This window comes from Tinamus guttatus, unplaced genomic scaffold, assembly GCF_059628265.1.
Source record: "Tinamus guttatus ecotype Peru unplaced genomic scaffold, ASM5962826v1 Tinamus_guttatus_pri_ptg000602l, whole genome shotgun sequence".
In the NCBI taxonomy this organism is placed as follows: Eukaryota; Metazoa; Chordata; class Aves; order Tinamiformes; family Tinamidae; genus Tinamus; species Tinamus guttatus.
In genome coordinates this window covers 5,784,411-5,856,499 of record NW_028289136.1, presented here as the reverse complement: position 1 = coordinate 5,856,499, position 72,089 = coordinate 5,784,411, and the positions used below count along the sequence as shown (strand labels likewise).

Here is a 72,089-nt window from a genome sequence, read left to right as displayed (position 1 = left end):
AAATGCCTGCTTAGGGTGATTGAAATGTCTTCTGGACTCTAAAGACATTTTTCAAGTGTTTGTATCCCAAGCTGAATCCCGCCCCGTACACCAATGCCCATTCTAGCACTGCCTGCTACCATCCCATCTCTACCTCCTCTCTCCTACCTCACTTCTAATATCTTCAAACTAATCTCCACCTCTGATCCTGTATATTCCAGTCCTAAATGAATCCACAGTCTTCACTATATCCCATTGAGGACCACACTTGCACTCCTTCTGTATAAACCTCTGCGACAACTCAGCACAGAAGTACCCACCTAGCCTATGACCAGCCCATTCACATTACACAGTTTCCTTCCTGCTTTGGGTTGGACATACTCTGAAGAATGGCTTTCCTCAACACTGGCCACAGTCCAAAGAAATTTAATTGACCGTTAAGACAATTGCAACTGGTAGCAGAATGTGTTTTTCTGGTCTCCCCTGAAGGTTTTGCGTCAGTTGCCTGTGCCCCTCTCAGCACCTTTCTTCTGTGCCTACCTGACTGGTCACACAACCCCTGTCCTGAGCTGCAGTAGGAAGAGCATTCCCAGCAGAAGAACTGGGATTCCCAGTACGAGACAGAGACACATATGGGAGAGACCAGCAAAGGGCCACAAAGGGCTTGAGGGACTGGGGCATTTGCCAAAGGAACAGGCTGAAAGAGCTGGGACTGCTCAGCTGGAAGAAGAAAGGCTCTGGTGGAGACCTTATTGCTGTGTAGAAATATTTGAAGGCAAATATCTGAAGGTGCAAAGATGGGCCAGACTCTTCTCAGAAGTGCCCAGTGATAGGACTGGGAGGCAACAGGCACAAACGGAAATGCAAGAAATTCCATGTCAATGTTGCAATGTGAGTGTGACTGAGCACCAGAACAGTTGTCCAGAGAGGTTGTGGCATCTCCATCCTTGGAGATATTCATAACATAACCGGGCACAGTCCTGGGCCACTTGCTCGAGGTGACCCTGCCTGAGGAGGGCGGTTGGAGCAGACCATCTCCACAGGTCCCTTCTAACCTCAACTATTCTGTGACTCTAAAGAATGAGGAGCATATAAATGTGAGAGAAAAGGATGGGCAGAAGCCAGGTGTGCAAAGGCATGATTGTGCATATCTGGGAGAAAAATGTGAAAGAATGAGTGGACATGTGATTGTGCAAGGGATGTGTGTATTGTGCATGTTAAAAAAATGCACTGGCACCCCCACAAATCCCAATTAGTTTCAGATAAATTTCTTCCAACTCTCATTAGGAGGCACCGTTTGGGAGCCGTGACAACTCAACCACTTATGTTGTATGTGTCAAAGAGGCCACCAAACAGTCATCCCAGTGCAGGCAATCATTGCAGATCTAATTAAAGGTTGTCACACAGCTCTGCTCGGGTGACCAGCCTCCATGCGAATTAGATGACCGCAGTTAATTTTATTTGACAACGATCGTTACATAAGGGCCAGATTCCCACGGGGGACTCGACACCCACTGAGAGACGGACGACGTGTCACGCTTTGAAGGTGCAGGTGACAGGAAGGACTCGGAAACCCCAGCTGTGCACAGGGCAAAGTTTGCCCTTCTCTTGTTCCAAAGAGCCAAGGAATCTGCCCGATGCCACGTGGGTCAGCTGGGAAGGCAGCGGGCATGCACAGAGCACTGGAAACTCGTGTCCCTTTTATGCAAAAGCATCATCTAGATCCTCTTGCAGAAACATGGGGCCACTTTCCACTTGCATTCATCTCCACCTGCCTTTGAAGCAGGAAGTGATTATTTTTAAATGATAAAACCAATTAGATAAGAAACAAAAATATAATGCTAAGGCTCTGCTAGCGCTGTGCTGAGTCATGCTCCTGTACCTGCCCTTGCACAGGGTGGTATCTGGTTTCTCTCAAGACACTTTCATGGCAGCTCTTCAAGAAACACTCCAAAACCTGGACTCTTGCTGGAGAAGTTATGAGGAAGGTCAGGAGCAGTTACCCTGAGCTGCCTCTTGACCCTACAGCCAGTGAACACTGACTACAAAAAATCCTTGGCTATTTCCCCATTAGTAAATTAAACATAGCCAGGACCAGCCTGTCACTGTAGCCAACTGGCACAGAGCAGGCTATATACACACTATTAACCTACCGTCCACTCCTACCCTCCAAACAGGGTGGCTGAAGCTGAACTTCCTGCTGGGAATGGTTCTTGCCCCATGCTATCCCTGGAAACCTGCTCAGATATTCAGGAGAAATGTGAGCCAAGCCACGGACTGCTCTGGCAGTGCAGCAAGAGAGATGATTTAATGGATGCTCCAGGACCCAGAGCATACCATGGCACTAATTAATTGATTAATTCTGAAAAATGGGAGCAGATTTTTGGTCAAAACGTCCTTCACAGGATCCTTGAGGGAACAAGGCTAGCAGAAATGAGAAAGGAATCTCGTTAAGCAATGTTGCTTAGTAGCAGCTTTTAAATAACCTTCCTGACAGCACACCTACCCTTTAGGAACCACAAAGGCCCAGGAAACTGCTGTGTATTCAGTGGCAAACACATGCCTTGGTGATATCCTGGCCACTGGATGGTATTTGTTAGATCTGTAGTGCATCTAGGGTAGGAAAAGTGTCACAGATTTAAGGTTGCCACAGACTTTATCATTGTTTTCCCCAGGAAATAACAGAATACAAAGAAAAACGTTCCTCTCTGTGGGAGCAAGGACTGAAAACCTCAGAGAGAACCTTGACAACATGATGCGTCAGCCTGTTATTCTCATCTTGGACTGGGATTCCCTTTCTAATATCCTGAGAACTTTTAAAATCATTTTCTTGAATTTGCAACGTGGAGCCCCCCATAAATCTTCCAAGATTGAGTTCCCTCATCCCTCATAAGTCTCCAGAATTCTCTCTGATAAGCATATTGCCAAAATCCAATGTGCATGATCAGGTAATTAGTGCTTATCTCCCTATGACTAATGGAACAGGTGCCTTTTGCATGGCAAATGCTTCATCTGCTTTATTTCCTTTCTGCTCATAATTAAAGTTCCAACTTGCAAAGGGCTCAATGGCTGGGCAGACATGGCCATGGCCATGAATGGCTGTCCTGACTCATGTGCACACAGGAGCCATTTCTCCGGGTGACTCTGCCACACAGGAACTCAGAATAATTCACATAACACTCAAGGCATGTTGTTTTTACAACACGGCCTAATAGGAAATCACAGTTAAAACTTGAGTCAATCTGGTAGTTTCCTCTGTGTCCATCTTTGGTCTCATTGCCAATGGAAACACATAGCTTGAAACTACTCTTTATTTGTTAATCTACAGATTATTGGTCTACAACCCAGAATCCATGGGAATCATTTGGGGACCCTTTCCCTTAGGTTGGTCTTGGAATTCTCTGGTCTTGGAATTCAAGGTTGTATCAGCAACTGATCTTACTAAGACTCAACCATTGTACCCTGAGGTCTCCTCAGTCTCGGAAATGAGCAGGTGATTCCTTTAGTTCATTTAAGGTGGTGCAGAAAGAAAAGAAATTCAGAAGGGTGTTGCCAAACCTTAGAAAAGGGTAAAGACCCAGCAGTTCAGAGCAATGCTCAGGAGATACTAGTTGATGATGGCAACATTTCTTTTGACTCCTAACAGTCTATGTGAGAGGGAAATGATGAAAAATTATGAATTCAGCTAATCTGAAAGGGTGCCATGGATCACTCAGTGGATCACTCCAGATGTCTGTGAGGCAGGACACAGCAATTAGTGGGTACTTTGATGCTTTTGAAAGGGATTTTAAGAAGACATGTAAAACCAGTTACTGGGGAGGGTTGATGGAGAAGCCAGCCTTCAATCTGCTTGATTTGAAGCTCATTCCTTGTTGATGATGAGAGCCAAGATGAGAGATACCCAGGAGGAGTCTTTAACATGATAATAGCTAAACAGACAGTCAAAAGAAAGAAGCTGGGGGGAAAGCAAGGGTTTTCAGCTATGCTGCTTGCTAGAACTGGCACCAGACAGAAAGTAAAGGGTTGCTGCAGGAGTTAATTCAACCTTCTACCTTGCTGGTAAAACAACCAGCCTATCCCCACTGAAGATCCAACTTCGTGATGCTATTCAGGAACCAAGTCACTATACTGCAATGGAAAATCAAGCCCTATTAAAACTGTTTGGTTTTATTACAGCAAATATGTTCCTTGGAGTTGGATTTACAACAAAGATATTCATGTTCTGATCTGACTCCTCCAGCTCATGTATTATCTCTGGAAGATAAAAAGATATTAATTTGATGTATAAAAAATGTCTGGCAAAGTGCCAGTTATTTCATTTAATTACCAAAAAAGAAGATAGGGAAATGTTCCCTACCTGAGATCTGGAGCTAAAAGCACTTCAGGATGAGAAATAATTTGAGCAAACATCCTTCCCTTTATCTCTCAGTGTTTTCTTTGGGCTCATTTTGCCTTTTTTTTTTTTTTTTCTTAAGAGAAAATCTTGTGTAGCTAATAAGCAGTCTGATAAAAAGAAATCAATGTTTTATATCCAAACCGATGTACTTGATGCTCTGGGCACATTTTGCCAGCATGCCTCACAAGGTTTCAGTTGTCAGTCTCTCTGTTTTTGTCTTTGGTGATATTGCACAACAAATGAAAAGGGGAAAAAGGGAAAAGGAAAATCAGGTTGAAAGGTGGCATCTAAAATTCTGAAATGTAGAGAGGGAAAGGTACCAGCACCAGGGATGGTCCCTGAAGACAGTCTGAGGGGGAGGCAAAAATGGTCTGAAAAGGTGTTGGTTCGCAAAAATGGGAATGTTACAGTCACAGCACTTGCTCTCTGTTCCAGCCCTGACCCCCATGTGATGTCTCAACCTGTCACAACTCTGCCATTGGGGTCAACGGGGATTTTATATCACTATTGATGGCATTGATTTTGCCCTGCACATTTCAGCTCTGAGTTCTTCTGTCTTTTCCATGCTGTATGACCTGTATTTCCCCTCGGATCAAAAAGAGACTCCAGCCCATAATGGGATGAGCTCCTACAAGACGTGATTGCTCCCAGTTTGCTGCTGGGAGTGTGCTGGCATTTGTCTTTCATGTAGACATCCAGTGAGGTGGGTTTTGGCTGGGACAACTCACAAGTGAGAATATTTTGTACCATAGGGTTTAGCATTTAGTGAGTAAGAGGAGAAATGGCAGAACCAGATGTTTTCAGGACAGATCAGCACAGCTGGATATCCTGCTCAGTCTGTATCACCACATACAGCCTGGTGCTCACATCAGTGTGTGGCCTCCAGCAGCTCTGGAGGAGTCAGTAAAGATCACCAGACCCTCTCAAAAACACATTTGGGCAGCTTTGCTCCTCCTGATAGTGGCATTAGGGTTGATCAGCTTTTCTCCTTACCTATCCTTGAACGGCCTGTGGGCTGGACTATCACAGGTATCCAGACAAGGCCTTAGGCTCCTGCTTTGCTTCTGTTTTCAACCCACAAATCGGTAAGCAGCCACAGATCTCACTCTCAATGACCGAAGACACATGCAGACCATGTTGTAAGAACCAACTCGTGAGTTGCCTCTGTGCTCTTCCTAGCCTGCAGATAAGGCAAGTAATCTAGTTTAAACTCATCCCCTCTGCTCAGGAGCTAAGCTCAGACCAGCTGCAATGCTTTTGCCCAGGTTTACACCCAAGAAGCAGCTGTGACTCAGCTCGTTCGTTATAATCTCTTCGTGCAACAAACACCAACAATCTCCAAAGCAGCTGTAACAGTTGCTCCAAATAAGCAGTATAGCCCAGACAGTAAGACCATTTAGCTTTAAAGTATGGCCTCCTCCAGGCTCATCTAAGGGTGCTGCTGTCTTTAAGTCTGGTAGAAACAGGCTCTTGACCTGCATTGGGTTCAAGGACTATCATTGAGAAGAAATAGGACTCCAGTGCAGCACAACATCTTGGAGATGCTGCCCTCAGACAGTCCCTCTGCAGCTGGGCTGCCTACAGAGCAGGGGGCAACACACAGAAATGTCAGCCCTTATTTAACTCTGATTGCAAAATAAACCAGCTTCCTGCCTGCATGTTCATGAGCAGGCATTCCTGAATCGGGTAAATTAATGAGTTTCATCTTGTTTTCCTGCACGTTTGATATCACATTGTTCTAGGACATTTAAAAAAAATTAAGTTTGACTTTTTTTTGGTATTATTTTTTGTCATTGTTATTGTTTGTTTTCCATGTGTTGCCTCTTTCTTTATCTTTGATTTCACCAAAAGTTCCCATTTGTTCAGTCCATTAAAATCCTCCAAAGGGAGGAATTTGAAATCTCTGCTGTGCCTGGCATAGCTCAGTCACAACAGACTTTGCAGGCCATGCTATGCCTATAGAAGAGGAAGAGGGTTTTTAGTCTTGCAAGACCTCGCTGAAATCCATCAGCTTAATTAGGGGCTGTTTTGCACGGGTTTGAAAATAATTATTGTGCATGCAAAGTGGAAATGACCCAAAATTGCCTCATTAATGTTGACTCATTGTCGCTGGCACATAATGAGCAGAAAAGGGAGCCCCTTGATGAATGGCGTTGTCTCAACGCCCGCACGCTTCTCATTCTGCGGGAGCGATGGTGCGGAGACCAACTTGCCGGCCAACGTGGCCAACGCGGTGGTGCCACCCGGCTCCTGGCTATGGCCTCCTCATGGTTAGAGACCAAGGCAGGATTTGGGATGGAAGCCTCGGCTGTGCAGCACAGAAACTCACCCCAAAACAAAACAGAGATTTCAGGAAGGCTCAGAAGAGGATGGGTCCTGCGCCAGCGGTTGCAAGTTCTTCCATTCCTGGAACATTGCATGGAAAGATGCCCTACAGAAAACCAGCAATGCTTCCCAGTACACCTGTTAAACCAATCATTTGCAAGGAATGGTCCTTTTTATTTTTTTTATTCTTAAATGCTTTGTGAAAAATCATTTTACTGATTATGTTCACGAGGGTCAGCAAAGTTTTAGTGGGGCTGTGTCTCAATTCCTCAACACAGGTAAGTTAGGGAAGAGTCATCTCATATAGTGGCACAGTTTGTCTTAACGTCAGCAACTAAAATAGACTGGGGAATTGCTTTAAAACTGCCTCTTTCTTGCCTCTGGCTGCAAAGGGAGCCAGGAATGCCTTAATTAAATGCAACACTTGCATGTAGATATATGAAGTAAAGCGAGGTGGAAGTGACTAGCTGATAGCAGCACCATGGTGCTGGTAGGGTCAGCAAAGGAAGACCATCCTCATCGAACACAGTGAGCATTCCAGCTACAGAGCTGTCCCTTATCCTGGCTGTTCGAGGGGTCAGATGCTGTCCCCCGCCAAAATACAACACAGCAAGTGCTCAGACCTCTTCTCCCCACTGCTGTCCTCTCCATTTGACCACAGCTGACTCCTAGCACTGATGCTTCAAAATGCAAATGCCTGTGCTTGCATTCATTTTCTGTCGCTTTCCAGATGCATTTTGCCCTACTGATTAACCCCCCCCAGGCTTATAACAAGTACTGATAATATGGCTAATACAGAATCTTGTATCATATGTCTGCATCGCAGTAAAAGAAGGATGTGATATGAAGAAAGCAGAGGGTGAAGCAGGAAAAGAGAGGGGAATGAAGCAGCCTGTGCTTCAAGATGATCCAATCAGCCAGCTGATTGTGTGTGGAGCCCTTTGCCATTCAAATCCTTCCTGCTGCAATTGGGTCCTAATAACAGTGAGAGCATCTTTGTGACCTTTAACAGGGAGCTGCCCCTTATGCTCCATGAAAAATAATGCCACCGCATTCTGCAGCATAGCAAGGGGAAAGGATTCCACTGCAAGCAGTTTTCTGTGCACCAGTTTGCCTTCCTTCTTTTCATCTCTTTTTTTCTTTCTTTCTTTTTTTCTGAAATTTATTCAGCAAAAGAGAGACATCCTGGATAAAGACCACTGTGAGACCCAACAATAGCTAAAATATAAGCTGTGAGCTGAACTCTCAAGATCAAAGTTCAGCCATAATCAGGAAAAGCAGAACTGGAGGGATTTTTTTTTCTTATTTCCCGTCTTAGAGATGGAGTTTGGTCTGAAAGCCTAGTCCTTCAGAGCCACAAGGGTCAGCAAATGCAAGTCCAATCTAAAAAAAAAAAGCAGAAAAAATATGATTTTTGCTGAGCCAAATGTTTCCTTACTCAAGGAGCAGACCAGTAATTTTCAAATTAATAACTTTTGTATATATATTAGATTGTGAAAAATAGCAAGCCCCCCAAAAATAAGGTTTGCTTGCTGCACTCCTAGGTAAACAATTTCTGATTCCCTCTCTGTTTGACCACCTTATCAGATGGATATACCCTTGTGGGAAAAAGTTATTCTTACTCTTATACCAAGGAATTAGTCAAAAACAAGAACTTCAAATGCAGGAGTTCACCTAAACTAATATTCCCATGCGGACAGGGATTTATACACACAAAAATACCCAGAACAGCAAATAGCCTAACTAGCTCTCGCTTTCAGATATGCCTCAAATGCATATCTACAAAATGCCTCAAATGGATATCTACAAAATACCTGTAAGGAAGAACAATTTTACATCAGGGTATTTAGAAATGAGCTCTACTCCTGCTGCATAGGGAACAGGATGGTACTGGCAGGCCAGCAAGGCTCTTTCCATCTCAAACATCCATGTTTCCATTTCTTTGCACATGTAATTTTGCACCTCATTGCTCCTAATTGAGTGGTTTTGAAAGCCCATCCTGTAGAGCTATCCATTACTCTGCCATGGCTGCGGTGTCAAAGAAAATAAGTTCTAAGACACTTCTGTCTATAAATAATTCCAATCTTGTGAGGTTATCTACAGGGAGCGTTGACAGCTATCTGATTACTGGCGGATTTCTCGGTTTTCTATCAAATTGCTTGTTTCTTCCTCCTGCCTCTCCCCAAAAGCAAGATGCGGGAGCATCACAAGGTTTTCCGAGCAGCATCCGCCTCCTCCCATGGCAGGTGCCACTGTCACTGCGGGAGATGCCACATTCAGGACAGGACTCAAGAACGATTCCTTGACCGCTCACACTCGCTGCAAACCCTTCATAGCAATTTTCTTTGGAGAAGGGACATTAGCCTTGGTCACCTGGCCAACCTCCAGCTCTGGTAATTACACCCTGCTAACCTGAATGCCCTGTGCAGTTTCAGCAGGACGTGGGATTCTCCTTGCTAAGAATCTGCATAGTGTTAAGCCACTGGCTGCGGTTTATCTCAGAGGCAGGTGCATTTTGGTGGGATTTTTGTGATTTTTGTAGTTTTGTCCCCAGAACTCATTTGCAAGTTTGGGATCAAACAATATACAGGTGGGTTCTGGGGGAGTCTGACATGAGAATTTGTGGTTATGTTATGTGGTTATTGAGATGTTCCCCAAAATAACACATTTTTTGTAGCAGTAACTATTGTCACACGTAGCAAGGGGACAAGACACTCTGTCTAACCTCCAGTCCTAAATTCCCAAGCAATTTTGCTCCAAGGAACACTGGCAAACCTTCCTCTCTCGCTATCCCTTCCCTAGAAATCAGTCATAAATCTAACAGTGGCTCAGCATGAACTCCAAATTCCTGCACTGCTTTTGTGCCAAAGCGTCAACAATATTTCCACCCTTCAATCCCTCCCACCTTAATATTTAGTTCATAATTAAACAAGCAGGGGAATGAAGAGCTGACAGTTTAAAAGCACTTTCTTACATACTTCTTATTTTGTAAACACAGACTTGACTTCTCTCATAAACTATAGAGTGCTGCTATAACGCAGTTTCCCCAGGACTGCCTGCATCTGACTGTTTTGCCTGAGTCCAAGCTATATCGTCATCATCTGGACTACTTTTTTGGCTTGAAATTCCTCTGTTTATCAGAAAGCTGCTTCATCCACCCCTGTGAATTGCTAGGAACCCTCTGAGCTAGACCAGCTTGTCAGACAAACTCTGCATCATCCTCAAGCGAGTCGCACCTTGCATACAAGGATAGGGCCAGCGGGATGTGGGCCACAGTTTTAACAAGTAACTCAGGGGAAAGAATTAGTTGAGCTTCTCTGGAACAGATCAATTCAGAGGAAAGAATTTAATATCCTTTCTGTCTTAGCTTGGAAATCCCCCCTGCCAGGGAAAATGCTACCACTGTGAAGGTCCCTGAGGGAAAGATGTTATGACATGGATGACTTCAAGATGTTATACTGAGCACTTGGCCCTACTAAAGCTTTAGGCTGCAGTGCCCAGGGTGAGAATCACTGAAGGGAGGATGTCTGCGGGCGGTTGCCCCTTGCATGTGGGGCAGAAGACCTAAATTGGGGTCCTAGAGCACCACCTGGTGGTACCTTGACCCAGAAGGAGCCAGGGTTGGCTTAGAGCTACAGAGGACACCTTGGACCTTGCTGAGCACAGTTGAAGAAAACCCAGGCTCTGCCTCGAGAGCCTCCAAAGGGGGGACCAAGCCAAAAAATGAGACAGAACTCTCTCTTTTCACTGCAATTGGACTGTGCACTGAAGCGGGGCGGCTGTGATTTACCCAGAAGAGAGGGCAGGACATGGAGAAGGGGCACAGCTCCTGCCAGGCAGGGAGGAGGACAAGATCAGGCTCGTTTGGACAAGCCCACCACCCCAGCAGTGGTATGGGATCATTTAAGTGCAGAGACTTTCTTTGCTGTAGAGCTATTGGGCAACACCAGTAGGAGGGGAGGCTGATTCCACCCCATCCAGGCGAGCAGAGGGCAGGTAGGCAGCTTGACTGGCTCAGCCACAGGCACCTGAGCCCCTTGGGGCATCTGCTGGCCACATCTGCTGGTTATTCTGTTGCTTTTTTAATTTTTTTTTTTTTTGCTTTTTTTCAGATACACTGCAAGAATATCTAACAGAAAGCGTAGAGGCTCAAATGTCAAGACTGTTCCGTTTCCTTTCTACCGTCCTTATTTTAAGACCCGGTTATGGAAATCTCTCTCTCCCATCCTCTGTCAAAATGCCCTCAGGACTCTCATTGGTATTAGTATTCCTACGTGTAGATCAAGTGTATTTCCGGTAGTTTGTTTCATTTCAATGCATTTTCATGGACTTCATTGCATTTCTTGCATGAGCCGAGATTTGGATTGAGACTGCTTTGTACAGCCCCTCCAAAACTCTTTCCCACCCGAGAGACACACATCTGCCTTCTATACACTTATAGAGATTACTGTTATTTATTTATTTTGCTTGCCAAATACTTCCCAAAGCAATGCCACAGCAAGCTGATTTTTCTCTTGATCATTTGTTGATTTAAAGATGCATCCTGTGCTTCACGGACTGGGCATGTAGCTGCTCTCTAGTACTTTACTGAGGATAAATGCTCCAGGAAGCAACAGTAGCTCCCTTCTTTTATAAGATTCTCTTCTCCACCAGCCCACAATATGTTCATCTCCTGCTTGTCTTGAAGGGAACTTTTTTTTTTTTTTGAACTCTGAAATTCGGGTTGTTTCAGTCAGCTCTTTGCATGATGGTCCTCCTTCTTCTCATGCAAGTCTTGCTCTGGAAGATCCATTTTCAAGAGCAAGAGCTCTCTTTAGCACCTCTAAAATATTAAAGAAAGAAAGATCTGAAAGGTATGAAAGATAGCCTAGTAGCCCAGGGGGATTTGGGAGATAAAGACTGATTTCTCAGACTCTCCCAGATTTGCTGAAATAGTCTATTATGGTGCTGGTCAGGTAGGACAGATCTATCTGAGGTATTTTTTTCTGCTGGATCTTATCTTGTCCTTTACCTGTTCCAATACAAAGGTCTACAGACACCTTGGAGCTGAGATGTATAGTCAAAATTTAGGAACAGCTAAAGCTATCCTTTCCATTTTCCTGAAATGGAAAGGATATCTTTGCTCATTGGGTTCAGTCCTCTGCTTTCACAAGCCACACATCCTGTAATATCCTTCATAAATCCCTTCCTCACACCTATAATTTAAGTGGGACCATAATGTTGGAGCATTTCTTTCATTCATGCAGAAAATAGATAGCATTCTGCTTGAAAGGGATAAACTTTCTGCACATAATAGCAGAGAAAAAGTGTTTGAGATGACAGTTGGAGAGGATGTGTAAGTGGTGTATTGATTTTTTATGTGCTGCAAATAGCAAAAAGCAGTCGTCTCCTGATATGCTTGGATTACTAAAGCATGACACTTGACACTGGAATTGTGGCTGCCACAAGTGGAACAGGGGAGCATAGTCTCTCTGCCTTCAATTAAAAGCAGTTAGACACAATGTTTGCAATCCCATGTAGAGCTGGTGGTGAGGCGCTCATCAAACATGAGTCACCAAATCATCATCTGTTCAGTTTTTCACTGTTTTCTTCTTCTCCTGTGCTACTGCGAGTCACACTCTGGGAAATGAGGAGCCAGGACTGAAAGCTGAGCCCCAGCTCTGAGCATCTTGTGCATATGGAGGATTTTCTTCCTGAAGTACATTTCTAACTCTTCTTACTATAAATAAAATAATTTAAAAAATTAAAAGCTGAGAAATGGGGACTTGCTGCATCTCCCATGAGGGTGGCGTTTACTTGCGTTTTAATCTTTTCATTGGCAAGGGCAAGCATGACTTGAGTCTGAAATGCTCAGCAATACTGATCTGACTGGTGAGCAAAGTCCTTGGTCAGCCTCCTGCAGACTTGCTCATTGTTCGTACATATTCAGACTCAGCTTCTAGCCCAGGTGACTCAAAAAAGGTGAAGACCAAAGTTACATCCCTGCTGTGCCGAGATGCGTTAGGAAGCAGGACTCAAGCTTGTCACATCTATGTCAATGTGGGGGCATTGGTGTCAGCTCTTCTTAAATACAGGCAATGAAGGAGATTGCTCCTGGGGCCTGGGGTTCACATGGTGGCCACCAGCTGATCATCCTGAAGGCACATCTGAAACAACAGAGTAGGAAACAGCGTATGGAGACTCCTGGATGAGAATAAGGATCAGAAAGCTGAATTTGGACCTCTTTTTCATTTCACTTCTAGGATGAGAGGCAATGGGCAAAAACTGAATTACTCCAGAAAGCTCCATCTGGATCTTAGGAAAAATCTTATTTACTGTGAGAGTGATTGAGTCCTGCTACAGGTTGCCCTATGAGGTTGTGGAGTCTCTATCCTTGGAGATATTCAAAAGACACCTCGACACAATCCTGCGCAACTAGATGATCCTGCTGGACTAGAGAGTCTGGACTAGATTATCTCCAAAGGTGATCTTCCAACCTCAAACCTTCTGTGATCAACCTGCTGTAGCGCAAGGTTGAGTAACTTCACATACCCATGGTTGCTGCTTGCCCATCACCTCTGACTTGTCTACCTAACCTGCGCTTTTGGCAGAAGGGACAATCTACAGCTTGGCTAGATGAGTACAACCGAGCACAGCTGCAAGTTCTGGTCCTCAGTGCAAAAATAAAATATTTCTAAGGAACACATTATGCATTTTCAGAAGAGTAGGTGTTTGTTTAAAACTCCATATCAGCCTTGGAGACTCACAGACCAGTAAACAGTAAACACTCTGGCAACATCACATCATTAATAGGATCTTCACAAGTGCTCCTGACCCAACATGGGACATTCAGTGCCAAAACACTTTTATTGGTAACTGTGTTTTTATTTACTGCTAACCAATTTTAAACATGGCAGAGGTCAAAATACACTCTCAGTTAACGCAAAGGAAATTTTGTTTAAAGCAACATGGACTAAATAAGCATCCTGAATTTGGGGGATAGAGACCAATTCATTACAGGGAGTTTAAACCCTGGACAGATCTGGTTCAATGTGTTTTATCTTTGCTGTTCTGTGAGATAGCTTGTAGATCCCAATCGCTTGTGAATAAGGCAACTATCTTCTATTCGCACACATTTCTAATAATTTCAGTGCTACAACATGTTTTTGTAATATTTCTTTATATTACAGTGGTAATCACAAGTCACGGTTCAGTCCCTAGGGGAAAGCATTATGCAAAGGAACAGGCGGGTCCTACCCTGAAGACCTACAGACTCTTTAGATGAGGGATATGTAAAGAGGAATAGATTCTAGGTTATGTATAAATGTGTCCAAGGTCAAACAGGTTTTGTGGCTGAGCTGGTGACAGGCTCCAGAGCCAGCGCTCATTGCACTGTCACGAGATCATGTGGCATCCGAATCTCCCAGTATGTCTGTCCCTGCTCTAATTCACTCCAGTTGTCTGTTTAATTAAAAACTGCATGTGGGACAACTGATTAATGTGGGCTGTATTGTGCAATGGTTGCCTTCCACTGCAAATTTCAATTGCAGGCTGAAAAATGACTTGCAGCTTTTTGTGTTTCAGCAAACCGCTGCCTTTTTGTACCTAGAAACATTCCCTGAGCAAAGATTCCTCATTTACCCTTGCCTGGATTGCAAGGGCAAAAGGCCCTTGCAGGGCCATTCTCAGCAGTTGGCCTTGCAGTCAATTGTAGCACATGAGGACACGTACCCTGTCCATAGGATCATGCATGGAGAAGACATGAGCAATTCTCAAAGTTTCCTGCATTAGCCTTAAGGAAAGGGATGACAAGCATCAGCAGGAATGCAGAATGGAAACCACAGCCTTGTGGTAGCAAAGGGCCTAAAGGACATTGACCGTCAGGAGCTTCCAAAGTCGACTCTATTTTGATCCAAGAGGCAAAGTTTCCAGACTGAAGGGAGCAAAGGAGATTGAAATGATAAGAGTTTTCCTTACTGCATCTATACAGGGTGCAAGGCCCTCCTGCAATATGGTGATGTCTTCTGACAAGGCATATAGAGTCCCAAAGTGTAGGACAAGCCTTTTATATATGAATTCATAAATATACATATTTATAGATGACCACATAAATCAGGGCCCACCATCCTGGTCCTTACAGAAGGATCAATCTCGGTGTCTTGACTCACATTCCGAATCCTTTCGGCAGAGGCTAAAATTTCACTGGGATTTGGGATGTGAGTCAGGACACCAAGATTATTTGCCAGGCCTGAGCAGTTCTTGTGCTGAAGGACCCAACAATAGCAATAAAACAATTAAAAGGTAGTGTCTTAATCAGTCCAGAGCCATGAGGGATGGTCTTACCAACAAGCAAGGGGGTCCTCTAATAATGTAAATACCTCTTATGAGATATCTAAATGAAAAGTCATGTTAACAAACTTAGTCTAATGTTAGGAAACTGAACGTAAGTGTAGTGGTCCCTGTTGTTCATCAGTATAGCTATGTGAACATTGCCCCAAGGTCAGCTGCAGCCTGCATTCACGTTCAAATTCACTTATTTAAATACAAGACTATGCTCTAGTGACAGGCAAAATCTCTGGGAAAAGCCAAGCTTCCTCAGTGGGACCCAGACCCACTTTATGTAGACGGATGTCTGGGGAGCTGCCTCCATACATCCATGCAACAGTGCATGATCCATGGATTCTCCTCTGAAGAGTTTCCAGAATCACCTGTCTCAGGGCATCTTGGGTCTACAGAATAGTGTGAACTCAAACCAGTGTGTACGTGCTGGGTGGATTCACCTCACTTGAGGTGAAAAGACCAAAACAATTCCAACTGAATTAGTCAGTCTGGGCTCTGTGTACAGTCAACAGGAAAAAAAAAGGATTGATCTGATTCCTTTCTAGATTTTGATCTTAAAACGAGCTTATAGTCTCCATTGACAGTTGTGGATATCTGAGGTAACAAGCTTGGATGCAAATATCTGTACTGTAGATATTTCCGCTTGGTCCAAAAAAGTTAACCTCAGAAGTATTGTACTCAAATTTTTTTAAAAAGGCAAAGAGGAAGCACATTACATATTTAAGTAAAACCAGTAATTTATTGCTAGTATAATTCAAGAGTCATAATTAGTCTATATCTAATCTAGTCAGCAAGGGGAAATCTTGCTTAACTAACCTGATAGCCTTCTATGATGGAATGACTGGCTGGATAGATGAGGGGAGGATGTCGTCTATCTCCACTTCACCAAGGCTTTTGACACCGTCCCTCACAACATCCTCCTGGGCAAGCTCCAGCAGTATGGAATAGATGAGTGGACAGTGAGGTGGATTAGGAACTGGCTGGATGGCAGGGCCCAGAGAGTGGTGATCAGCGGTGCAGAGTCTAGTTGGAGGCCTGTAGCTAGCGCGGTCCCCCAGGGGTCAGTCCTTGGTCCAGTCCTGTTCAATTTATTCATCAATGACCTGGATGAAGGCACAGAGTGCTCCCTCAGCAAGTTTGCTGATGATACCAAACTGGGAGGACTAGCTGATACCCCAGAGGGCTGCGCTACCATCCAGAGGGACCTGGATGGACTGGACAACTGGGTGGTGAAAAACCTCATGTAATTCAACAAGGCCAAGTGCAAGGTTCTGCACCTGGAAAGGAATAACCCCAGACACCAGTACAGGCTGGGGACTGACCTTCTGGAGAGCAGCTCTGCAGAGAGGGACCTGGGTGTCATGGTGGACGACAAGTTGACCATGAGGCAGCAGTGTGCTCTTGTGGCCAAGAAGGCCAATGGGATCCTGGGATGCATTAACAAGAGCGTCTCCAGCAGGTCGAGGGAGGGGATCCTGCCCCTCTACTCAGCCCTGCTGAGGCCACATCTGGAGTATTGTGTCCAGTTCTGGGCTCCACAGGACAAGAGGGATGTGGAGCTGCTGGAGAGAGTCCAGCGCAGGGCTACAAGGATGATCAGGGGCCTGGAACATCTGCCCTGTGAGGAGAGGCTGAGGGAGCTGGGCCTGTTCAGCTGGAGAAGAGAAGGCTGAGAGGGGACCTGAGCAGTGTCTAGAAGTACCTCAAGGGAGGCAGTGAGGAGGATGGTGCTGGCCTCTTTTCAGTGGTGGCCACCGACAGAACTAGAGGTAATGGCCACAAACTGAAGCACCAGAAGTTCCGCATGAACTTAAGGAAAAATTTTTTAACAGTGAGGGTGCCAGAGCACTGGAACAGGCTGCCCAGAGAGGTTGTGGAGTCTCCTTCTCTGGAGATCTTCAAAACCCGCTTGGATGCAGTCCTGTGCCACGTGCTCTAGGTGACCCTGCGTGTGCAGGGGGTTGGACTAGATGATCTCTAGAGGTCCCTTCCAACCTTAAGCATTCTATGATTCTATGATTCTATGAATTATTGCAAGAAAAAAAATAATGAAATTAGAGTACTTGTATACAAAAGAAACCTCAGTGATAATATAGTGAGAATTGCTGTCACAGCTAAAGCAAGTTAAAAAAAAAAGCTGCAGGCAGACCAAAAGAGTTCAGATGGAGTAAGCTTGGTTAGTCTCAGCCCTGAGACCTTGAAAATTCAGTATGAACCTTAGGGCCTGCTATTAGCAGTGGCAATGCTGAATTACAGAGCTGCATAGTTACAGAAGACAAGAAAACCCAGTAGCACTAGGATGTCCAGGAGCCAGGAGAACACTGTGTTTCAGGCTGTTTTACCCTACAGCCTCCTAACATCAGTGTACAGAAAACCGAGGAGAACCGAGGTCCTGGGGTGAGCCAGGTGAGCTTTCTGGCCCACCCATAAGTGGTCGAGACAGCATGTTCTCAAGGTTGCCATTAAAAGGCCATCTGGATAACTGAGCACTTTGGAATGCAGCCTGCGGGGGAGTCCCTGTAACATGACGTGAGATCTCCTGTGACAGCCCTTTGTTAGCAATTGCAGAGTGCAGAAATGGAAGGAAATTGCAGGGTGTTTTTCCTGCTTTGAGGCACCCACGCAAGGCAGAACAAAAGGCTTGTCCTAACTCCTCTCTTGGGAACAGTGATGCTCTGAAGGGGGCTCTGGGGAACTGCTTCTTTCAACTCGCCCACCCTGTTGAATGGGGAGTTGCACTGATTTCCTTGTCTCAAAAAAAAAAAAATCTGTTCTCTTGGAGTTCCCCCAAACACTTTTGAAGAGCATATTCTTGTGGTTTGTCCAGTCCAGGTGGCATCACATTGCAGATTTTTCTCAGGAAGCCCAGCAAAAGACTTCTCTCAGTGCACAGAAGTGCTGCAAGGACTGACCTGGGTTCAGACGGGTTGCAGAGCTGTCATATTTTCCCCTCTCACCAGCACAAGCAGCAATACCTGCAGTAGACCTTAAGGAGCAGTACAAACGTCTTTGGCCTAGGGAGGTTTGCATTGACCCTTGCTCCTTCAGGGAAAATCACAGAATCACAGAATGGTTGAGGTTGGAAGGGACCTCCAGAGATCATCTAGTCCAACCCCTGCTCCAGCAGGGACACCCAGAGCACGGGGCACAGGGTGGCATCCAGGTGGGTTTGGAAGATCTCCAGAGAAGGAGACTCCACAACCTCTCTGGGCAGCCTGTACCAGGGCTCTGGCACCCTCACTGTAAAGTTCTTCCTCACAGGTGCCTCCGTGACAGATCTGCAAAACATCCCTAAGAGAACTGGAAATCTTTGTGCAGGACACCACTATGCATACAGGCTAAACCCTCAGACCTAAATTAATATCTGGAAATAGGAGAAGGGTGCTGTTTGGCCAGTGCAACAGAAGATTTCTGATCTCACAAAGAGGGTGCTCTTGAGGATGGAGCCAATGCCCCTACTGCACAGCAGAAAGATAGAGAGAGATCACATCTCAACCCAGAACTGAGCACTCCGACCTCATGTTCATCACTCTTAAAGTGGTTCTAAACTCAATTTATTCTTATGCTCTCCTAGGCTATGCAAAAACAGCTCCCCAAACTGTCAGGCTGATGGGTTTTAAGCCCACTTTCAGCACCATACTCATTGATGTCCATGTTCTCTGGTGCACACACTCACATGGGGACTTGGGGACAGCTCTGCAACGTGCATGGAAGAGAAGGCTTCAGCCTATTTTGGTGTTGCCATGCAGAGCCCAACTCTTCTTCACATCATGTAGATGAGGACAAGGGAACTGTCAAGCAAGACAATAAATGAGCAGGTTTCTTAGCTCCGCTGCTCTTAAACACAGTGTGGAAGTTTTGAAGTTATGTTGCAGGCAGGCTAAGAGCCAACAAAGCGCCGACAGCACAAGACTTATGAGTCTGTGTCTGTCTCCTCCTCTACAGAGCAAACAGGCTTAGGAACTGGTTCAAACTTCAAGCCTGACAGGCCTAGCAACACTTGCCAATGCTAAATGGATGCAATCATAAGATAGGCATCCTAAAATATTGGAGGAGTGCGGGTTAGTGGGGGACAAAGTAGTGCTGTTCCACACAATTGAACCTCTTTTGGTTGCGTGGAAGTGTCTCAACTTGGAAAAAAAATAAGGTTATTCATTTAGTTGCACATGCTATTTCTGAGGACAGCATGGCAAACAGCAGTATAATATCTCTCTCATACTACCTTACTAGAACTCTTACGAATTAGACTTCAGTATTTCATCTGAGATTGATGAAAAAGGAGGTTTTCTGCATGGAGCCAGCGATCGCCTCTTCTACGACCAGTTTCTCTGGGACAACAAATTAGCCACTCTAAGAAAATATCCAGGCTCTGCTTCCCTGATTGCTGCTCCAACCGAGCTGTAACTGAGTTTTGAGCCCTACCACCTCCTTGTCCTCTGCTGTAGATTCACAATAACTCCTGCGAGCAAATAAAAACCAGTCTTTGCATTGCGGTTCCCCTTCCCAGCCTCCTGGCTTCCGAGAGTGCTCTCTTCTCTTTGAATTAGGAGGTATGTCAGGCTTGTGGAACCAAGCCCAAGCGTCCCTGAGAAAACAGAAGAGTCAAAAGCATGTTTTGAAAATAAATATCAAAGTTGGCAAGCGAGGCCCATGAAGGATGGGGCTGGCGTTGTCAGGAGGTAGGAGCAAAATAAGAAGGGCTCTGCAAGGCGGTTTCACACAGGGCTCCAAGCTGACAGAGCACCCTGTCAACAAGATCTGGGGAATATTGCTAAAAGGCCCAAAGAAAGAGCATTGACTAGAGCAGGGGAAAAATTAAAAGTGTCTGTCTCTGCCACTCCGATAACACCAGGGCTAATAATAGAGCAGGAGAAATGGCTGCGGAGGGGAAAAGCACGAGGAGAAACTGGGCAACGGAGAAGCATGTCAGAGTTATAAAAAGAGACAGAGAAGGGAATTTTATTCATGAGCTTTCCAAATGCATTTGCCATTATCACAGGCATGAGAATATTATTCTGCTGCTGTCAGGGGGCATGCAACTGAGGCTCCAGTCGTCAGAAAATCACTGCCAGCTGTCAGAGGGCCAAGCCATTAAGGGTGACGGGCCAACCCCAGTCACACTGCAAAGAAATGTGCTTCTTGTCAGGAGATTAGCAGGCTGGCCTCCAACGCCTTGAGAGAGTGTTGGTTTCAAACACAGAGATGGTCATGTGAACCATGCAGTGGGAACAGGGAGCTGGAACGCTCCTTTTTAAAGGGAAATGCAAGACCGAAGGGGTTAAACTGGTTTTGGTTGGAATTGGTACGTCGGGAAGTCCCTTGTCACTAGTGAAATGGAGTACTTAACAATATGAAGCATCTTTCCTCCCTGAAGGGATAACAAATTTATTTGGAAAAAATAGAATGAGAAAGAAGCAATTCTGAGCTGGAGTCTGAATGATTTTTCTCCTTTTCCCTTCAAGCATCAAGCATGAGCAGTGTCCTACCAACCTTTTTCTGCTATGGACTGGGAAAGGTCAGCCCTGGGACCCAAAGTGCTTATTCCACTGGCATTTAGACTTTATTTGTGAACTATATGACAAGGGAGAGGCTCTGTATCCCTTTGCTGAGACACTCAGATTTGTTTTACCAGGAGGCTGCAAAGCCATTGCTATAGATCAAAGGAATCACATAGCGTGCACAGAGGGAGGATGCTCTAGTGTTTGTGGCAAGCATATTGGGTCATGTTTAAACCATACATTTGCATTACCTAGCTTACTCAGGCCCCATCCACCCCACTGGTTGAGCTTGGGAAAACATCGAGCATCAAGTGATTCAGATCATCCACAGCCTCCACACTCTGCACAGACACCAAGGAGAAGCTGCTGAAGTCTAATTCTCTCCCATGGACTTACCTTCATAGTGACAGTGCCTTAACGCAGCCAGAAGGCAGAGTGTGATTCATACCCATTCTGTAGCTTTATACATTGCAATTAAATCGTTTATATTGTAGTAAATAATTCTGTCAAACTTCTGGAGCAAACTTTTCAGGAAAGGGTGTCATAACAGAGTCATAGAATGGTCAAGGTTGGAAGGGACCTCTACAGATCATGTAGTTCAACTCCCCTGCTCAAGCAGGGACACTTAGAGCATGCGGCACAGGGTCGTAGCCAGGCAGATTTTGAAGATCTCCAGAGAAGGAGACTCTGTGGACCTCCCTGGACAGCCTGTTCCAGAATCCCCCCCTACATTTTTATTATGAAAATGTGCTTTAAATTTGTCAAACGCTTGGGCATTAACATGACCAACACCAGCTCTCATTCATATAAATATGTAAAGCATGAGGACCTGACCAAGACAGCTAAAGCTTTCTATAGTAAAAGCTAAAGTGATTTACTTCTGAGTAAGTGATGCCACTAACGAAGCAGAGTCATCAGTACAGAAGCTCCAGGAAACTTCTTGCCTTCTGGGTCTAGTAACGAGCTCTCTTATTGAGGTTCTTCATCAAACGTTTACTATGGGAATGACGACGGGAGAGATGTCATCTCAGAAGCAAGCTGCAAGTGGAAATGCGTTATTGTATTCCCTTGTTTTCTTTTTTTTTCTTCTTTACTTCATAGGACTGAATTATTCAAGCTATGCTAATAAAGTCAATTTGAACTCTCTGAGCAGACTCCCTTTTAATGACTTGATAAAGAGTTTGGCTGAGTTGTAAGTTGATTAGCTCACTGGTAATTAACTGATATCCCCAAAAGTAGCAAAGCATTTTTGCCAAGTAAATAATTACTTGATCTCTTTCCTCTCCTCCCTCTTCCTGCAGTAAATGAGAGGACTATAACGATGCTTTCCTTAGGTGAGTAGAAGGTGCTCCTTTTCCAGGCGAGTTAGAAAAAATTGCATATGCTTGGGGTAAACATGCATATAAATTTATCAGAGATCAAGGGAAAAAATAGCAGCTGCCTTCCCTATTGTAGGTGCAGTATAACTGAAAATATTCCAAGCCTTCATTTTTTTTTCTTCTTTAAAGTCTCATAACATTTGGTATTTTAATATACCTTTATCTATGTTTTCCTTCTGGTAGATTCTTTTGAAGATATTTTTTCCAAGGGTCTCTGCTGACACTTTCTGCTTGCTCATACTGTTTTTCCTCTTTTGTTGTAGAGGCTCCCAAGAGTGGCAAAAGGAGGAAGTTGTTTTTCATACCAATGAGAACAAAATATCAAGCCATGTGCAATAGGCTTGGCTGGGTGTTATGCAGAGTATGGGGCCTGATGTATCTCCTTCCAAGTTCAGACACTAATTGAGTGTTTATACAGAGAAAAAAAAAAGAATAAATGGTCAAACCATAGTTTTTTGCTAATGCAACAGTTTTAGGGAAAGATGAGACACTGACAAAAGCTACTTCCTCTACTTCCCTTCTTGATAGGGCTTTTGGTCAGAAAAGCTTCAGCCCTTATCCTTACATATCTCCCATTAGCACATCCCTTCCTGCCATGAGTTTCCTTGATGCCAATGCAAGGCAATAATTAGCCTTTCGAATTTGCCTGCAGCCTCCCTCTGTATTTGGGGGTTCTTTTTCTGCATTAGAAGTCACTGAGCAGCCTTTTCTCCCTGGCCTCCCTCTGACCACACACACAAAAGGGTATCGCCGAGAAGAACGTATATATACCAGGAGTTGGCGCTTAAAAACTAGTGACAGAAACATTAGCAGGATGCATCTAGATGGGAGGAAAGAGAAAGACCACACTGTCCTTCACTAATCAGAAATACGTAATTTGTGTGGACTGGGCTGGCTTTGCAGAAGGTGGTTCAGTGCTCTGCACAATTTCTGAGTTTGTTTTACAACAGTTGTCTTTCCTCTCTGTCACCATACCATGATGCCATGCAGACCATGTAAACGTTTAGTTTTAACTCTGAGCTGCCAGCGCACTTCTCCTCTCTCCTCCACGTGAAACAGCTCGTTTTCCCAGAGATGCTTCTCCTCCAGATAGTTTCTCAGCTTCATACTTACGGGAAGGAGCAAATAGGAATAGGAATAGGAATAGGAATAGGAATAAAAAGAGGAGGGCCACTCCTGTTCTCCATGTGTGAGAAAAGGACAGTCCAGGTTTTTGTGTCCCAGATATGTCACTCCTGCATCTCAGTGACGCTTATTTAAGCCCCAGCAAGGGGGCTTTTGTAGATCTCATCCTTGGGTCTATCATTCTTCCTAGGTTTTAGGTAAAGAGCTTAGACATTGCCTTTAGCTCAGGGGTCTCCACTGAGTGGCATAAAAGCAAAAAGTCAGGCTGCAAAACACAGATCTCCTGTGCTTTCCTTCCATGCAAGTTTAGCAGAGCAACTACAACCAGTTCAGATCAAGGCAGTCTAAGTGTCTGTTAGATTACCCACCTTTAGCCTCCTCTGGGGCAGGATCCAATTTGAGCTAAAGACACCCAAATACTGCTTACAAAATCATAGAATCATAGAATCATAGAATGCTTAGGGTTGGAAGGGACCTCTAGAAAGCATCCAGTCCAACTCCCCTGCTCACGCAGGGTCACCTAGAGCACGTGGCACAGGACTGCGTCCAAGTGGGTTTGAAGATCTCCAGAGAAGGAGACTCCACAACCTCTCTGGGCAGCCTGTTCCAGTGCTCTGTCACCCTCACTGTTAAGAAATTTTTCCTTAAGTTCCTGTGGAACTTTTGGTGCTTCAGTTTCCGGCCATTTCCTCTAATCCTATCATTGGCCACCACTGAAAAGAGACCAGCACCGTCCTCTGCGCTCCCTCCCTTGAGGTACTTATAGACACTGATCAGATCCCCTCTCAGCCTTCTCTTCTCCTGGTTGGACAGGCCCAGCTCCCTCAGCCTCTCCTCATAGGGCAGATGTTCCAGGCCCCTGATCATCCTCGTAGCCCTGCGCTGGACTCTCTCCAGCAGCTCCACATATAGCTCCTCTTATACTGTGGAGCCCAGAACTGGACACAATACTCCAGATGTGGCCTCACCAGGGCTGAGTAGAGGGGCAGGATCACCTCCCTTGATCTGCTGGAGACGCTCTTCTTAATGCACCCCAGGATCCCATAGGCCTTCTTGGCCACGAGGGCAACTGCTGCCTCCTGGTCAACTTGTCGTCCACCATGACACCCAGGTCCCTCTCTGCAGAGCTGCTCTCCAGAAGGTCAGTCCCCAGCCTGTGCTGGTGTCTGGGGTTATTCCTTTCCAGGTGCAGAACCTTGCACTTGGCCTTGTTGAATTACATGAGGTTTTTCACCGCCCAGTTGTCCAGTCTGTCCAGGTCCCTCTGGATGGCAGCACAGCCCTCTGGGGTATCGGCTACTCCTCCCAGTTTCGTGTCATCAGCAAACTTGCTGAGGGAGCACTCTGTGCCTTCATCCAGGTCATTGATGAATAAATTGAACAGGACTGGACCAAGGACTGACCCCTGGGGGACCCCGCTAGCCACAGGCCTCCAACTAGACTCTGCACCGCTGATCACCACTCTCTGGGCCCTGCCATCCAGCCAGTTCCTAATCCACCTCACTGTGCACTCATCTAGCCCACACTTCCGGAGCTTGCCCAGGAGGATATTGAAAAAATATGGAACGCTTCATGAATTTGTGTATCAAGTTTCCCTAAAATCTGCTTTCGGGACTGGCTATAGAATAGAACCATGCTCTTTGTCACGGAAGTTGGGGCTGTGGGGTTTAAACCTAAAGTGAATCAATGCCTGATGTCTTCATTTTAACATGATTAGAAAAAAAGTAGTGAAGACAATTCAAGATTTTGCATCAAATTTATCTCTCCCTTTGCATGCATATATGATGAGAGGGAGCATGCACAGTGTGCTCCAACACCTGAGGCTACAATGAGTTTTAGTCAACCAGTTTGTCTGGTCTCATTTTACATAGAAATTAAGCAGCCAGCACCACAAGCCCATGATTAAGTATTTGCACAGAGAGAAAGAAGTTCTTTCACAGAGAGATGCAATCCTCTAACACACACACACAAAAAGCAGCCAAAAGCACGCCATTGCTAACACAAGTTTTTCCCAACCCCAAGTGAAAAGCCAAGTGAAAAGTGTGGTGCATCCACTGCCTACGTTTATAGGACATATCTCTCTAGTGGAATAAACTGACGTGACTCTCTTAACTCAACCGACCAGGTCATGAGGCTTCAGAGCAAGACAGAACACCATAGGAGGATCCTTTGCCATGGGCAACCAGGAGAAACCACAGGGAATTACTCCACGCCATGTGAAGTACAGTTTTAGTGACACTGAACATTAATATTTCAGGGTCTCTGTGTTTGTTTTCATACTTGTTATTTCAGAAACAAGATATTCCCTCGATCTGCCTTACAGATCATGCAAAGAAAAGCTAACACCTGGGCACAGACATTAAGTTTGACTGTCTAGTCAGACTACATTTAGATGCAAATAACTTCAGGCTGTCACATTATATTCAGTATAGTAAATGTACACTATAGGATATAGTTCATTAAAGAGGAAAAGTATTGCTTTTAATATGTATTATTCTAACACCTCAAACAGTTCACATCAGTTTTTTGGAAGATGGATTTACCTTTAAAAAACAGCCCTGGAAAAAGCGTGTATGTAACGGCTTGTGTTTGTGTCTACAACTTAATCCTTCTGAGAGTAAAATGGCTAAAGGGTCTGCCAGACATAAAAAATGGACATGCAACTCACAAAATAAGTCAGAAATAAACAAATATCGTGATGCAGAGTACCACAAAAATGCATCAAATAAAAAAAAACATTCAAGTAGAGGGCTGGTTATATATTTTTGTCTTTCTCCTTTCTATCTAGAAAAAAACAGAACGGATAAGATCTGATGTTATTGTTGCTACTGACTTCATAAACTTGTTTAAATTACACTGCTTGGTTCTAAATCAAGTTTCATTTCTGGCTTCTGTTTCTATTATGGTTACAAACCCTCTCATTTCCAGCATACACTTGGGAAAAGAAATAAACATCAATCTTTTAAATTATTATTTAATATCAACCGTAACTGGATATTGTACACATTGCTTGTTCTTTACATTGTTCCCATTTTGTGTTTCTGAATCTGCAAAGGGAAATGCCAATATTTCTTTCTTCGGTTTCCTAACTACTGCAATTTCAAGTTTTTTTTTTTTTTTTGTCCTGAATTTTCAATCTTAGAATGATTATTCATGATGACAAAAAACAGACTACATTCCTGCTAATTTCCTTACTACATACGCAACACAAAGCGAAACCAAGTATTCAAAAATCAAAAGAAAAAAGCTGGTGTGCACCAGCAAAGCTACAATAATCCTCGGCTTGCTGGCCGTCCTGTGCTTCTGAATATGTTTGGTACTTTTCCAAACCTCACTTGCGAAGGCCTAAATATGGATAATCTATTTCAGAAAGAAGAAAACAAAAATAAAATTATGACAGGTCGGCAAGAAAATAAAACATGGCAGTTCTGACTACACTTTTGCAATCTGAACACATCCTCATCGCCATCACTAAGATCAATCTGGTTTGGGAGGTAGCTGAGGACTTTATGACTTTATACAAAAAATAATAATAAAAATAAAAAAAATTAAATATATTTTTTCCTCAAAAAAAGGGTCTGCACTGGAGCAGACAGGTTGTTCTTCACCAAGCGTGCGTGTACATGGTGAAGCATTTGGCATTTGCACCTGCACAAGAAAGTTTGCAATTAAGATGTGATTTTTGTTAACTTGTGGGAGACGAGGAGACCTGAGAGGTGGGAAAAGGTACTTATGTATAAAAATTGCAATAAATTCTGAAGTGCAATAAATACACAGTGGGGAGCAGTTTAAAAATACATATTGAAAGTGATGCCATCCCTGTGGGCTCTGCAACCACCACTTCCTGGGAATGGGGCACAAGGGGAAGAAATCCTGGGGAGGCTGCATGGGGGTGAGGTCCAGGAGGGAAAAAAACATGAAAGGGGGCACTAAAATGACCACAAATTGGCTTTATTTTTTCCGAAAAATAAATAAAAGGGGGAGTAGTGACATCCCCCCCCACCCCCGCAAAATTGAAGCACTAGGAGGCGGCCCAAAACGGCGTCGTTGTTTGTCCCTCCCCTCCTGGCTTCAAATAAATAGTAGTAATAATAATAGTAATGATAATAATAGTATTTATTTATGTTTTTCCCCAAATAAAAAAGCCCGCGGAGGAGGAGGCCCCGCGGCCCGGCCTAGGCCGCAGCCCGTCGCCGTGGCAACGCGCGGCCCCGTTCCCGGCTCCGCCTCATGGCGGGCGGGCCCAGGGCCGCCCCCTTCCCCCTCGGCGGCGGCCAGGCCGGGCCCGGCGCTTCCCTCGCTCCTTCCCGCTCCCTTCCCTTCCTCTCCCCGTTCTCGTCTCGTCGCTGTGGCCTGGGAGCGGGCTCCGCGATGGCTCCGGCCGCCGACCGGCAGGGTTACTGGGGCCCGCCGACCTCCACCTTGGAGTGGTGCGAGGAGAACTACGCCGTCTCCTTCCACATCGCCGAGTTCTGTGAGTGGCGGCGCCGGCGGGCCCGGCACCGGGCAGCGGGGACACCCCGGGCCCCGTAGCGGGAACGTCTTCCCTTGGGAAATCCCCCTTCATTCCTTATGGAGGTGGAGGGGCACATAGGGCCTGTGAGCTGGAACAGCTGGAAAGCGTTCTTTTTTTTTACCATTCCCTGCACCTTATGCCCCCAAATCTGCCCCCCTGCCCTTTAAGGAGGGGTGTTTTGGAGCCTTCCTCTGCTCCCTGCCATGTGGGAGTGTGGAAAGGGCTCCCGGGCATGGAGCTGGATATGCCCCAAGGATGTCGGGCAGGCTCGGGGGTGTGACGGAGGTGCCAAAATCAAATGGTTGCCAAGGATCATCTTAGGGAAGGAATGACATCTCCGTGCCAATCCTCGGACGTGCTGGATCGAGGTGGTGGTGGTGCTGGACCTGCTCGGTGGTGCTGGACCTCCTTTGTAGGGAGAGCTCTGCGCATTGTACAAGGGCAGTCCCAAGTGCTGCTCCCCAAGTCCTGTAATTCAGAGGGCACCCTGCGATTTGGAAGCATTGGAGCATCTTTTAGGGAAAGAAAAAGGTGCTTCAGTTGAAGCCTTGGCCAGGCACACACAACTCAAGGTGGCTGGCAGATAGTCTGTGTCATTTGTGGTCTTGGGTGAAGGATCCGAGTGCTCCGTCGCTGATGTTTTGCTTGAAAGTTAGGTGTTTTTGTACTTTGCGCCTTGCTTTGCAGGCTGTAGGACTCGTAAGGTACGTGCGGGCCTCTCAGACACCCCGTCCTCCAGAAGCTCTCGTGCTTGGTGAGATAAGAGGACACTTTCGAAACACTGAGACTCTAGGAAACGAGTAGGAAGGTGAACAGGTTGGTCTCCCCTCGAGTGCTTGGAGAGGGGAACGCTGCCTGCATAGCTGGGCTGCCCCAGCAGCGCTTTGGGCACGCGTGGCATGCGGGAGCTGGAAGGTTTCTGTGCTGTGACTTTCCATGGAAAACAGCAATGTGGGTGGCAGGCCAAAGTGAACAGCCGTGGAAGAGGTTTTGGAGTGTGGGAATGGGAAAGGAGTGCGGCCGCTCGAGTAACAGCAGCACAGACAGGAAGGAGGAAAGGAAGTTGGTGTGTTGATATATGGCTGAAAGAGGCAGGTCCGCTTTAAAAAGGAACAAAACTTGCTATCCGAAAACGGGGCGTATTTTAGGAGTTTCTAAATAGAACGGCAGTTTTGCAAGGCATATGTTTTCATGCTTTCTTTGTGGTCAAAAGTAATTTGTGAAATAATCTGCATAGGGAAGAGGAAGGTCTGTTACTTCCTCCCCACCACGTGAAAATAAATTTGCCTGTGTGCATGTAAATTTTGAAATAAACCCTGCTTTGCTGCACGCGCGAATTGATAGGCTTCGTCCTCTTCTGGATTAGGCAGGAGAAAGAAGATGAGGATGAGGTTAAAGGTGCGAGGTAGAAGGGTTTGGAAGAATAAGGAATTAATTACATGGTTCATTTTCCACTATGGAAAAGTTTTTTTTAAGGCTTCTGAGCCCCCTTGCAAGGATCATGGTTTGCTATTCCCTCAGTTGTGCCAAAGCAGCTCAGTGCAAGGGTCAAGCTGTAACCCAGAGCGTTCAAATAGTCCGTGTTAAGAAGCCAAACAGTAAATAGGCCTGCTTTATTTTAGGTAAAATAAAGTGGTTTTGTCAAGATAGCTTAGATTAGTAATAATAGTAACAGCACTGTAAAGGTCAGAGGTCTACCAGTTGCTTTGCCCTTATAGCCTTGTTACTCTGCGTTCAAATGGAGAAAACAAACTGGAATGTAGCAAAATGGTAATTCTTCTCTCTCCCATTGTGGTGATTATTGACTCATATATAGCCTATATTTTAAGTGTTACATAGTTTACATAGAAATGAAAATCAGTTTTGGACTTCTCTCGCTTTTGGTAACAGCTATATTGATGTTTTTTTAAAATTATTTGTGTTGCCACAGCTAATTTATAAGAAACCTTTGGAGGCCTGAAGCTTGAAATACACTGGGAGGTCCAAGTGAAATATTATGTTTTCCTTAGTTTCTAAAGCATGCTGAGGGGCTAAACTGAAAGCTTTTCATGCAAATTAGGTCTTCCTGCTATGTAACAATTTGTTTTTAATATGCTAATTTTAGTACAAATTGCTACATTGTGTTCCCAAAGCCTACATGCACTTCCTTGCCATTGATTCCCTAAAGAATTAGCAAATGATGGCAGCTAATCCAAGGTGTATTCAGAGGTGGGAAGGTGGGGTAAGGTATTACACTGTTGTTTCTGTAGCACTTCATATTTGCATTTTCTCTTGCTGTACCCCAAACAAATGATTCCTGTTTTAATAATAAAAAATGCCTGTTTTTGTCCTTCTGAATCTGTACCTAGCCAGTTTTCCTCCCTTACAGTCATGGATGACTAATTGCCTTACATCTTTTTGTAGAATATTAAACTGATCAAAATTGAAAACCCATTGAAAAGAGTTATTTTGCCATCTTAAATGTGTTAGGCTCTAAAATGACTCTCACCCCTTTGTCATATGGTATAGTACCTGTTCTTTAGACTTTCTTGAGCTGTGTTGACTCCTGGGTGCTGGATGTCAAGCAATTTGGTTGCATTTGTTTTGAACCATTTTTTTTTCCAGCTCCCAGTGCCTTTCCTGAATTGCTCAAGCTCTTGTATACTGCTATTAGTGAAATAATAATACAGAAAACCCTACCCTTCCTACCAAGCAAACAAGACAAGGTTGAATATAAGTGCTGTTGCTAAAACATTAAGTGCTTAAATGCTACAGCACAGTCTTCTTTTAAAAAGGGGGCCTTGGGTCAGTTTAGCTCATGTAATGTTCAGCTTTTGGGGGCTGTTTTGATTTAAAAGCCTGTATGACCAGTGATTACCCTTCTTGCATCCCCTGTTACGACTGTAAGCAAGGTTTGTCCTGTAGAACATAAGGAATGAGTGTAATTAACCTTCCTATATTTCCTTTGTTGAAAACACTGAGAATAGTGCAATTTTAAACAAACAAACCAGAAAAAAAAAAAAAAGCTTTAAATACAAGGAAGCCCACTACAGTACCTGAGGGGTTTATAATTCTCAGTCAGGAAATGATGGGGGTGGGGGATTTGGTGGTGTTATGAGCTCAGCGGTGTGTTTCAGGGCAGATCAGACTTCACTGATGTTTTCAAGGATGTGAAATGCTGCCTTGAGCAATTGTTGTCCGTGAGTAACACGCACCGGCTGCAGCACGGCTGCTTTTGAGATAGCACATCCTTAAGTTGGCATTTACAGCAGCAAACATCTGGAATATGGCTTCAGGCTTCCCAGGGAATTGGTAGAAATTGCTCCTTTCTTGACTTCTGTGACAGAATGTTTTGCTACCTTCATATAAGAAAAAGTGTTTTTCATTACCAGTGTTACATCCGCTGCGTTTTATTTTTATGGAATATCTCTCTATTGGATCACCATAACAGTGCCTTCCTTATGGGGTCCTTATTTAGGACCTATGGTTTTAGTTATTTTTGATAATCTTTCTTAAATTCTTCCTATTTTTATGAGTATATTGAAATAAGGTAACTGTTACCTGTGTTGTAAGGGAGAGAGATCTCATTCACACACAGAATGCCACCAGAGCATTCTCTGTTTTGCAAACAGCAACCTAACAATATTGTTTTCTCAGCAGCACTCAATAAAAGGCAATATTTACTGAGCTGTCAACAAAGACACCTTCATCTCTTGTGCGTGGGGACCATTACTTTTGAACTTAACAACTTCCAAATGTACTTAAAAGTTAGAATAATGTCATTAATACTGAATTCTGGCTGCCACATGCACACTGGTACCTTGTCCTCTTGGAAGTCTGACTGGATTTTAGTTATTTTGTCAGAGGCCTTGGAAAAGGGCAGGAGATTGCTGGGTTTGGTATTATATGTGCAAAGTAAAAAATGAAATCAAGCCAACTCTCTTTGGCTTTAAGCACTCACAGTATATTTTATCTGTCCTTTTAATAATAAAGTGGTGGAGAAAGGAAGAATCATCAGGATTAATTTGGTGTCATCAGGCCAACTACCGAGCTGTGGCTAAATTATGTAATGTCCTTATGACAAATGAGTTCTGAACTGGCATTTGACAAAGATAGTGTCACTCTTGGAATTTTTTGGGGCTAGAAGGCATTTGAGTGTGTAAGTTTAATGGCCTAATTGCAGGAGGCCACATCATGGGTTTCCTTTCTAAATTTATGGGGCTCCTCTGGGAAGCTCCATCACCTTGGGGGGCAATATAGACTGAAAAGGGAAAGAGGAAGTTAAATTAATTGATGCTGGCTGTAAAGTCAGGTGGAGTTTATAGGATAGTGCTTAGCTGTGGGATGCCTTTTAAGATGAACACTTTTCCCTTGCTCTTTGCTGTAAAGAGCAAAGTTGATAGTAGGGTTCTTTTCTTCAAAGAGCATTATAGTGGGGGTAACCTCGTAAGGCAAGCGAGTGTTCTATACTGTCTTGTTTTCTCCCTTAATTAATAATTTGGAAGAACTTTAAGACATTGACAAATACTGTTGTGTTATTTTTGCATCCCTTCCTAGGTCATAAATGAATATACTTGATTTAAGCCATCAGATAAACTCGTGACCCTGTTCTGATAACTTTTGCTGCAACAAATTAATCTTTTAATCCTTTTCAGTCTTTGTGTGTTTCTAATCTACGGCACAGCTTTATTTTTTACCTCTTGACAGGTTAATTTTCTTTTTTTATTATTTTTTATTTTGTTTTTCAAGAATTTCAGGGAAAAACAGGGTCAAAGGTTTTTGGGACAGTGCAGGTTTATACAATAAACTAGTTCTCATTTATTCATTGCATTACTGATGTAACTAAAACTTGATGGATGCTGTGGTAATTCACCGCGTGTGTGTTCATCTACCAATACTTTTGTAGTTAAGTGACAATAAAATTCTTAAATATGGTTTAGAAAGCGTTTAATTAGCACTTCATATTCAGTTCTTATACAGCTGGCAGTTGGACATCTGCCGCTCCAAATGTTACCAGAGTAGTGGCATTTGTTCAATTTAATTTTGCGATGTGCAAACAAAAGGCAGAGAACTTTATGAACTGCATGATGCTACTTTGCAGAAGATATAGAGCTATATGTATTAGAGTAAGGTAATGCTACTGGCTTTTAAATGCCTTTAAAATGAGTCTTTAGCCACAGATGAAACAGTTGTCATAATTGAAAGTCGAAAAATGTCTTTACTGTTTATGTTTGCTTGTGTTTGAAACTGATATTTGTGAAATGCATGTTCCTTGTTCTCTGGAGCCTTTCACAGAATAGTGGAGAAGATGCTTTTTAAACAAAATATCATGATTTAATAGTCGCTCCAAAAATGTTAAAAGGACTCTGCAAATCCTGTTTCACCCCAGCAGCTCAGCAATATGTGGTCATTTTATCTTGAAATAAATGCAAGTGCTAGCATGCTTTAAAGTTTCTATAACTAGTTCTAAAGCCTAAAGGGATCATGAAAAGGTTAATGGATCCAAGAACCAAGAATAACTTTTTTTTTTTTTTTTGTTTGTGATGACGTACAAGTGGTTAACAACCAAATACCTTTGACTTTTCTAGTGTGTGGGGCCCTTTATAGCTCCGTCAGTATTGCAACAATTTTTCAATCCCTTAGTGGAGAAGTTGAGCTGCTGCATGAATTAAAGGTGCTTGTTATTCTGTGGTTACAGAAGCATCACGGCGAAGGAAGGATGCCAGGAAGAGAGAACTTCCTGGAGAATGTTACTGCTCGTAAACCAGAGAAACGCTGCTTTAGGGTTGATCGGTTACCATTAATTGTTTTGAATATCTGCAAATCCTCACATAGGCAAGTTCTGGAATCACTGTGCTGATTTTGCTGAACACCATTTAGATGTAAGGTTTCAGGTGCAGGCTCCTTTGTCCCATTGCAAATGCAAATATAATAAGCCCTGAAAGTCATTTGTGCTATCTCCAAAACCTAAAGTATCTGATCAGGTTGTATTTTCTGTCTCTATTCTCTCTCCCTCTCTCCCCCAATTAATTTGCTTGTAGAAATAAGCTGCGTCTGCAGTATGATCAGTGAGTTGATGTTTGCTTGGTGATTGATGTAGGCAGCCTCTGCAGGATCATCCTTATCTCCTTTGCAGCAAGGTCCATAGATTTCCGGTGGAGAATTTCCTTCAGTCTTTTTGGAGCTTCGGAAGCAGAATGAGCCTCTCCAACGTTCGTGCACCCTTTGTGCCCCATTCCACTTTTTATTTTCCTTTCCAGCAACTGGTGACTCAGCCTGCTCTTCCAAACGACACAGCTTTCCTGAGGGAAATTCCAAACTTTTATTACAAAATTGAGAGTAACGCTCAGCAGTGTATCTGTTTCCCAGCTGTGTCCCAGGGCTTTTGTTTATTTTATCATTTTATTTGGGTTTGTTTTCAGAACCTCATTTCCCTTCTAGCTTCCAGGAGTGACCCACGAATGATCTGTGCAGGATTAGTGTTTCTTAAAGGATCTCGAGCTGGTTCTGAGGACCTTTCCCTCCATTTCTTCATTTGCATCTGCTTTTCTGGGAGTCATGGGTGCTTGGCACAGGATGCCCAAGAATGTTTTGTAGGAATTCCAGCACTAGTAGGATTTTAAGGTATCAACCTTGTGGTCATCAAATATGACCTTGGAAGCTCTCCGATTCATACAGTGCTTTAATGAGCTTAGTATTTGCTGCAAAGGTTCAAGATGCTACTATCCTGGAGGCTAAATTTTCAGAAACTGCTAATTCCAGTTGGATGATGGTTTTCGTTTGGACAGGATCCAGCATCCAGAAGTCAGATACAGTATTAGATGAAGAAAGAAATAGCCTGGACAGCTGCTGTAGCACGGTTACGCATCAGAACTAATCTTTTGGAGCACTGACAGTCCTGGGACAGAGTATTTGTCCCCTGTATTAGATCTGCCATTAATTCATTTTTTAATCTTTTTTCTGTTCTGACCATTCTGTGAGTAAACATTATAGCAAACTACAGAAGCACCACTCTCTTAATTTTTTTCAATTTAGTAACAGAAGTTTAGAGAGAAGGTTGGCAAAGCTGTTTTGTTCATATCCCCCTGTGGCCTCAGGTTTGACTTCTGCAAACAGGGACAATTTAATGCTGTGTCCATAAAGCTGCAGTTAGCAGCAATACTGAAGTTCAGGGCTTTCTTCAGAAGCAGCAGAGTGAAAAAACAGACAGGCTTTGTCAGCTCATATTGCTCGTACCTCTTTCAAACTGGTGAGTGGACTTTCTAACAAGAAAAACCTTAACTCGGGTGTGTAGGTGCTTTGGAATGCAGCAGAGAAATGCACCGTGGCAATGAAATCATGCAGCAGATGTTGGATTTGCTCTCTGGAGTAAACTGATGAGACTTGCAATCTGTGTTATTGCAATTACCTTTCACTCCTGGGTTTGGAGCTTAGTGGCTGTTAAATCTTTACAGGCCCAAGTTTTATGTTTCTGCGAGGCCTCTCTGCATATTGTCCTCAGCAAGTGTCTAAGTGTCAGCATTGAGTCATCTAATGCTAAAATGCTCAGTCCCTTCCAATTTTATTTCTGCTGTTTTTAGTTCTTGCTCTGAGGCCGCAGGTAAATATTCCTTTTTAAAAATACATTTCTTCCCACACTCCTCTTTTTTTCCTACTATTAAGCCCCTACCTTTGTCTCTTTGTCTTTGTCTCTTGTATTAATTCATATCTTTCTGCTTTTATTGTACTTCCCCTACAATAGTTTCTAACTTGTCTTCTGAAAGTTTCCTCTAGCACTGCTTGTGCTGGGAACTCCGTTCACTGTTTGTTCACTTTCCAACCGTTTCGTATCATCAACTTCTGCCCCAGTGCTTGCCACCCACCACGTCAACTGTTTAGGTATTATCTTAAGTTTTGTTTATAACAAAAAGTCAGTGTTTAAAGCTTGAACCTTCCGTACGTCTTCCTGTATTTGGTTTAGATAGTGAAATACTTAAGATCTGGTCTTCGCTCTTGCTGTCTTTGTGTAGAGGAAGAGCTGTTCCCTGTAGAGCTAAACAGCCTTTGCCAAGGTTTCCTCCTTTTCAAGGAAGAACAGTAAAACAGTCTGGAAATGGCATTTAGAGAATGACTGAAGAGGAAACATAGAGTTGGGGTTAGAAGTTGCAGACTGGATGCTGAAACTTTTGAGTCTAGCGTTAGTGAATTGGGTGCAGTGAAAGCTTTAGCTGGAGGCTGGGTGCTTAGGAGTGAAAGAAAAGAGCCAAGGTAATTTCTCAAATGAAATATCTTTCTTTTATCACACATTCTGAGCGCCCCTACCTTTTTAATTTAAAGGAGTCATATGGAAAAAGGAGGAAGATAGTCGAAGTAGGGGTTCACTACTAGTATTGGTGGGAAGAGGACACGTCAAAGAGCTGCTGTGTGTCTGCACCGAGCCGTGGCTGCTGATTGCTTTCATTATTGCTACGTGCCTCATTTTACATTTGTCAAATAGCATCTGCAGTTCAGGTTCCTACCATCCCAGTGGGCCAAACATGCCCACAAGAATGGCACGGACAGGCACTTACATGAAACCCAGTGCTGACAGCACCCGTGACTAATAGAGGAAGAAGGGGGATTGGAAGTCCCCGAATCAGATGAGAAGAGTAAATGCATGATCCCCATAACATCATATTTGTCACCACTTAGTTTTATCAGTGGCTCAAGAATAATCCTGCCCTTCTTGGCTATTTCCTTTCAATCTGACATTATCAGTCTGTCTTACAAGAAAAAACATCTTAAGTACATTTCATTTTGTTTTCCAGTAAAGACTGTAATAGCAGCAAATCTGCCCTTCAGCTATGAGCTTATGTGTAGTATTTCAACTTTACATCATCTCAGGCTGATCTCCTTAGCCTTTGATTGCATTTTCTAGCTGTGAACACTTGCTTTCAGTGCATTTCCTAGATTGATACTTCAAATGGTGTGCCCGTGTCCACTGTTTTTAACCATAAATTTACTTGAGAGATCTTTCCAAGTGCACTTCAAAGTGGTTGGTCTTTTTGCCGTCATCTTGAGTGAGGTGTCCTTCATGTTTGTCTGATAGACACAGAACCACAGTGAGATGGATATCGAATCTAGTCAATAGGTACATGGCATTTTTTTGGATGTAGCTAGGGTAGCTACCACTATTCTCATCTGCCACCTAAGAATATTTTTCTTGCCATTATGTTCATAATGATCTACCAAGCATCCATAGTTGCCTCCCACATTTTTGTAGTTCGGCCTCCAAAGCTGTACTGTTCGCTCCATTCTGTAGAACATCATCTCACGTGGATCTGGGTACAAGAAGGACATGGACCTACTGGAATGAGTCCAGCAAAGGGCCCCAAAGATGAGTGAGGGGCTGGAGCATCTGCCCCATGAGTACAGGATGAGAGTGCTGGGACTGTTCGGCCTGCAGAAGGGAAGGCTGAGGCAGGGGTCTAATCAATGTGTATAAATATCTGATGGGAGGGTATAAAGAAGACAGAGCCAGACTTTACTCAGTGCTGCACAGTGACAGGATGGGAAGCAATGAGCGTGAAATGAAACACAGGAAACTCCACTTGAGCATGAGAAAACGCCACTTTGCTGTGAAGGTGACTGAGCACTAGACCAGATTGCCCATACTATTGTGGCATCTCCATCCTTGGAGATATTCAAAACACAACCTGCCCTTGGTGGCCCTGCTTGAGGAGGGTGAGTTGGACTAGATGATCTCCAGAGGTCCCTTCCAATCTCAACCGTTCTGTGATTCCATGATCTCAGACTTGGCTCATGAAAAACTTCAAGACCAACTCTGAAAAAATTAGTCATGCTTCCTCCAGAGAACAATAATTCAAGTTCTGGCATGGTAGGTCTTGAAAACCCTTTTCCTCATTTTGTCTCTTCAAGTGCCAGGTGGAGGAGGGCTCCATAATGCTAAACCTTGCAGAACTGGTAACACGAGTTAGGACTAGTCAGATAGTTTTAGAAAGTTCATATTCTTATGGTTTTTTCACTTTGAAACCCTTTATTTTGTAGCAAGAAAGGATGGGCTCCTGGCTAGAAGAACACTGCAGTGTTCGGGAGCCCTGGCTTGAATTTTACACAGGTTTCTTTGTGGCTCAACCACCTTTTCTAACCTGTCCTCTTTTTCAAAGTGTTTTGAGGATGTATACGTTGAAGTCTGGGGTTGCTTAAACAATCACTACAGTGATGGAAACCATATAGGTAACCAGTAACTTCTAGACCAAGGGGAACAAAAACTTCTTAACCAACAAATATTTCATCATCCAATGTTAAATAACTATGTTATGAGCACAAATGTTGTGTTTAAGGGATTGTGAGGGCATCAGTTCGCATATTTGTCTGAAGACTTAAAATAGGGCTTTGTATAGTATTAGTTTTATTTTTCTAGTATAACTCATGCAAAAGGCAATGTCAGCATTAGTGCAATCTCCTCCTAGGTTCTAAATTTTTTGGTATCTTTATTACACAGCAGCAAAAACACTTCCAAGAGAGTCGAGGACAAAGGATGGGGTAACTTAATTGTGACCTAGGGCAATTCAAAAGCAGTTTAATAACAAGCCTTTGTAAGACTTGCATTCCAAAGGGATGTTTGTGCATTGGAAAATACACCCACGCTTAGCAGGCTTGAACGGAGCTTTCCTGTGCATGTTTTGTTAGTCAGGATATTGAGAGCTTTTTCTTCTAATTATCTTCCACACTTTGTTTTGAAGAATGCAAATGTAACATGAAATACAGTAATCGGAGTAAGGGCATCTGCAGAAATATTAGCTGAACTGATGTTATGAGAATGAATTCTGCACCGTAATATAAAGTGTATAAGGCTGTAAATCAAAAAGTATGACTTGACACAGCATGTTGGAACCTCTCATGAGCTGGCACTGGGAATAAAAATCAAATTGTGTTTTTAATAATTAATCATCTTTTTCCCCCTCAAATTACCTCGTTACCTGTCCCCCATCCACTAAGCACTTAAATGGTTTACCTGTGCAATTTTTGTTTAGAAAAACATCAGCATAAAATCGTGTTTTCTGGAGAAACGATGGCCCAACCAGAGAGAAGCAGCCTCAAAGGCCTGGAAGCTCCTTGCCTGGTTTTTGGACATTTAGTCCGTTTTTAGAGCTTTCCTCTCCTTTTAGTGCTCCTGATTGCTCTAATTTGAACCCTGCTGGTTTGTCCCTTGGGATTTCTCCTTAATAGAGTGCCAAGATGCATTTCAGTTATATTTGCCAGCAGCGAAGCAGAGCTGTGTTTAATATATTATTCCTTTGTAATGTGTTTTTACACTATCTCATTTCTCCATGGTGTTTTATCTGTCTTTTTTAATTTTATAGTTCTTGTGACTTGCCCAGACTTGCTGTTTAGCTGCCGTGTTTTATGTTAAACAGCGGGAGATCTGATAGTCACTCTAATAACCTGTTCATTTAAATTGTTATTTATCTATGCCCATTTTTATGAAGCTGTTCTGTAGGCTTTCCTGTATAGCTTATACAGTTCAGTAATTATTTAACTCTTTGTGCTCGAATAGCTCAAATATTTGTCCCATTTTCTTAATAAGAACGTAGTGGCTATAAGTTGCAACTTAATCACCTTGGTTGCAGCTTCAATTAATGCCCAGCTAAATGATATCAAAGTTTGCTTAGTGTTTGGAAGGGAGACCTGAGGAATTACAAGATGTGAAAGTAGATCTTGTGTCCTGTTCTGCGGGTACCGGGAATTTTACTTTGATACCTCTATGCTCATTAGAAAGTAGGGAGCTTAGTGTGCATGTATGGCCACATTCCAACTGGGCTGGCTCTGTTTTCTCCCCTGGGATCATTCTAAACTATCAAATGAAAAGAGGATTCCTCATTTCTTGAGCTCCAACGTGTCATTACTGTGAACTCAAAAGTGGAAGACATTAAAAACAGCTGGTGGAAGTGAAAATTCAATTGCTACTCTGTCCTCCTGGTCATGCACTGGAAGCAAAAATGGTACGAGATGCAAGTCAGCGGCCCAAAGAGCTTAATTTGTGCAGCTGCATTTTCTGGAGACCTGCATTTTGAAAAAGCAGCGACACAAACCTGGACCTTCTCTGGGCTCTGACTTAGTTTTTGTTGATAGATAATACATAGCATAACTTGAATGGAAACTTGCTGGATTTTATTCAGATTTATTTCTCTTGTTGACACTTACAATACTGTGATAGCACCTGAATCAGTCCTTTCTTCCTGAATTCCTTTTAATTCTGAGCTACAACCTGCCCTGGAGCTGCCTGGGGTGATTCCAGAAATTAAAAACTTGGTCTACGACACTTTAACTATCCTTCCAACTACTTTGAAATATAAAGTGCTGCGTGTTTAATGATGTCATCTGACAGAGTTTGTGTTTTTAAGCTACTTTTATATTTTCTTCATGTGCTGCACAGTCTAGGTAGTGCACTAAAACCTCCCATTCCGCCTCACTTTTCAGCCTCATTTTTTTTTTCCATGTTTGCCAGTCATGATTTTAAGCAAGCTTTTTATGGATAGTCACATTTCTCATTTCAAAAATTTTCTTCTTTCCTCTGAGGATCACACTAATTTGTTTCTACTGTCCTTTGTCTCGTAGAAACTAGCAGAGTCAAAAGTCCTCATTTGTTTGAGAGAGAACATTTTAACATTTGAAAAGATCCGTGCAGTTAGTAAATCTTGCACTCATTTCAAGTACAAACAGAAGAGAAAGGGTTTCTCAACACTGTGCAAATCGTGTTGGTCACCTTGTCAAAAGCTGAAGATGATATTTGCTACTTTGCTTTTCTTTAAAGCACTTTTCCTTCCTTATTCTAAACTTTTCTCCCTTCCAACTCACTGTAGTGTGTTCCAGATGTTTTTATACCTTATACCATGTATAGCATTTCTTTAAGACCGAGTTCTGTTACAGCTTGAATTACTTATAGCATTATTTGTTTTACCCTTTTGTCTCTATGCTCAAATTTATTGGAGAAATTGCTTTCTAAAATACAATAACTCCAGATAAGAGATATTCTGTATTGAGCCTATAATTGCCTGTAAATACTATTTGCTGTAGGTTATCTTTAGGTTGTTTTAGGGGGCTTTTGTTGTGATTTCAGTATTTTTGCAGATAAAGTGCTTTTAAGTTTACATTTATGATACTGTGTAAATTTTCTTAGGGCCTACAGAGGCCTCTGAGGGCAAACGCGAAGTAGAAACTCGTCAGGTTTTGGTATTGCAGAATGTGCAGATGTGAGGAGACACTGATATAGAGGTTCTGATGGATTCGTATTTTGCGTGGACTTAATTTCGTTCTGGGACAGCACAGAGTTCTTGCAATGGCTAAAACAAGTACTTAAAGTGATGTTTGCACCATGATAGCGTAGATTTGTATATCCCGCTGCCCCTATATTGAAGGATTTAGCAAAAATTCCTTTTAATGCATTTATGAATATGAATATATAAGTGAGGATAATCCTGAAAAAATGTAGCTAGACTTTTATGAATTATGCAGTCCTAGGGATCTTGGGTTTGAAAGAGGCCTCGAAGGATGAGATCTTGAGAGAATTAGTTTTGCTAGCAGGATGCCAGGGAGCTTCCCTGTTTCCTCAGCCCCATTCCCTCCTGAAAAGTTTGCACAACTTTCAATAAATGTGTTTTGCAAATAGGTTTGCCCAATCCCTGCTATAAATGAGCTGAAGAATACAGGCCAAAAAGTGCAGAGAAGGAGGGGCAGGAATTTATAGGCAGATTAGGGCTGTGGTATTTCCTTTCTCGGCAAGATGGTCCTAGATGAAACACTCATAAATTTGCAATAATTTAACATAATTACAGCTTTACAGCTAGTGTTAAAACCTCGAAAACATGCATGTGTAAGCACTGCTTTAGAAAGTAGATGATTTGCTATTCCAGGCCCCATTCCATATCTTATAACTTTGACACTGCTTTTCTGAGGCTATGTGACATTTCTGCGTGATTCTGGTCTCTGCTGGACGTAAATCACTGCCCGTTGCATCACGACCATGGTGCAAGGTTGACCATTCCCTGAGAAATTAAGGATGAAGAGAGCCCTTTCTGTCAATACAGGCTTGTGTGTCTTTACGGAGTCGGCTTGATTTTAGCGCTTTTTCAGTTGTTGGAACTTGGTCATATTTGTGGTTGTGCAGTAAGTGAGAATTTTGTTTTATGAAGTGTTCATTTCAGATGTGCTTTTTATCCGGTCACGAAGGTTAATATCCACATCTGATGTGTGAGAATTTAGTAGAGCTAAGGGGTGCAAGTTAACTAGATAATGCTTCATATGTTCTGAAATAATCATTTTTCCCTTTGAGCTTGAACTTTCTGTAAACCTGTAAAGCAGGGGGCTTCCCTTCACCTCCCCCACACTCTGTGTCATAATATTTTGGGGTTATATGACCACAATTTGATAGTTTTCATTTTTCTTTGGGCAGTCATGTTGGAGTAAGACTCATAAAAAAAGGGCACTTGGGTGAGAAGAGTAATATGGACACGGCCTATTCACTTCTGTTCCCTGCTTTAAAAAAGGAAACTGTTTGGAGATGCTCTACTGAAACCCAGAAATAATTTGGTTTGCCTCAAATGTTGCACTTGTCACTGGAAATTCAGAGTTTAAATTTCAATGTTATGGCTATTTTTAACTGATGGGGTACGAAAGTGTGCAGTTTAATTTATGCCCTTTTTATACTTATGCTCTTTTGGCCAAATTGCATGTCATTTGGTTCATATTGCATAACCCTTATTCTCAAAATTATGATTTGTGGTTAGGCCAAAAAGCTGAATTTGCATTCCATCTGGTGAGAAATATATCCATTTCCTTTCACTTCACTTTTACTTCTCAGTGTTTCATTACATTTTTTGTATAGGTCAGTAGCACTGATGCCAGGAAAGCTTGAAAATGAGAGTAAGCTTGAAAAAAAAGAGAACAAAAAAAAAAGAAAACAAATTGTTCATCTTCCTCTTTGCTGGAAGAGTCCTTGGAACCGAATATTGTTCTTGTTTTCTCTGAGCTCTACAACACATAAATTGGGTGTTTTTTGTGCAGTGCTACAGCTTCTGCAAGAGGGATAGAGACCAACTACATCTTGCTCCTGTTTAGGCTCTTGATGAGCCTTCACAGTTGTCCGTGTTGATGGTTGCCTGTCACGCAGAGCTTTAACCTTATGCTCTTCCTTATCTTACCTTATTGCAGTCCTTGGACGTATGTTGTAATTTGTGATGTAGCACCAGGTTTATTTTGGGTTTACACGTGCTGGGACTAGTGCATTAATAGCAAAGATAGAACTCGTTTCGTTTGGGAATGAGTCCATAAAGTGTCCGTAAAGTATCCGAGAGGACAGTTCCAAGAGTAGCCTTAAAATAAAACTAAATAATTTAAAAGGCCCTTCTAAATACCCAACTTGAAATATATGGGGCCTAAATCTCCTTAAGGAATTGGATTTAAATTCGTGAGCTCTGTAATCACCATAATCTGCTTCCTGCCAAGAAAGTAAATGCCGGACAAATTACTATTTTATTGCTCTCCAAATGTGAAAAATTACACAGAAGTTGTGATATTGTCAGCCTTCAAATAAAATGACCCAAGTTATAGAAAAATGTAACTTCAAACCGTCTGTGAAAGCAGAGTAAGTTTTAAAGGGTGTTATCTTTCTGGATGAAATGGTTGGAGGTCTCTTTGTTGACGAAATGCAGTGTTGTTTATTGGTAGAGAACCCAATACTAAATCTCTGTTTTTGGTTTCTGTCCCACAGGGAACACAGTGAGTAACCTGATTTTCATTCTACCTCCAATCTATGGTGCGATTCAGACCTATAAAGATGGCCTTGAAAAACGGTATTTAGCTGCGTATTTGTGTCTCACAGGTATGTGTAAAACTTCATTTGCTCTTTAATTATAAAAGGAGCTTGGATGAATAATAATTAAAAATATCCAAACATGAACAAACCAAATAATGCAAGCCAAATATTGTGTGTGCGGAATATTTGTTTGTAGTTCTTAATGTTTTCAGAAAATTGCTATTTGTTGGAAGGACATGAAGTTAGAATTCACAAAATAACTTTGAGGTTGGAACGTGATTGATCCTTGGCCTTACATCCTGCTCAGTGCACCTTTGCTCACTGGATACCTCTGTGATGGTTTACACAAGACATTTTGTGTATTCTAGTTCTCTACAGTTTAACACTGTATTAGTGTTCTTAATTTAATACAATTATATGGATTAATAACACAATAAGTGGGCAGGATCTTGGAGGAATTGACTGAGCACTCTTTAATTAATTTCAATTTGAGCTCAATCCTCTTAGCCATATTTCAGCCAGCAGCCTAACTGCCATCCTTTGGGAAATCCAACAAGGATGGAAGACCAATGTGATGTTGGTACATGCATTCATTTCTAGGGAGTTCAGCCTCCTGCAATAGCAAAATATCAAAAAGAAACTTCCTTTGAACCTTTAATTGATGGTCTGTGCAACTAGAGATCATATATGTTATCCTTGCAAGAAAAAGAGATGTTTTAAGGTGGTTGGGGTTTGGCAGCTGGGTCTGTAGAAGTGAGTTTCTGTGTTTGCTATAGCTGCTTTCTGTGGGAAAATATCTTCTTCCTTCTCCCATCTCAGTTTATTTTAAATGTTACTTTTAAGACTAGTATGCTTAGGTATTTAAGTAAACCTCAGTAAAAAGCATATATCCTTATGCTAGAAGCATTCTTGATGCCAGTTAAGCTGTAACAACACCTGGTACAGCTTCCCTTTTTTTTCAGCTACTGGAAGAATTGGTTCAGCTTTACTGATGTACATTAAAGATGAGCAGCAGCAGTGTACAACCATGGAGTTTGTGTGAATACTTTCTAAATGGCTCTTTGCAGTCTTTTTATGCTTTTATATAACTATATAATTTGGTCTCTGTATAAAATTGAGTTCTGTAGAAGGAGGTCTTGAAGGTCAGCGTTTCCCTTTTTAAGACAGGCTCTTTTTCTGGGCAAAGAAGCAGTGTTTAAGCCCTTGCTGAAGTGAACTCTTTGCTTGTTCTCACATCAAAGAATCTCTCTATCCATTCCTTTAAACTAAATAAATGTAAAAGTTCTGTAGAGGAGCATCACTCTCTCCACGCTGACTTGTGACTGCCTCTGGCAGTGACACTTCACAGAGGGCAAAACACATCCCAGTCTGATCAGAGCCTCCAACCAGGAGTGCAAGAGGGATTCCCAGGTCTGAATTGGAATTTCTCTTATATGTCATTTAATATGAATATTTTAGAGTCCATCTTCGATGACAATGGACAAGAGCTTCTGCTGCTGTGTTGCCCTTGGCGTTTCTGAAGAGGAACCCGGCTTGTGTGTTTGACAGCAGTGCTGCAGGGCAGTCCTGAGTCCCAGCTGGGCCCTCTCTGCTCATCTGTGGCTAGAAACGAGCCTTTGACTCCTGTCTGGAGTGATAAATGCTTGCATGGCTTCACTTCCACATCCTCTGCTGGAACCGAACATGAAAGGTCACACCCCAAAACGTTTCTCTTATCTCTGCTTCAGAAATCACAACACGCAGCTGGCTTTACAGCAGCTTCTAGGGCACTTTAAAACCTTCTATATTCCTTTACATCTCTATACTTTGTCAGTGAAAAACAGGAATAGGATGGTTGAGAACCATGAACTTCCTGTGTTTGGTCTACTCCAGAACAAAACAGCAGGTGAGAAGCTAAACAGGATTTTTAAAAATAGTCAAAATGTGCCAGGAAAGCTGACAATTTTTCTGTGTTTGCGACAGAATGAGAAATGTACTGAAGTGTAGATAGAGGAAATGTTTAGAAATGAGTTTTGGTAAGAAAGAGCCAGAGGAAATACTTTTCCTTACAGTGGTTTTACTTATTAATAGATTTCACTGCCTGCAATTACTTTGTAATGAACAAGTATAAACTTAATCCGTAAAAGAAATAATTAATTTAACACAAAACTGCTGATTTTGCTTTAGGTACCATGTACTCATTAAAGAACGTGTAGAAGTTCTTATAGCTGATTAGTAACCCTTTGTGGGTTGCTTTGTTAAAGTACAAATTCTTGGGTTGCTTTGAAGTTGAGAGGGGACAAGACATGAATTTTAGTTTAGTATTAACAAATTCATTTTGTTACTGAGATTTTTAGCAGAAGTTAAAGACAGCTGTCAAAAATGACATAAAAATCTGTTAACATTTAAGAACATAAGAAGTGTTTTTTTCCAGACATTATTTTGATCCGAATCAGCTATTTCTTTTGGATACTTCCAAATATTTAGCTGCTTGTCAGTTCCTTTGTGTTTTGCCATGCTGTGTTCAGTGATCCACTTTATACTCCCACATTTCTGTTGTTGACATCGATTTCCTCTTTGAACCCAATGCATCTGGAATTAGGGAAGCCCTGCTCATTTCACATACATGCTGAGATCCAAACCTGGCAGGAGAAGAAGGGGGCTTCTAAATAGCTATTTAAATAAATTCCTCGTTCATAGTGGTGCCAAGGCTGAGTTGCATTTTTCTGCAAGTTCTTTGAGGCACGACACACGCTTCTGAGTCCTCATTTCTGCTATGTTTTAGCTCAAAGAGCATGTTGTCAATGAACTCAATAGGCAGTGAGTAAGATTTTTAAGCCTTATGTATCTAAAGCTATCTAAAATAATCAACCTAAAAGATATTAAAAATATTCTTAAGAAATTACTTTAACACTTAGCATCTCGTGAAGTAGGTGAAACACATCAGACCTCTAAGAACAGACAGCTGTTTTTTGGATAGTTCCATTAATGCTTTGGTATATTATCATTTTTCTCATGCTTCCTGAGGATCCTGAGACCCTTAGAAGGGTCCCGATTATAAAATATATTCAGCTATGTCTTGAATGAAATACTGGAACAAATTAAGTATTGAATCAAGAATCGAAATATACTTGAACGAAGTATCTGTTTTGGACCTAAGGAAAAGTGGAGTAGGAGTCAAACTTTGTGATGTTTTCCTTGAAATCTGGGGATTTTCAGGGCCTCTAGTATTTGTCTTCGGTCTGGCTAGTGAAATTCTAGGGCTCAGGCATTCAAGCTGTGCCACAGTGGAGGGGAAAAAAAGGAGGAAAGAATGTTCCTACTTTAGACATTGCCATAGGAACTCGCGGTAAACCTCTGCATCTTTGAAAATAGTTGTTGGAAGCCCTGCAGTCAAAATGAATTCCTTTCTTCTCACCTGCCATAGTCTGTTCCAACAACTTGTTAGCCCACACAGTTGCATTGTAATGTCTGGGAAGATTCCCAGCCGTATCTGCCTTTCCTTGAAGAGCTGTACCCTTGGAGCAGCCAACATCATTCATGTTCCTTAGGTCCTAGGGAGAAATTCCAATTAAATATACTACTGTTCATTTATTTCTACTTTGTCTTCTCATCTCACATTACCATATATGATGGAATACGCTTTCTTTTTGTTGATATTTTGCTTATCTTCAGTCCAATCTTATTTTAGTAAACCATACATGGGATTCAACTCCAGAGTCATGTATGTTTTCTGTGCAGGAGGCATCTGTTTCCCATTGCAGTCAGTATAGCTCAGGGAATAGTTTAGCTCACCCAAAAATAACTTGATACTTGGCCAGCTGAATCACTCATATAATGCCATTCATTTTAGTGGGAGATTTGACACATGCTTTATGTGTACGTGCCTAAATATAGGTGTTTGGAGTGAATCCCATTCATTCATTCATTTCATTTCATACAGAAGTCGCATAGCTTAAATTCAAATGAAGTTCATGGAATCCTAATAAAACGCATTTTTTTCCATAAAAAACATTAGGCTTGTGATAATCTTGAAGGCTCTTGGATAGTCTTATATCAAAATGAACTGTTACTGCTTATATGAAACTTCTAAATCTTCCCCAACCATTTTAAAATTCTTAGGGCATGTGTGTTTGTGTCCTCCTAAAATGAGAAGCACGAGGGTAATGTGTATCTCATGCAAATTCATGGATGAAAGCATGATGTTGCTGAAATAACATGAAATAACTGCATCTGAACTAGAGTTTGTGGATAGCATTGCATTTATGTTACTGCTAACACTTGAAAAGAGCTATTGTATCAACAGAAACTAATCACACACTGCCTTTGGTGCAGAGGGATAAAAGACACGTTGGTTACATATAACAATTTAACCATTTCCAGTCCTTCTAACTGCTTTTCTGTTCTCATAGTACTGCATGGAAATGCTGTGGCTCAATGTGTAGTCAGTGCCTATTTTTTTTTTTTTTGTATTTCCCCTGTAACTTGGGAGGTTTCTCAATGTGAAAAGCAGAGTGAACTTCTTGTCTCATTTTAACTTTGAAAAACTGAGTTCTAATAATTAAAGTGGAGGTCTTACTGCTTCAGAGCCATCAAAACTCCTCAACTCATATGTAGTCATCAGTTGAGTTGAAGCTTCTTTATGGAAGGAAACACTCAAAAGGAGAACAGTAACCTCTGCTTACACGATAAGGAGCAAATCTGCCTCTTGCTTTGCCATGGGAAAGTTGCTTCTATGGAAAATTGCTGTTATTCCTGTGATCAAGTTTGTTTATCAGGAAGATACTGAAATCTCTACAACAGCCATGATAATGGATGATACTGTTTTAATGAAGATCTTAGTGCTTCTTTTTGCTTCAGAATGAATAGTAATGACAATCTATGCTGCATTCACAGAAAAAATGACTGAAAATATCTTAATGAAGGTTGAAAGGGTTGTTGATTATTGTGTGAAAAGCTGTTTCAGAGCATAAAAAAGTGCTTTGCAAGTGATGGAAGTGCGTGTGGTTGCTGCATGTTTTTAGACAGCCGTGCCCAGTTTAATTAATGACACTGAAGTATTTGGAAATGCATTTTTAAATACAGCTATATTACAGTTTTAGGTTTCTGTAGACAGCGATGGGCTTATGTACTTAATGAAGAGAAATGCCTGTGATAATCCCAATTCTAGTGTAATAACATCTCAAGAAACATCTCCAGACATGTCTATCAACTGCCTTAGGAAACAAAATGCACCGTTTTAGTGATCTGTTTATGTGTCAGTGAAGGGTAGCTGTTGTGTTTAGAAAAGAAGGGTTTGTTCTTGCAGCAAAGCAATACACAGTGGTCAAGGATTGAATGCAAAGTACTTTGTTTTCTCTGAAACTGGAGTCCAGTATAAAGTATAATTTCCTGGAGGAACAGAAAACACAATAATGTTCTCATTCTAGCAAAAAAATAAAAATGTGCTGATGCCTTAACATACTTTATTTATAAAGTAAAAATGATATATTAAATAAGCTACTGCCTTTGCTCTAAGTAAAATCTCACATCTAAGAAATATTATATTTGTCTGGCTGAGGAGAATCCAAGCAAAGTATATGTCTTTTAAATTTACTTTTGAGATTGACTTTAAAAGTAATATTTGGAATAAACAAAATGCAGCACATAGAATGAATTTCCAAGAAGAATTCTCAGAAAGGAGGATCTCATTGCTCAAGAATGAATCATACTTAATTAAGTAATATACATTAATTGTGTTTGTTTACTCTGAATTTCGGACTCTGAATTGTAGTAGCATTTCAGTTTTCTGCTTCTATAGCCAAAATAGTGCTTCTTGCAAAACTAAAAGTATCTAAAAGTATTACAGGCTTTTTGTATTACTAGCAACTGGATTTTGGAAAGATTCTGACACATACTAATGCAGTAGAATAACAATACTGCATTAATTCTGGAGTTTGTCTTCACTTGTATAGCCCCAATATTTTGTTGTTAGTAAAATCTGCCTGTTTAAGTTAATGTATTTGAATGAGATTTTGAGAGGACTTCAATGCTAACCCATGTTTTGGTTTGGTTTCAGCTGTGGGATTGGGATCCTGGTGCTTCCACATGACCCTGAAGTATGAAATGCAGGTCAGTATTCATAAGTAGCTGTGCATCATTTTAGATCCACATCTCACTACATAGGCATATTATAATTTCTTTTCTGGATGAAACTCACATAACACAAGTTAATCTAGCTTAAATATAATTGTCTGTTAGTCCCATTCTCAGCACATATCTAGTTTGGGTCTTGTTTCACTAGATATTTTCACTAGTAGATATAAGTATATATTCCTGTATATCTGAAACAGATGCTGTAATTAATTGTTTGCTTTGGTAGAAAATACTTTATACTTTAGGGAATCATGCCTTCTTTTTACTAGGCATGTTATAAAGTTCCTATAGCTTTTGCTAAATAGTAGGGAATATAGATTATTGTTTTGAATTGTATTTGCATTGCATTTGTTTTGTTTTAATGTGTTCTTATTATTGCTCTGGATGTGCCTGTGTCTAGAAAGCAAGAGATGAGTCCCTATTTCTGTCTCTTGTTTTGTTTTCAGGTCCCAGTATTTTCCCTTTTCTAAAGGGAAGTCTTGTGCTATTTTAGATTTGAGAGGAATAACAAAATTCATCCTTGGTTCAAAGTCAGGCAGGATTCAGTTCAGGTTAAGAGAAGCACATCTAAAAATCTGTGCTCCCAGTATAGTCAATGGAGTTGCAATTAATGCAGCTGGAATTTAGAAAGCCATGGCCACTGGTTTGAATCCTGGTTCTCTGCTGACTATGATGGGACCTGAAACACTTCCTCAGAGGAGCATTCTGTTGCCACCAGATAAGAATATCTGGTGATTTGGGGCATGAAAAAGGTTTCTAGATCCATCCCTCCTCTCTCAACAAAATAAAACTTCTTGTAATTTATCTCTAATCTCTGAGACTGCCTCAGATTTTCCCCTTTCCACCTCTGTTCCCTCAGCTCTCCATTAATCCTGCCACTGCTCACATCATTTTTCTTGCACATATGCAGAGGCCACCCTGTATCCCAGATCACTGAAAAGATCCAGGATTCAGACATTCTAGGGAATCTTTTCGCATTGGGAGCCTTTTTTAACTCACACAACTGCTGCTTATGGCATGGTTTATCAGAGCAAACCAGGGGCCTGTGAACTGTGATATAAAAAAGGGGACAGAAGCAGATGAGGGAGAAGGCGAATTTCTTCAATCATCTTTTCCCTAGAATAAAAGGCTTGGTGTGAGACAGGATATATTTGTTATTTTGGCAGCCTAGCTAAATCTGCGAGTGCTCCTTAATTACACTGCCTGCTAACTGGTGAATGGCCAGAGAGGAAGCAGTTCAACCAGTAAATAACCTTTTCCTGTTCACCTTATTTCTTATTATAATTAAAGTCAACATTGGTAGCTGTCTGAAGAGAATTTTTTTCTGAGCTTTGTTTTACCATCTTAATATTGTAAATTTTTTTTTTTCTGAAGCCATCGCCCCTATTCTCTTATTCTCCTGGATTTTTCCTTTTATTTGTAGGGAAACTGTGCTATATTGTGGCTTGAAAAACAATGGGAAAAAATGCTAAATCAGCTTACCACATTTCCTTCTCTCCATATTTCTTCTGTGCTCAAACATCCTGTTAACAGGATTTCTTTAGGGATGAATTCCTTTCGATGAAAGAGCCATTCTCTTAAGGATCTTTTGAGAGGCTCTTTGCTATTACCTTCGTGTCCCTGAAAAGCTGCCAGCGAATGAACTTAAAAGTGTAACCAACTGTCAAAGTTTGAAAATGTTTGCTATATTTCTCATTTTTCCCCCCAGATTTCTTATTTTGAGGTATTAAGGCACACTTTGAAGTAAAAAGTGGCATGAATTAATCCTACAGCTAATTCAGATCAGGCTAGATGAGAACAGTGTTCAATTTCTAAATAATATCTGTTAGGATATAGCTAAATTTAGCTGTGGCTTCTGTTGTTTCTCACTCTAAGGCTGTGGTGTAGCAAAGAGATAGAAAAACCCTCCACGGGCTGCTTAACAAGCCGGTCCTGCTCTTGTGTTCCTGACACTCCGTGGTGACCCTTGCAGTCCCCATCCCAACCCTGCACGGGTCCAGGGACTTAAAACAGCAAGATTTTATTCCCTTTTTCTTCAAGGTGAGTTTTGTGCTGGTTCAGCTCTCTGGACTTGCTCATCCTGGATCAGATGAGCGGGACTGGAAGCTCTAGGAAGGCGGATAAAGAAGCAACACGTTCCCTTTCGCTGTGTGCTGGTCACTAGATCTGCCTGGCTGCGTTGTGAAACATTCCCTAAAGTTTCCGTGACCAGTAACTCCCTTTTTTTTCTATATAAAAGTTCAAAATTAAACGAAAGTTTTTGCCCATGCAGTTAGAAAATAAAAATGGCCCCAGCTAACAAGAATCAGGATGTATGAAAAGGGTTATGTTAGCTGGTATTGCTCTTAATGCTCTTCCTCGTTCAAAAAAAAAAAAAAAGTGAATTTATTAAATACCTCTCACCAGTAGTAGGAAGGGACAGAGACACAGCTTAAAAAATGTTGGGGGAAAAACACCAAAATCAGTTTGCACCCAATTCTTCTCCAATTTTTCTTGTTCTTTGGGAAATTTGAATCCTGCTGGCAGAGTCAGATTCTAAGTTGTGAGTATTAACTGTTGCTTGACATAACTGGAAATTAGAGGCAGTGAATCTTATCTGTCTGCATGCTTTTTCCTTTTCATGATTTTCAACCCTCTTTCAAAAGGAAATCGGCCAACTATAGGTTTATACTCTAGGTCCATCATTTTTTAATGTTCTTTGTTCAGCAAAGCTTTAGAAAAGTGATGCTATGATGTAGTCATAAAATATATATGCATGATGAATTGGAGTGTATATGTAGCTATTCTTGAGCAATCACCTTTCTTGTGTTTGCTGCAGTCCACCAAAATTAGTTTGTAGAGTCCCTGGAGAGCTTCCTGTTTTAGCTGTAACATACCAGTATTTTCCTACAAATAGTATAAAAATAATTGAACGCAACAAAACGGCATTATTTGTCAGTCCTAATTTGAAAAGAAAAAGTCTTTTGAGTTAAAAATGTAATAAACTTTCAAAATTAGAAAATAAACAGATGCACACCCATCACAGAACACTTCTTAGGGGAGTAAAGTTCTATTTTATGCTATGGATAAAAAATCTTGTTACAGATCCTTGCATAGAAATACTGAAATATCTTGACTATTTTGGGTAGGTTCTAAAAGGTGCAGTCCTGTTTGATATGGCTTTGAAAAAACATTTGGTAAATGCTTAAAGAGGTAAAAACATTGAAAATGGCATGATTCTTTTCATACATGGGTTTCTTATGAAATGTAGTATTCAAAAGGTTCATTAAAATAAGCTTACTAGTGAAGCTGCTAATTTCAGTATCTGAGTAGGATTTGATGTGTATTCGAGCACAGTCAGTAAGGTAGATATCCAGATGACTTAAAAACTCTTGTTTTCTTAAAAAGTGTCTCTCCTTAATTAACTTACCCAGGCGTCTGGTTAAAAGCAGTTTTCATGTTTTGATGTCTCTGCTTTTTGTAGCTGTTGGATGAACTGCCAATGATATACAGTTGTTGTGTGTTTGTCTACTGCCTGTAAGTATTTGTTAAATGTTTTTTTTTTCACCTCGAATACTTTTGAAACATTAATATTTGTAATACAGGATATGCAAAGCCCAGTCTAGTGCTCAGTGAAGCTGCCACTGTGAAACTTGAAATGTTTTTAATGAGATGTCGATTTTGCCAGCAATAAAGCACTGTGATTTAGCCATGAGAGCAACAGCCTGGCTGTAGTCCAAGCTCTTGCTAATTTAGAGATCTCATCCCAGTATTTGCTTAGCAAGAAAAAAAGACACTTGTTAAAGTCTAAATGCTGTATACGACCAAAGTGTAGCCTCGTTTAGGATATAGACTGCAGAGCTAATAAAACGACCTGCAGTAATGCCTACTAAATTACCAGCACTGTGACTTCTTGGAGCTGTGGTTCTAGGATAGGCTCTGCCTCCAAATGTGAATCTCATACGTCTGGTTAAACCGGCTTTCTCCTTGTCTCTAAAATTAAAAACAAAACCACAAAAAAATAAGAGCTGCATATATATGTGGTAGAGGGTATCCTGAAGCATTCATTATAGCTGTGTGCCACAGCAAGACATTTTTCTCTGATTTAGTGACAGAAAGTACAGCATTTTTAAGAGCCAGTGTGCTGCCTTTCCTACCTGTTAACACAGGGCCTAGGTTTAACATGATTTGTTCTGTCACTTGGAAAATCTCAATGTTAGAAGACTCTCTGCAGACAGAAAATGTCTTGTTTTCCCCTGTTTGAACATATGATCCAATCTTCAGCTGTTGAAAACCCGAGTATCTTTGGTGAAGGTTTCTGGCAGCTGAAGTGGATGCTGCAGGACTCAACCCACGTCAGTATAAATTACTATAAATTCGGGCTGTGGTTTGTTCAGACATGGGACTCGTGGAGATATTTCCCTTGTAGCTGAAACTCCCCTGTCTCTTTGAAATCACCTTTGCGTTTCTTTTGCATGATTTGAATGTGGTTGAGGAAAGAATGGCAAGAGACTTTAAAAAAAATGTTTGAAATAATATTACAGGGTAGTTGCTCTGTCATCTTCAAAAGCACTGGAGTCTGTTACTGCATATGTAGCTCTGATAAATTCTTATGCAGGTGTGCTTGGTAGTGACTAAAATGTTCAGAAGAATGAGTTAATCCTTGGTATTACGGAAAGCAAAACAAGAGGCCTTTAATAATCTTTTGGTTTTCTTGAAGGTGTCGTTCCACACAAACCCTCTCCTTACACATCATTTGGTCCTACCAACTCTCAGGCTCTGTAACTACTTCAGCAAGTTGCTTTGGGACATAATGCACTGTATTGTAATTCTTTTCCTAGTTATTGCTACATTTTTCTTCCTTGTTTCCTTTTATCCTTTCACAGTTTGCAAACGGTTTTCAACTGTGATAATAAACTAGACATATGTTGCTTCATACACAATTTCCTCTAGGCCTAGTACATTTGTTCTTAAAGTTCATTTTGTTCTTTAATTCTTTTTTTCTTTTTTTTTTTTAATGATGGCGATACGGTCTGCAAGGTGGGTGCAATTCCCTCACAGCCATGACTGAAGTGTAGTGCTCGGATCTTGAAGCTAATTTTAATTAGCTGTTTTGCATACCAGTAGCAATTAGCAGTTTTTACCTTCCACTAACCCCAAAGTAGTAAATAGCTGCACTGCAACTATAGCAAAGCCATAAACAACTTGTGATTTTTAACAGATCTCTGGAGTTTGCTGATTTGTAAGTCAGGCCCTTTCCTGCACTGACTCTTAGCTCACAGACGTAATAATGTTTTCTTGGCAGCTGTACTGCGTTTTAATCTCATTTCTAATTTACCAACCATTATTATCCCTGAAGCACCTTCACAAATGCTCTGCTTCCCAGGCTACTTCTATGGCCTGGATTATTTTTTGTATGTTGTACATAAGCCTATGGCTTTTTCACAGTATACTTCATAACCATTTATTGGTAAAAGTATGAATTTCCACATGGAAATGACAAATCTTTGGAGGGGAGCCATGTTTCCTTGAAGGACCTAAAATTTATTTGGGTCAGTGTTCTTCCAAATATATAATAATAATATATGCCTTGAAAAATATGTCTTTTATGTCCTAAGTGAGGAATGTTATTGCTCTTCTTTGTTCTGTTCCAGGTATGAATGTTTCAAGTATAAGAACACAGTCAATTATCCGCTGCTTTTCCTGTTAATAACATACAGTGTTGTCGTCAGCATAGTAAGTGCCTTTCTCTAATACAGCGTTTTCACCTGTGGGTTGGTAGTTCTGTCACTGGAGGAGTCTTGTTCAGGCCATACTGAATCTCTCACTTCCAGCCAAGAAGGCTAAATTATTCTTTTAGTGTGAAAACCTGAAAAAAATCTGTAAACAAATATGATTTTAAAACACTTTATATAGAAAAAGGAAGAAGAGAGGTAGTAATGCAGGTCTTGATCAGGGTTGCATGGAAAACACTTCTGATTTTGCCTTTTTGTGAAACCTTAGACAAAACTAAATAGCTGTCTAAGTCTCAGTTTAACTCCTCTAAAAATAATGAGAATAATCCCGTTCAATGGACTGCAAAAGGTACACAGTGATATACAGTCCAGTGCATTGACTGGCACTTTAAAACAAGAGCCAGATCAGGAGAGAAACGTAGTTCTTTCTAAACTTGGAAGAATTTTGATGGTATCGTGGTTAGCTTTATTCTGTTCTCCAGTCAGTGTATTCCCAGTCTGAATAAAATGCCTTATCTACTCTCTGTCAACCACAGATGGAAATGTTCTTTAAAAAAATGGTTTTAAATAAAAATAGCAGAAGTGATTTCAAGTCTTGTGCCTTTAGAGAGCTTGACTGTTCTGTCATTTATGTTTCTTTAAACTCATGCCATGTTAGGAGTCTGGTGATAAATAGACAGACACTTAGGATTTTATTCCAACAGAACAAATCTTCATGATACTCAGATTAACAATAGGATAATTCTCTGCTTTTTTTTTTTTTTCAGGTTTACTTAAATTTGAAAGAGCCAGTATTCCATCAGGTAAATCTTGCTCTGTTGGAGAAGCTCATCTTGTTTCTCTTTTTAGAGAAATGTTTTATGGTATTTTATAGTTGAAAGGAACGAAGGGAGAATGGAAAGCAAACTCAATTTGCTGAGTGTTGCTGCCTGTCATGTTGCCAGCCTGTGACTTGGTCTGCAAAACCAGAATGTGTTTAATGTGCTTTGTTTGAATATTTGACCTAATATTTTTATTCGGTCACTGGTATAATAAAAGGTGATCCTAACTATAGTGTAGGTTCCCCTAATTAAAAGTAACATATAATATAAATGAAGGTGTGTGTGAGAGGGAGGGAGCAATGAGTTCTCATCTGGTTTATTCTGTTAGTGCCTGCTGTGAAACTGTCCCCAAGCATAACATGGCTTGCGTGACTTAGCCACATTTTCTTTTGCCTCCTTTAGTATATTAACATTTCTAACAATTCTATTTTGTGTAAACACAAGCTGAATTTACACACAGACATGTCTATTACGGTTATATAGTAGACAGGTATTTGGGTCTTGGAGGCTCAATGATGCATTTGGTTCCTGTTCTTTTGCATTAGCCTAACAGTGGTAATGGGCATTCACTGCCTTTTTGGATTGGATTTGCCTCACTTGCCTCTTCACAAAAGATTAGAAATCCTGCTTGCTTATCTGTTCTGTGATTTTTTTCCCCTTTTATAACTTTATGATTAGGGATAATTACTGAAAAATTGCCAAGGAAAAAGCACAGAGCTCTTAGCAAGACAAAACTTTAAAGCCTTAATTTCTGAAATTGGTAGTGCCATCGCCTGTCAAAAAGCTCCTGCTGGACCAGTATTAATAAAAAATGATATGTTGTTCCTCTTGGTGGGTTAGTAAAGGGCTGCTGAGTAAAACTCCCTCACAAAATCAAAAATCTTTACCTCTAGATTTAGAAGAGAAACTTGCATGCTGCTTTCAATCATATTAATCTGATACTTTCTTTTTTGCCCCTACATTTTTGCTATTTTTGGCAATAAGATATTGGCCAGGGTTAAAATGGCAATTTCTAGTGCTTTTACTGAACTGTTCATAAACCTGAGCTTAAATGAAATTCTTTGAAATAATTCTGTTACCAACAATGGCAGAATTCATTACTGATGGCGGAGTATTTTATTTCATAAATCAAATATCCTTTCAGTATACATTTATTATAATAAATATATTACAGCTTTGCTATACCCTGATTTGATGTTTTCCCATAAATACTTTTCTTTGTTAAAGATATTAAGGCAATAGATAATATGGCTTCTCTGAAAACACTAAACTGTTTCCCCAAAGCTTGAACTTTTTGCATCTGGTTTGTCTTAGATTCAGAACATGAATTTCATGTTATAATTTATCCATGAGGAATCAATGTGGAAAAGATTTAGACATATAAAAGCACTGGCCTCTTTACAACAACTCTTTCCAAATTGATTTTTATAGAGTACATATAGTTATGGACAAATTCCAGCTGTTCGAGTACTGCACTGATTTTTTGCATAATATTCACAAACTATGTGGTAACTTTAGAACATTTTTTCTGACTGCAGTTAAGCAGGGTTATTTTCTTAATACTTGTCCTTCATTTTGGAGTGAACCAAAAAATCTCTATATTATTTCTGTAAATATTTCCCAACAGAATGGATTGTGCAGAGTTAATGTAAACTTGAATACATGCATGAGTCGTGGTTTAACTCTTAATCTCAGTCTCCAGCTCTGCGGGAAAGCAATTTTAGGACATAAAACAGCATTTGATTCCTGCAGGTATTTGTCTGTATTCATCTCCATTTATCAGCCTTGTAGAAAAGGGAATAACTGCATGGCCAGCTCTAAACTGTTCATCATTTCAGTGCATTTCTATTGCTGTCCTGTTAGGGTAAAGAATAGAAAAGTGTCCTATTATGTTCAGTAGCCACAATCGAAGCCTCATTTTTCAGTGAATTATTTCCCACTTTCCTTCCCAATTTATTCCCAGCAATTGCTCACTGCCAGCAGGAGGGGATTTCTGCTTGTTATTCTTGGTAGGGTAACAACAGGCACCATCTCTCTCCATTCAGATATTGCAGATCTTTAGGGTCTCCATCTTTCCCTTGTGGGAGGAATGGGATGTGCAAATCGTGAACAGATGGAGACTGCATTTTCTTAGTAGAAGAAAATATTTGTCTGACAACCCACCTGTTTTGGCAGGGGGTTGGCATCTTTGTCTGTTCTTTGGAAATTCGGGGGATTTTGTTTTCCCCATAGCTTTTATCAGTTAAAATACCACTGACCCTTACAAGAATATATTGCTTTGCTTATATCTTATTCTCTGTTACTGCCTAGAATAGCACTGAACCAGCCCAAGTGCCACTTTCATACCTGTTTCATAAGCCAGGATCACTGTCCAAGGAAACAGCTATATCCTCTCCTTTTCTTCCCGTCCAATGCCAAAATAAAAAAATTAACTCTGTGAATTTCACTGAGGAGCTAAACAGGTTAAAGTTCTCCTTGGGATTAGTTTTAAATGAGATTAGTTGCTCATCTCTGTTTACCACGTATGTATTTGTGCTTACACAAGGGAAAGATGTAGGGAGGGATTTGGCTGCTGGTGTGGACTAATGCTGGACAGGTAGATTGAAGACCATCCTGAAAGCAAAAGAAATGACCCTGACAGCTAAAAATTTAGACTCATGTCCTACAAGTGACCTTCTTTCCAATAAAAAATAGCATGGGTAGCTATTACCTACATTTTTTTTATCTCGATTTAGTTGCTTACTGCATAAAATATGCAGGCTTTACATCTGCAGTGATCAAAACCTAATTCATCTAGTTGGTCAGGTTATGTAAATACCATTTTCTTTGTATAGCTGCATGTTACAAGACTTTGAAGCAAATTTTGAACAAAAATAATTCAAAGAGTAAATATAAATCAAGATGAAACGAAAGCTCGTTGTGGTTAGCTGCTTTTTCCACATTAGGAAATGTGGTTAAAAAGCTGCCTTTTGTCTAGTCGCTACAAAAAACGCTGAGTTTGATGTCCCATGAGAAAAGAAGCAGGCTGGAGAAGTACATCCATGTAAGAACTCCAGAGAGGGTAAGGGAGCAACTAGTGGCAAAATGCAAAAAGAGATGATGAAAAGCAGCCTCTGCCCAGACTTTCTCCAAAAAGAGAAGCCTGTGGATGGTGTCCGTGATGGCATGAGTTGTAAGACATGGCTGAGTACAGTGGAGGGTGCCTGGAATACCTTGAGGACTGCAATTACAGGAACAGAGGATTGAGTGCCTGCATGTATTTGTTTATCACAGCTCAAATAGGACCAGTGAGTTTCCAGCATCCGTGATGAAGGTAAAGCACAAATACTGCTGGATTTAGCAGTTAAAATGACTTCGAAGAAGGGAGGAGAGGAGGGAAGACAGAGAAAGGGAGAGACATCGTGGGAGAAAAAGGCCTTTCATGTGGCTAGATGAAAAATGAACCAACAGGATTATCCTGCACAGATATTTTCAATGTATAAATGCAAAGAAGGAGTGGGATGATTTAAGGCAGGGTGGAAAGTGTATATGGAAATACATATGGGAACCTGAAACTGCAGGATTTATCAATAGAAGAACAGTTCTTCTCCAGGGTGCAACCTTTTCAGATTTATAAGACTTCTCATTTGGGGAATCCCTGTAGACCCTCTCAGTGTCTCACAGCTCTCCAGAGTCCCCCTGCTGCTAAGGCAATCCATAGTTGAAGGCTTGTGACTTAATATCCTGTGCCTTTAGCAGAACATGTTTCTTGCTTTCTAGGTTCAGGTTGCCAGGCAATCTGTTAAAAATGACCTTTTCAGGGCATGTCTTCACCATGGAGGTCTTGATATTTTGGCATCACCCTGCTCAAAACCACGGATAAAGCTGAGCTCTGGAGAGCTGCTCCGTGCAGCAGCAGCAGAGCCGTGTGTCGCGTTACCCCTCTCCGTGCATTTAAATAGGACTAAACCAGGTGCAGGTCATCCGAGTTAGCTCTGGTAGCTGTCTCCTCAGTGTGTTTGGACAATGTATAGCTATAATTTTGTGGAGTTCCGAAATTCACTGTCATGGTGATGATTTTCCTTCATCTCTCGTCGCTCGGATTTCTTCCCCAGAAGCCTGGGAACACCCAGAAGTCGATTTCTTTTGTTGTAAACCCCAGGGACGATGTCCAGCCTCAAGGATTTGAGATAACTGCTTTTTGATAGCTGGTTTGTATATTAATATAGAAGTGGTGGCCAAAAACTCCAAATCCCTCCACGTGGTTCTCAATGTCTGCACTAATTTTTAAGGCTGACAAGTTGACATCACTAGTAAAAGAAGGACAGAAATCCAAGAGCACGAGGAATAGCAGAAATCACAGGCTCTTGAAACTTTCTGCACTAGGCATGAGGATGGATAACCTGTTTTTTGCACTCTCCTTGGTGTAGAATCTCAACCTCGCCTCTGACATGTGCAAGAAGTGAATTTATACAAATAATTTAACTACTTACATGTTAATCTCTGAAAATGCTGCCAGCTAGTGCCCAAATGCTTCCTTTCTGATTGCAAACTAGGAGCACACTTGTCCCATGTGTATTTTTTTCAGGTAGCATATAAAATTGCAATAAAATTGAATAGTTTATAATAATAAAATTGAAAATAAATAATAATAAATAATAAATAAAATATTATAATAAAATTGAAAATTGGTTTCAATTGCAAAATCAGCGCCCCGAAAGCTGAACTATCTGCAGCTTTATTTGTATCTTTAGCAGCAGAGAGGGAACTGCCTAGCGCTAACTCAGCGTGATGAGGTGCTGCCGTTTCCTTTTGTTTCAACCCAGTGCCAAGGTGCTCATTTGCCTTCATGTAGGAAGGCACTTTGAGGCAGAATTGCACAGAACGAGCTTTGCTTCTCATCTGTCACCAAAATGATGTGTTTAGCTAAAGCAGCAGAACAAAGGAATCAAGAAATGCAAGACTTGAATAAGGTGGGGCTTTTGCTTTCTGTTTCCTTGAGTGCAAAGACAGGACCTGATGAATTTGTTGCAAAAACAGTAAATCCGCAGGTGGCAGAGGAATAAAAACAAGCTCTTTTCCCTAAGGAACAAGCGAAGCTGCATCGCTCTGCTCCCAGGGCTCTAGTGAGAAACGGTTGTAGCGAGACACCGTGACATGCTGAGACTGTACAACACCTCCCCGGTGCCTTCCCCAGCGTGGCAAGGAGGACAGGAGCGTGCAGAGAAGATCAGTTTGTTGTTGCAGTCTTTCACAGGCTTTTAAACACAAATGTGTTTTACTGCTAACAACCTCTTTGTGTAGGGAGCGGAAAAGGCAAGAAATTGAAGTGTCAACTAGGGGTATATTTTTCCTCAGACACTGTACGGCTTATTTCGTTTTTTTTTCTCCTCCCTCCAACACAACTTCTGCCAGCTGCTGGCAGCTCTACAAGAAAGCTTCCCTTTAGCTTTTGCCCTTTCATGCTTTCAGCATGTTGCAAAAAAAAAATAGCATTTTACCCATGTTCTGTGGGGGCTTTGGGCTGGCTATAAGACATGTTTCCCTAGCTGCTCTTATCACTATTTTTGCTCTTTGTGCAAGCGAGTTGCACCATAAAAGCTCAGAGATGCCCATGCTGTTACCCAGTGCGATAGAAATGGGTTTCTTTGCAGGGAGATTTTTCTGCGTCAGCGCAGCAGACCTCAGCAGTCAACACTGTAGGAAGGAGGACGGCAGCAAGAAAATGGAGTAGAACTGCCTCCTGGGCTGCTTTTTATGAGTTTCTTCCTCAGTGCCTTCCCTCTCTTGGAATAAATTACTGGAGTTGTTTAGGAAAGCAAAATAGGCTCTTCCCAATGAGATTCGCAGGGTTGTTGACTTCCGAAGTTAGTGTTTGGCTTATAGGGGGATCTTTCCATCTTCAGCTTGGGACTGATAAGCACTTGATACTCAGGCTGTGCCTAGCAGGACTTTTTCTGGTTAGGTGTCATGACCCAGAAAGGGGAGTGGGAATTAGTTAGCTTTGCATAAGGGTTGGTCCTGAACCAATTAGCCTTCCAAACAATTGGGTTTTGGAGCTGAGCACAGCAGCAGAGTCGAGTTACTGGAGTTATCTGATCTCGCTCTGAGTGCAAATATAGGGCTGCTTCTGCTGAATGACTTACATAGTCAATACTGGAGCTTCGTCTTACCTGTTGGGTAAGAATTAGGACTGCACCGTGCATTCTACGTCTATATATACATTGCTAATATGGTGTGTGCTACTAACCTTGTCCCTGAAGTTCATATGAACTTGGAATTTGCATGTATGTATTTTTAAAAGGTGGATTTTATTTCACATCAGTTCTCCAGTCTGTGTTGTATTGAATGGCCAAAGGTAGGGGTGTTTTCACAGGATAATCATAGCTGAATGCCCTAGTTACAGTAAAATAAGGACTAGTCCTTGCCATGAAGCCTAAAAGAACAAAAGGAATGAAGAAGTCAACAGACACGTTAAAAACCCATCGTATTGTTAAAACTCGTATGTAAATATGCTACTTCTGTGAGGCTTAGGCATTTTTAAGCAAAAGTTTCTTATTTCATTTCATGCAAAGCAAGGAAGAGTCAGATGAGAATTAAAAGCAAAAGTGAGAAAGGAAACTCAGTGGATGGAGAAGCAAAGGACAGAGAGGAGCTGTATTTCTTCTATCTAGTTGGTTGGTCTTGAGCACGTTGTTACGTGGATCCTAAGTTTTTGAATAAAGGAAGGCAGGGACATTGAAAGATCTTAAGACAGACAAGAAATAATCGCTTTAACCTTTTATATAGTCAAGTCATTACATCAAACTCCATTAAACGCCTACATTAAGCCAGGTTTTGATTGTGTGCTTGTTCGGAAAATACAACTTTCTCACTTTATCATTACAGTCCTAGCAGCCTGTAATAGTTCAAAATAAAGTATTGTTTAATGGTCGTGTTCAGCGTGAGCGTGCTGCAGAGTCTGTTCAAGATTTAGCTTTCAGTAAAGATAATGAATCCGAAATATCAATGAAGGAACTATGATTTTAATGCAGAAGAGGTGATAGGAGTGACTTAACCATTTTGACCTCAGGATGCTTCCTGAGTGCCACCTAGTGTTGGCTTTTTAAGTCAGAGAAGTAAAACAGCAGTTCTACACAACTGAGTTTTCTTTTACTTACATTAACAGCATGGACATAATCATATTTTTATTGGAGACTTTGGGGGAAGACTTTGTTGGAGAGGCATTGGGGGGGGGGGGAACTCTTTTCTTGAGACTGAGAAATAAAAATCAGCAGAGATATCAGGAATTTTTACTTCTGTAGTATTCTGTGTATGTATTCCTTATGGGTGTGTGTTTTGTTAGTGTTCCTTGAATGCCACTGTTGAATTCTGTCTGTTTTTATTTCCAGATCATGTATGGAACACTAGTCTCCATTATAGTTCTACGATCTGTGTATATAGTATTATGGTAAGTAGCCATTCAATTCTTCATTATAATATAGGCTAAAACTTAGTATTTGCACCTTTTTTTTCCTGTGAGGTTGACTTGAGAAATCAGCATTGACAGACTTTCTGGGTCCAGGTATGTGATGCCAGCTCCAGTGTGCCCTTCAGTTGGAAGGGAATGTCTCGCCTCCTTGTATTAATACTTGTATTAATATACTTGTATATTAATACTAGAGATTTAAACGATTCCTGCCCTCTGAGCAGTTGGCATTCTCATGAATATGGAGATTGTCTCTGAAAATTATTGATTTCTCTATACCACATCTTAAGCTACATGTGTCTTAGGTTAAGCATATAACTGTTCAGGGACACAAGGAAAAAATTAACAAACTGTGACTTTAAAGCAGACTCATTGAATCAACTTGCAAGTATACTTTTAGTTCATTTGATTTAACTTTTCCTAGGAAATCTTAACAGACCCAGCATAAATGTTCACAGACTTTAAGTAAATAAATAAAATATGTGTGTTTTCTTTTTGCTGTTGGAACAATTACCAGTTTAAAGTCACTTTTTGAACCTATTCAAATTCTAATCCTAACCTAGAGATCTAAACTGATACTGCCTTTATTCACTTACAAAGGAACTGAGTTGAATCAAGTTCCAGTCACTTTAATTTTGTGTTTGCACAAAGATTTAGTACAGGTCTAGCAATTCAATGTGAATTTTATGCATGTCTGGTTTAGACAACCCTTTAGGGCAGCTATCTTTCCAGCTTTGCAAATTCCACACACTCATGTATGGTCATTATTCCTGAAGTGTTATTCCTTTTGCTGTTTTCTGTCGCTATCAATAACACAACCATCCTCTCTCCCAGGGTTTCCTGTTAGGTTTTCTTCAGCAAAGTCTCTCTTTGATGTTGCACCTACTTTATTTCCCCCTTGATTGCAGTTTTTCTGGAATATATTTTCTTCATTAGCCACATCATGACAGCCTGGCCCTACAAAGCCCAGTTTCTCCCTTCAGTTGTGCTGTTGTAAACCATGATCATGAAGTTGAGATGGGGAAGGAATTTTAAACTAATTCTGCTGCTAAAGAAGCAACGTCAACCCAACAGTGCCCTTTTGCTTCTCTGCAAGTCAGCCCTACTTCCATTTTCAGATTTGCTTCCTCCACATTGTTAAGATGTGCTTTTGTCTCTCAGTTTATCATGCTAAAACTTGTCCAAACCTGTATTAACTTATGTATTTCTGCTTCTTTTCGATCTTTTTTCCTTAATATGTGATATTAGCTTCCTATCACTCATATTGCTTAGTGTAGAGCTGGAAGTCGGTCCAAGCACGAAAACCTCGAAGGAACGGCACGTTTTTCCTTCCAGAATTCTTTGGAGCAAGACCTCTACTTCCTTCTGTTCTCATTTGCAGTCTATATCTGGCTATTTCCCCCTATTTTTCATCTGGTTCTTTGGGTTTCTCCGCTTCCTTGCCAAGATTATACCTTGGCACATGTTGTCATCTGTTCGCAAACCATGTTCTCTTGTATTAAGTCATGCCAACCTCTCACTTCTTCACAAAACGACTCCATTTATTCCTTGAACAATTTCAACTATAGGCACCTAATCACCAGCATGTACAACATACCATTTAATGCTTTCTCATGTCCTGGGTTTGCTTGTGTCTCTAGAACACTCATTCTGAGTCAGAAGTGTTACAGTTTGACTCTAGCACGTGGTACTCCACACATTTATTTGACTAAACAAACACTGTTTGGGCCAGTTTATGTTGGCAGTGTTCTTGTTGCCAATGGGTACATCACAAAACCTGTCTGTTTTACACATTTCTGTTGCTTCTGCTCACATTGGTGAAGTGTGGAAAAAAAGCAGCTCAGGAATGTGTTTTAACATGAATTCTAAACTGTGTATTCATAATGCTTAAAAATAACATAAACTGCATTTTGTGGTAGCCTCTTGATATTTGTGGGGCAGGCTTGTTTTATTAGAAATGAATAAATGCCTCAAATGTTCGTTAGGATGTTAAAGATTCTTGACCTGGCTAGAATGCAAAAAGGGAGGGTGAGTTTATTAATGATGCTCTTAAGTTAATCTTTATGTTTTAAACAGTTTATACACTATATGCACAGTTTATGTGCATATAGTAATATTATGTATGCTAAAAGCTGTGTCTTGAACTAAATTTTGCAATATTTGTCTTTCTCTCTAGGGTATACCCATGGCTTAGAGGTCTGGGCTATACATCTTTAACTGTATTCTTAATGGGATTTTTCCTCTGGAATGTGGACAACATTTTCTGTGATAAATTGAGGTGAGCTCTTTCAATTTGTCGAGCTAGTTCTCAATAATCTTTCAGCACACAGCTTTGCTTTCTCTGTGGAGGATGTCCAGATCCATCTTGTGGCGTGTGTGGGACATTGCTATGGAACATTCGCTTTGTTCATGACTAGATTCAGTGCTTAGCAGCTGCTTTATTTATTTAATAGGTTGCCTGATGATATAACTATTTGCAGTGTGAAATACCTCAATTTCCTCAAAGAAAATTTGAAGTGTAATGGAAATTAGAGTAACTTAGTGCCAAATTATAACAAGTTTTCTCCAGTTCAGCTGGTTCAACAATGTTGATTTTTCATCATCTTTCACTTTAGTAAAGTTCTGAAGCTCTGAATTGCTCAAACAGCACTTACTGACTGGGGTTATGTCACCCCTACAGTGAAACCAAGGGTAACTATTAACCTATATTCCCTTAGACTGCTTCTCCCTGGCTCTGGATATGCACTCAACTGTGTTCCGACTGGCTGTTGGAATGACATCCGAGTGCATTGCCTGCACGATCTGCAGAGCTGCCTTCTGGAAGGCGTAGACAGGGAAGTGTCCTATGCTCCAGTGGTGCTCTACAGGCTGGATAACTAGGGAACAAAGCACAAGGCAATGCAGAGATTTGTAATCCCTGGATACTTGTTGCTTAGCCACTGATGGAGAAGAGTTGTTCTGCCATAGCCTTGTTTCTGCTTATTTCTGAATCAGAACTCATTTTTTTTTCTTATCCATGAGCAGAATTTTTGTAGCTGATATTTCTTTTCAACTTATATTGAGTCAAGGATTTGTGGCATGCTGCAATCTACTGTTCACACTTCATCCAAACAAGTTTTTTATCCTGCTTTGCTTTCTGCTTTTGTTTTACTTCAGGAAAACAATAAAAGCAGCAGTTTTGCAGGTTAAATAAATACCTGATGTGATGTATTAGTCACCAATAGACAGCAGCTGTTTAAGTGTCTCAGAATGAGCAGCAACTCCACGAGCCAATTCATTGCACTTGGCTGCCATGCCAAGAAGAAGTCCCAGCTGACCCTGATCTTCCTGTTCTCCATCAACATACACTGCTGCACACTTCAACTTGTGGGGTACAGGATGGTCCTAGTAGGTTGGTGTAGCCTTAGATCAGAGTGTGCGGTAAGGAAGGAGTCTAATGTGTCCCATCTGTCCCTTTTGGCTCCGTAAACCTTGCACTGTGTTAGCCCAATTGGAACTTCATTGCAAACGAGTTTTCTTGAAGCTTCCAAAAATGAGTATCGCACACAGTGCTTTAAAGAAACACTTGATAGAACTGGCATGAAGTTATTTGCCAACACGAGTGGGTGGGTTTACTTTGCAAACTGTGGCATCAGGGCTGATTTTTGCAGCTGCATCAGAGCAGTGGTGAGATCATAACCCTCAGCTCATAGAGCTGCTGGAGGTCCATGGGGCTTTAGAAGTTGCTCTGGACTCAAAGATTACACCAGCTGCTGAAACACTGTTTTCCATCCTTGTTCTGCAAAGGGAAAACATGTCAGTATAATTCCTATTGTGCTTGCTGAGTTATGGTGCTGGGGAAAATCAGCTTGTTTACTAGCTTTAATCAGATGTCTGCAGAGCCTCTGAATTTCTCAGAGTGGTGTTATAACTGGAACCTTTGGAGAAAATAAATTCCAGTTCCATGTAATTTTTTTTTTATTCTCTAAAGATCTTGTGAATCATCCACCCACCTGCTTTTTTTGTTTTTAATATGCAAAATTGTACTTGGATTCTGTTTATGTTTTTCCACATTTCATAAAGTCTGGAGCCAATTAAAAAAAAAAAGTGATAATTCTGTAGCACTTGGTTTCACTGTGTGATTCATGAGCTTTTGAATCTTGAACTTTGAGTTTTTGTGCCATCAAAATGCCACGAGGCTGTGCCAGGAGTGACAGTTCTGGTGTTCCAGTATGTCATTCTTGGATGACTGAATCGTGGCTCTGTGTCCTCCTCTGTGACTGGAGGACTGGACTCCTCTGTGACTGGAGGCTCTGTGTCCTCCTCTGTGTACTGGAAACTCAGTAGCAGCCCAGTTATGAGCACTAAAACATCACACACTAAATAGCTATTAACAGCAGCTACATGTTTTTCTTCCTTGAAACCTGCAGTCACTGCTATTTTCCCTTTCTCTTTTGGCCTGATCATATGTGAATTATATGCCAAAAAAGAAGACAGTCACGTGTGAACACGTATTCCACCATCAACCAAAATCAGCATTATTATCAGCAGAACTCTGTAGCGAGCAGGGGAAAGACTGACATTTCAGGTCCTTCCCTTTCTTTTTCCATCTCCATCTTCTGGCCTCTTGAGCAGCTCATTCTCCATAACAGTTAGAAGATTAAGCATTTTGGCAAAGCATTTTGGACTCTTCACCTTCTGTTCCTCACTATCCACCCATTTTGTCCCAGTGTAGTGTGCAACAGAAAAAGGCAAGCAAAGCTCCAATGGAGCTGGAGAGTAGGTGACATGATTATCAAAAATGAATCAGTGGTGTCTTAGGGAACTGGTAACACATGATCTGACAATTAAACAGTGCTCTTTGAGATTGCTTGGCTTTGAAAAACACACGTTGTGGCATTTCTTTCTGCAGGGCACTACGAGAGAAGATGCCTCCTGTTGTGGGAGCTGTGACACAGTTTCATGCTTGGTGGCATATACTTACAGGCCTGGGCTCTTACCTGCATATCCTCCTGAGGTAGGAAATTTCTTTCTTTTCTGAAGGAGGTAGGAATTTCTCTCTTTTTTATGATTTTTAGTGAGTTTTTAGACTCTTTACGTATTCTTCAAAATGTAATCAGTCTTTAAATAGTCCTGGGTCTTTAGGGCGATGCAATTCATACACAGGAACCCTGTAGTAATTACACTGAAAATATATTTGACAACAGGTTGGTTTGAAAACATATGTTATTAACACCTTTCTCTTGTGTAGCGATGCTCAAGCACTTACACTTGTTTAACTTTAGAAGTATTAACTAATCTTTCTGATAGCAGCTATCACTCATGAAAATTTGCAAATTTTACACTATAGAGCAGGAAAGTGATGGGTGAAGTGGTCGAAACTGAGGTGATTTTACCAGAAACAGAGGATACCCGTTTTAGAAATCAGCGATTTGGGGCTCTGTTTTTGGTCTGTAGCACCATCTAGTGGCATGAGACCTGAAACTGGAATTTACTGTGAAAACTGAAGAATTTCTATAGCTTATCCATTATGTAATGAAAGCTCTTTTAGCACTTAACTAAAACTATAAAATAATGCCTATTTAAGAGGTGTATTCTGAGTGGTTTAGAAAACTTGATCACATACCAGATTTTCTATAGTTATCAAGCATAAGTTTAGAAACTGACTAGTAAAATGAAAATGAAAGGAAAATAAGTACAGTTCCAGCAGTTGCTCTGATAGTGGGTGTTTGGGGATTTGGTTGTTTCATCTTCCTGGCATGTGATTGCTCAGAGAGCAACCCTGCCTCATTTTGTGGTACACTGATGTATTTTCATCCTTCCAGAATGGCAAGGTCTAGTCCCCGTCTAGTCCCAAATTCACTTTTCTGGGTTTTTCTCTTCTAGGGGCAGGGTAAATTCATTTGCTATTCATAGTCCAGAACTAAGTGATTTGCTGTAGGCTCATATGTCCTAGGTAGAACGACTATCCCTGCAATCACAGAGCTTTTTTTTTTTCTAGTTGGAAAATTAAACTGGAATTAGTAGTACATCATTATTATTTATATGTTGTGTTATATGTTTAATCTGAAGCATGCCTTTCCTCTCTTCCTTAGTTTATACACAAGGACACTTTTTCTGAAGCACAGGCCAAAGGTGAAGGTAAGCAACCAATTTTTTGTGTCCATTGATGCACTATAGCTTTCAGATGTCTTGTGTTTGAACATGCATTGGGGTCCAGTGGTTGTCCTTGTTAGGGTTCTGTCTTTGATTTCTACACGGATCCCAAGAAATATGCTTGAAATTATGTCAATGGTATTTGATTTCTGTTCCAAAAAAATCATTCCCCTTTCCCTATTTCTCTTTTAACAGTTTGTTTTTGGAATATGGCCTGTTCTTCTGGTGGAGCCACCCAAGAAACTTTGATGGAGATGGAGGCAGCTGCATTGAACCATCTAGCCTGGCTGAATTAGAGAGGCTCAACAGTTACTACAGCTGAAGTGTCAAAATTATGGATGAATTCAAGCACCCCTGGTATAAAAGGACTTTTCGCTGTCACTTGGCCTCCCAGCCAGACCAGAGTGAAGAGTTGACATGTTAGGGAAATAGCATTTAGTATGGTTTTATTCTAAGTTGTTTAAAAAAAACAAAGAAAAAAAAAGATTAAGACACAATATTTTTATGTATATATTGTATAGCTGATGATACTAAGCTAATATTTCGTGCTGGTCACAGAAAACTAACCATTTTATGAAGTGGATTGCATACATTTTTCATTCAGTTGTTGTTCTTTCTGTGGTTTAAGCTAATATTAGTAACTGAATGATAAGAATGGGCTGTTGCTGGCCAAGCTGGGCATCCTGTGTGGCCTATAGTGAACTGAATGCTTAACCTGAACTACTCTAAACTTGCACTTTTATACAGTTAATGAAGTATATAATGATTTAGGGCTTTATTCTATTTTGCTTCTTCATTTGCAATTATATTTTAAGCAAAAAGGTTGGGATACATAGTGCCATTTATTTTATTTTGCACTAGGCTTCCCTTCTCAGTATAGTTCAACTGAGATAAGTGGTGGAGGATGTTCCAGGGTATGATCAGGAGAAGATACTTAAGATGGAGAAACCTTTATACTGGTTCTTTTTTGGTGTGTGGAACATTAATTCCTAATTTTTGACTAGTAGTTGATCTATCAGGAGACTGCAGGGTCCTTGGGGTGACTGTATAAACACAACACTTCTATTCCTTATAATTATTGCTTCCATGCCTCCCATTCTCTCTCCCCATATCCCATTTCTACCACAGATTTACAACCTCTTCAAAATATGCTAGTGCAGCTTTGAATTCATGTCTTTCCCTTATTTTGCAAGTCTTAAAATATCGGTCTGACTTCCTGAAGCATTACCTTATCTGGAAATATTGAACAGAGAGTAAAAAACAGGACTTATATTGAGGATACCCCAAAATGTAATTGACAGCTCTTTCCTTCTTAATCTTTCCGTGACACAGTCACTCTGTGGAAAGTTTGAGCTGACTCTTTATGACCGTCGCTTCTAAAACCTTTAGGTTTTCACTGGGGATAAACCCGCTGGGTTTTGCTTTTTTTTTCTTTTTTCTTTTTTTCTTTTTCACCCATGCAATCAAAGTTAATAACTAAGCATAAAGAAAACACTGAACTAACTTTTTTTTCAAAATATACCTCATATCAGAGGCCGTGGTTTTTATCCTCCAGACTTTGGGCTCACTATTGGAGCCTGTCTGTGGGCCTCCTAGCTGCTGTGCTATGCAATTTGCATCAGCTTTTGATGCTCTGAGGGTCTTAATCTTCTTGACATAAGGGGAAATGCTCAGATTATACGAGAAATTCCATTCTCTATTAATTTAAAATCCAACAGTACCAAGGCACATGAATCCAGCTATAAAGCTATTCCCCACATCAAAAAGTCAAAGCTAGCATAAGCGTCCTTGCTTTGACAGCTGAAGAAGTCAGATTGAAATCTGGATTATAGAATCAGTTTTAATTAAAACTCTCTCTTTGGTGTGTTCGTTTTTGCTTGGAGCTTAACTGCATCCTCCATGTACATCAGTAGCACCTCCACCAATGCCAAACTCCATGTGAAATCCTGAGTCTTGGTCATGGTGACGGACCCTGGACCCTTGGGATTGAGTTAGATCCAAACAAGGCTGGAAAAAAAATGCCTGGTTCGGAGTGATTCAGTGAAGTTTAAGCACACATAGCAGTGCATTTTGGCCTGTAATGCACACACCACTGTGAGGGTCTCCGAATGCTGCATTTAAAAGAAATCTACTGCCAGGAGGCTTCCGTTCAGCAGACAAGGCCGATTTGGGGGTTCTTCAGCAGAAAGAGGTTGAACCACCTATCACAGTGGTGAGAAAATGCTGTCCTGGATCAGGTGCCTTTAATTAGCCAGAAGGAGTTCTTTTGGTGAAGAGATTTGAGAATCGTTTTAAAAATGTAGCTTACAAAAGTGCCTGCCCATTCACCTCCATGCTCTCCCACATTGCACTCAGTTTGCACTCAGTTTGATTCTTTTTTTCCTGTTAAGTGTGTTTACATGCTAGAAACATCAACAGTCACTGATGACACCTGCTTAGCATGTTTTTTTTTTTATCATTTTCAGATTTTTTTGAAGTTTTTATTTTATTTTATTTATGGACAAAGCCTGTATCTTAGTGGCCTTCATTTTGTTATGGAGCATTTG

General features: G+C 41.3%; 1 protein-coding gene across 1 annotated transcript; it reads left to right on the top strand.

Moving 5' to 3' along the window:
* The first annotated feature begins 27,298 nt into the window (after positions 1-27,298).
* Positions 27,299-70,749, top strand: ACER3 (alkaline ceramidase 3). Its single transcript, XM_010223687.2, has 11 exons — positions 27,299-27,495; positions 43,268-43,378; positions 49,350-49,402; positions 52,890-52,942; positions 55,060-55,141; positions 55,908-55,943; positions 63,332-63,390; positions 65,585-65,686; positions 68,300-68,404; positions 69,483-69,528; positions 69,739-70,749. Exons 1-11 carry the CDS (start codon positions 27,393-27,395, stop codon positions 69,790-69,792), a joined length of 804 nt encoding a protein of 267 aa, XP_010221989.2. The 5' UTR covers positions 27,299-27,392; the 3' UTR covers positions 69,793-70,749.
* The last annotated feature ends 1,340 nt before the right edge of the window (positions 70,750-72,089 follow it).

Coding starts and splice junctions, on each gene's coding strand:
- ACER3 (XM_010223687.2), top strand. CDS start 27,393: ATGGCTCCGGCCGCCGACCGGCAGGGTTACTGGGGCCCGCCGACCTCC. Junction 55,944..63,331: donor AAGAGCCAGTATTCCATCAG/GTAAATCTTGCT, acceptor TTTTATTTCCAG/ATCATGTATGGAACACTAGT. Junction 65,687..68,299: donor ATTTTCTGTGATAAATTGAG/GTGAGCTCTTTC, acceptor TTCTTTCTGCAG/GGCACTACGAGAGAAGATGC.